This window comes from Varroa jacobsoni, unplaced genomic scaffold, assembly GCF_002532875.2.
Source record: "Varroa jacobsoni isolate VJ856 unplaced genomic scaffold, vjacob_1.0 contig00615, whole genome shotgun sequence".
Classification (NCBI taxonomy): Eukaryota; Metazoa; Arthropoda; class Arachnida; order Mesostigmata; family Varroidae; genus Varroa; species Varroa jacobsoni.
This window is the reverse complement of record NW_019214499.1, coordinates 12,391-84,479: the sequence shown is the minus strand read 5'-3', so window position 1 is coordinate 84,479 and position 72,089 is coordinate 12,391. Positions and strand designations below refer to the sequence as shown.

The 72,089-nt window shown below is 43.5% G+C and overlaps 1 long non-coding RNA gene across 3 annotated transcripts; it reads left to right on the top strand.

Moving 5' to 3' along the window:
* Positions 1 to 54,366: 54,366 nt before the first annotated feature.
* LOC111271437 (uncharacterized) lies at positions 54,367 to 67,525 on the top strand. 3 transcript variants are annotated; one of them, XR_002686867.2, is made up of 3 exons: positions 54,367 to 54,829; positions 57,915 to 58,048; positions 66,939 to 67,525. It is a non-coding gene; the product is annotated as an uncharacterized LOC111271437 (long non-coding RNA). The 3 variants fall into 3 exon arrangements; XR_002686866.2 differs by having other exon boundaries at positions 57,910 to 58,048; XR_015315316.1 differs by lacking the exon at positions 54,367 to 54,829 and adding an exon at positions 54,840 to 55,053 and having other exon boundaries at positions 57,910 to 58,048.
* The last annotated feature ends 4,564 nt before the right edge of the window (positions 67,526 to 72,089 follow it).

The window sequence follows — 72,089 nt, the reverse complement described above, 5'->3', positions numbered from 1 at the left end:
AAGGACAAGCAGGAAGAGGTGAGGAAAAGAAGAAAAACTAAGCGAAAGTGGGATGACAACATCGTGTCGTTCCAATCCGCTGACGAGAAAGCTACGAGAACCACTGAGATTGAGCAAAAGGCAAGATGCTACCTTTTCTAAGACCCACTTCTTAAATCAGAGACGAAAGTCATCTCTGCGCGTCTAGCAGTCTTCATCATTTTTGCCCTCGTAACATAGGTTCCCTGTGTATGGCTGTTTATGACTTGTACTATAGCGACGAAAAATTACACTTTGTTCAGGACTGCGGCCCGCATATTTGTGAACAGCAGACATGGCGACAATGGCAAAGCTTAGGTACACGTTAAACTGACAGTTTCACCCAGGCCAGCCGTAAATGAAGTAAGAAATATTTGCCGGGCATTCCATCAAGCGTAAAAAAAATAATGATGACCAACGGGCACGATGCTTTGAGACGTTCCGGACAGGGGCAGAGCGTGGTGGCAGTGTCATCAGTTTCAAACCGAATCAGGGAGTGATAGCTTGCAACGACCATTAGCAGTTCCAACTAGCATTATGATTTCTGAGATTATTGTTATCGGCTTACATAGCAGCACGACCTAGTCGCTAATGCATTTCAAACAACACGCTGCTGTTGGCTGAGATCATAGGCCCCACCTCTTTTTTTGTGCTGATTGCTCTGGGTTGGGTCCCTCCGCCGTGTCCCATGTGTGGCTTAGGTGGGTCGAGCTCGCTTCGGTCGCTCGAAATGGCGAGCAGACGAGTCCCTTTGGTCCATTAATTAGAATATTCACCCCTCCCTTCTTATCCATTGCAAGCCGGTGCGGTGGAATAGGCTGAGCTCACTTTGTCTGCTATGGCGATATTTAGCTTCTTGCGTTCGCTATCTTCGTGATAGGCCAACCCCTTTATCGGTTATATGTGCTAGTGCTAAGTTAACCCTTTCCTGTCTGCCAGTTGTCCTCAATTATGAGCGCCTGGACCGGCCAGCAACCTGTGTTATGATCTCTGGCTAAGCGACATTATCAAGGAATGGTATGCGTCACCTTAAAGGACACGAAAAATTGCGGATGACCTGTGTGTAGCGTCACTGTAAAACACACACAGCTGTTATCTGTTGTTGTTGCGGTGATGAGGAAACTCTTTTTCATTTCATTAAACATTTTTCTTTTATTTAAAGTTGTCAGTTTCTTCTGCACAGCATGCACAAGGCGAAGAGCAGAGCTCTTACTAATCTTGTTCTATTTCTGTTATAACGAACAATGGAAACAAATCGATAAGGCTATTATAGACCTCATATAATTTGGCCATGTTACAAAACCTTGAAGCATTGTAATTTCCGACGCATTTAAAATCGTCGAGGTTTTCATTTGGCAGTTGTACGAAAATTAGCCTGATTTTAAAGAAAAGTAAAGTATAAATAAACTATTGACCTATCACTACTCGATTTTTCGAATAAGATCCCGAAGACGACTATTGCCGATCAATAACTCTCAGCATAAACAGGGGGACCATGAGGTAGTGTACTGCAAAGTTCTCTCCTTCTAAGGATATGCATCTTTTGCAAGCCCACGTGTTTTAGGTAGGCTCGATAGAATCTAACTGCATTGAAGAACTTGTTCTCAGTTATTATTTAGTTATGGAATCAGACTGGCTCCCAGGCGTGAAGTTTTTGTCTGTATACGTCTAGCGAGATTAACTAAAATGAATATCAGCTACAGGTTGTAGCTTTGCAGATTTGTATATGCCCTAACAGATGATGTTACCAATCACGTATTGGTGTTTCTCACGAAGAACTAATTAAGTTATAACACCGAAAATCATTATTCTATAGACTTTAGAGAGTGCCAGTTGTCCAAATTTTAGTTACGTAGATATCTCACTATGAACCATCTTTTTTATTGGATTACAATTAAACTCTGCTTTCCGTCGTGCGCGTAGTTTTGTTCCTTAATCGGACAACGATTTCTGAATATATGATTTGTCTACGCATACGATTCGGGTGATTTTTATTTTTTTTTCTTCTGATTATTCAGCTCGGTCGGCTCGTTGTCTTCCTCCGTTCCGCTCCTACATCCCTTCTTTTCTGCCAGCTATAGTCAAGGTCCATCCATCTGTTTGATAGCTATCTAGCTCGTCGCCATTTTCCGACCCAGCTGCCGAACTTCGTCCATCGGCTCTTTCCATTTTCTCGCCACCTTTACTTCGGTGCACCTTTTTGCAGTAACGACAAAAGCTCTTCAGCCTGTTTTTATTCCTTTCATTTCGCATTGGAATAATCCATTCTGTTCTAGCGAGTTCGCCTGTCCTTTCGTCACAGGCCCCGTCTGTTGTCTACTCTTTCCCAGAATATCTTGTACTGTTCCATCAGCGGTCGGCCGTCCGCTACGACCATCACTGGCGCTGCTTAAAAAGCCGGTTCTGAGCAACAGTTCTGAAAGCGTACCCTGCCAACCAATCAGGAAGTAAGTCGGCGCTCGGAAGCACGATCCTCGTTACGACACCGTCTCTTGTTTTCTCTTATTTTAGCTTCGAGTAGTAGCTTTTCGTTGTTGCTAGATCGCAGTGTCGTTCTAACTATCAAATCTTTCAACCCTACCTTTGTCCCCGTACTTTTCACCCGGCTGCTCATAGCTTTTTGCGCATATCGTGATTTTCCGCCAGTGTCTGGTCTATTCGTCATCATTGCAATGTGGTTGGCAGCGGCCCGCTTCGTCGGCTGAGTCGACTGGCTCCTTCTTTGTCGGTGTCTAGGGTCGACCACGAACGCCCTTGCACCGCCCTATGCTCGCTCCTTCGTCAGTTTTTTGTTCCTTCTTTCCTATCAACCCGTATATTGCGGCCAGAGGTCTTCCTCGTTCGAGACCAGAGGACCGACAGGCTTGCAGTTAAGCGGGACGCCTTTGAGACTCCGCCCTTAGTTCAGCCCCAATTAAAATTAACTTTGCTTTCAGGAGGCGGGGCCCTCTTATGTAGAATAAAGGTCGTGCTGCTCAAAAATAGCGAGTAAAACGTTAATAGTCTAGATTGTCCTTAGATCAACAAGAGATCCCCGCCGTAGGGACGAAGGAGTGGGGAAAATAGTAGATAATTAGCAACTGATAACGTTGGATGCACGCGTATATCCATCGACTTTTATTAGTAGTAGTGTTAGGAGCACTCTCATAACAAATCAAAGCGTGTACAGAAGTAACTTACGGCATCAGTCGTTTTTCCTGTTTTAAGCTGCTTTCTTAACTTGAACGTCGATTTAACTCTGCATTATTATTATTGAAGATGATCGGATGACTAACTTTACAGCATCTGGTTAGACACATCAATTAACCGAAGAAGAACCATCCCGTAAAGAAGTGCTCCTTGTTGAGGTTGTCAACTGGTAGTATCGATAATGATGGCGATGCTGATAATAGAAGAAACAGAAAATTTAGATGTCATAGCAAATTACGTGTGGATGAAGAAAGTTTATTGAGGGTCTTCTTTGCAATTATGCATAACAACGCATTAGCAACACTGTACTTTGAATGGCTGAAAATGCCAAGGGTTTTTGGTTCCAGACCCGCCAATGACATACATTACAGGACACGTCTGATCATCTAAAAAGGAAGCATAATAACGTATTGAAAGACGGTAACCTTCTTTCGGAAACACAGGAGTGGTAGTTTATACCCCACAGGCCGATAGCCGTGACAAGTTCGTCTGTAACCCATACGCCTCTCTGACTAATTTGCTAATATCTATTTATTTATGAATTCTTTATATGCGAGTTATTTGGTAAACCAGAACGTTGTCGTTTTTGTCTGCAGTACTTCAGTTAAGCTGTTTCTGCAGAGATCAGTCTGCAGAGAAAAATTTATCATTGTCGCTTTTGTTCGACAATATCTTAAGTATTCTTTGAAAAAGGGCATTGCGTCTCTTGATGTCAGTTATATAATTGGGGGCCACTTTATAAAAACTCATCTAGTTATACGTTATCTAGTTATATGATCTACACCTTGGTACGCAGTTAGCAAATCTATAACGGCTGCATGGCAGAAATACCAGTTTGATTTCAATTTAGGAAAATCATAGTTTATGGAAATGGAAAAAACTACTGCACACAGAATCTATGGACATCCGTGCAAAACGTATTAAAACTATTATTTTTCTATGTACGCCGTGTTGGATATTATAAGACGCATTAAGAAACTTATGAATTCGTATGCTATCGCACCTGTGTCCGGTTCCGTTTGTATATTCTTTTTAACCAAGTTAAGTTTGCTAAGGAAAAGGCAGGTCACGTGTTGAAATCTTAATTGTTGTTGCTGTTTTTATTATTATTATTGTTACTGATGTATATGAAATACAAGTCTGGGTGTAAGCACAGATTTCTAATGGAGTACACCGGCGTGAATGGTAGCCTCTCCTATCTCCTATTTCTTTGAGAAGGAACTCAAATGAGATCTAACAGCTTCGGCTTTCTAATGGCAGCTTAGCTGGGGCTGGGGCTGTGGCAGCTTGTGGGGTTATTTCAGCAGCAGCCAAAATAACCTCGAACGGTTCGACGAGAGTTCTGCTTGCAGCCAACCAATGATATTAGGCGTGCCTCTCTTGATCACGGCGAAGCTACTGCTGCCGTTGCTGAACCAGCCGATACAGGAATGTCAGTCGGCCTACACGATGCTTTGGTCTGGTAGGCATTTTTTTTCAGGTCTGGTAGACATTGGGCTACTTTTCGGGTCGGGATGTCAGGAGGGGAGCATTAAAAAATATTAGGCCTTGTTGTTCTCGCGGGAAGGGCCGCTCTACTAAGAGGTGCAACCCCCCTTCCTCTGTCTGAACTCGCTATGGGTTTGATGGGGGTCGATAAAGGGAAACGACGGGTAGAACGACAGCCAGAGCTGAATAACAGAGGGGGTAGTGCAGCAGGCTCAAGCGGATAGCAGACTGGAATACATCGGGGTAGAGGGTGAGCTATCGCCAATGACTATGGCTGAATTGTTGTACTTGCTCTCCATACCACTCTACCTAGTGGGTAACTGCAGCTGTGTGCGCTATCCATATACTAAAGAAACGCAGTAAAGCGGTGACGGGATCCTACTACCACCATCGTGACGCTTCGAAGCAGCGCTTGCTAGGCTAAGCTATGTACCTCTGACAAATTCAGCAGCGTTTCTACCACAAAAGCATGGTTTCTGTGGAGCAGCCCTTCGGCGTGAATAAAGGGAGGACGAGGATCGGGGGCGCGGTTGGTTGCTGGTCGGTCTTTTGCGTTGGCAAAGAGCAAACGGGGGTGGCAGTGAGCCGGCAGCCGTAAGCAGCATCAAGCGGACAAGGATTTTTAATGGCCGCACGTTGGCCAGCTCGGGGAGCAGGGCAAGTCGGGGGTTTGGGTGTGGGGTGCAACAGGAATTTGGGTGAAAAGGGCGGTCGACACAGAAAAGGTTGCGAACGATCACGAGTTGGGTCAGATTTTGTTGCATGCAGAAAGAAGACGATGACGACGACGACGACGACGAATGCTACGACAACGCTGACGAGAGCGCTGCTGTTGCAGCTCCATTGTGCTGTTGTATATGGGCAATGCATAGGTATTGCGCCCCGTCCAATATTTCCTTTGCTTAGCCCGGTTGGCTTGGCTAGGGGTCGCCCTTGAGTATCGCAGTACACAGTCGCGTAGTGAGTCAGCTAGCGGCGAGGGAGGGGGGGGGTGGCAATGGCTACGGGCATTTGAGTGGGTAGCCGATATGCAGAGACGATGAGGCGATGAGGGGAAAAATGCGCCAGGCGTGGGCTGCCCCTTGAAGAACAGAGAAAGCTTGACAAAGCAGAACCGCTACAGGTGAAAACGATCATGATGATGGCCGTCATGCAAAACGGACCCGACGACAAACCGAGGACGGCATGACTAAGCTAAAGTTGCGACACTGTGAAAACGAACAACTAGCTCAGTTGAGATGCGGTGGCAAAGAAGATATGCGGCAGCATCATCCGTCCCTCAGTGAAACGATGACCTCATAGGCAATAATGCCTAGCTGGCTTTGGTCCAGCCCCTACGAACTTAGTATTTCGATATACTAATCTAACAGAGATTTGTTTAGGCGATGATTGATCAGACCAATAATATTATGTGAGATATATTTGACAATTGATAGAATAGAAGATGTTAGGTGATACTAGTTTCAGTTGTTTACTAGAAGGGTAAAAGGAAAGCTATATAAATACGATTGGAAAACGTGTTTTTCGGTCACGTATTACCATATTGACCACATAGACTCCTTATTTATTTCGCATAAATCCGTTCTAAGAAATTTTGGCCAGAAAAGATCAATGTCTTGTCCATGAAACGTTGCAAGAAATTCGTTCATTCAACCCTTTTTCAGTAAAAGTTATGCAAATTTGTTATATTTGTATAGAAGGAGCATGCGAGTTTGAATGAATGCATTGCCGAAAACGCCACCTCGTATATTCCTTTGGCGGATATTGAAAATAAAACCTAAGTCAGTTTGCAAACGTTAAGTATAGACCTAGCGCTGAACGACTATAGGCCGTTAGAATATTCGTGCTTTTCGTCATTATATGGTGATAATGTATAATTTTCTAATAGCAACGTACTTTAGATACTTAGATATGCTGCTACTTAGATTCACTTCTGGTACCCTTAATACAATGCCCAATTGTAGTTATGGGCTACGTAAAAAATAGGACCCTAGTCTAGAAAAGCGACCTAGACATGCAATATAAACACATTATTTTACACACAACCTATCCTAGAAATGTGAAACAGCTTATTTCCTTTGGGATTAATATTGCTGAGAATCAATGGCATGATCAAGTCTCCATGTACGCTTTTTTTATTCGATAGAATTTTTATAGTGAACACTAAATAGTATCGGGCCATGAAATCGTGTGTGGCATAACAATAAATATGTAATATTCATTGACATTTAAGTTAGGGCCGATTAAGTGGCATCATTTTCTGCCAGATCTAACAGACCAGTAATATAAGAAGCCAAACTCGTCCACCTTTACCTTTTTGTTACCACAAGACATCGTGACTCGTGTTTATATTTATTATTCGGATCATCGTTTGTTTAAATGTCGTACAATGCGCCGAAAGTTTAGAAAGGATCAATTAACGCACCTATCGCAGCATATTTAAAATTTCCTTTAAAAAAAAATGAAGCCTAGTTGTTGTCCTTAGCGCCTGCGTACACCCTGAGTATCCGTTCAGAGTATTTTTAAATGTAAGCACTGCGTTGGTTGCAATGGCTTCGATTTACTTTCATTGCAAAGTATGCTGTACTACCATCGAGTGGAGCAGCAGCTCTCGGCTGCAGTATCGCATCCATGACGGCTATTTTTTTGTTGTGGGCTTGTGAGCCCTCCATGACCCGACCGGTCCATCGCTTTCCCCAAGAGACTTTGCAGCGGGGGGCCAGGGGGGGGGGGTAGGTAAAAACGGTCTGATGGGGAGTTGAGGGAAGGTGTATTGCGGATGAGTGTCCCCAGGGGTGGCCAGGAGGCTGTGGCCAGGATGGCTTCAAGTTCATTTTAAGTTTAAAATTTGACTCACCCCAGCTTGCTTGTGGGGCTATCCGGTAGGCCGGCTGTACGGCTTCTTTTCCTGCCTGTCTCAACTCAGGCTGTCTCCTTCTTCGAAACTAATTCCTCGCCTCCCCCAACTAACGGAGACGGGCTCTGCCTGTACTATCGCTAGTACTACTATGACCTATCTACTGTACCTGCGGAGCTGGGGTTGAGGTACAGTTGAGGGATTCTAGTAGTGTGCCGCCTACGAGAAAAACCTATTGGTGAGGGTTGCGCTGAGGGTGCTAGCAGACAAGCACATCGTGCCAAGGGTGTGTTGTGCTCTACAGTTTCCCGTAGTCCAGGCGGTGTTTTCTAAAGAAGGGCAGTAGCAGATACTAGACCCCCTGTCTTTTCTAGCATCTCCTTCATGAGCCCCTACTTTGGCCAACACCCCAACAACACTGCCCAACAAGCTAAACTTCTCAACCGGCGCCAAGAAAGAAAGCGGTTGCCGCTGCTATGCTCCCATCATAGAAAGCTAAGCGGCCGAACCCAGCGAAATGTGCGATGACGATGCCTGGCGAGAGACAACAGCATCGGCAGACAAAAGCACAGACCTGCGAATTAGAAAAGCATCAGTTTTCGTTTCCTGCGACTCGAGAAAGATTTTTTGTGACGAATAATTGCCAAATACTTGTTTTGCATAGAACTTCACTAGAGAACACAACATTTGAACTTCAAGCCAACAGTGGATGTTGAATAGACTCAGAAAATGAAGGTGGCTGAATGCAATTTAGCTACCCGTAGCGATTTGTCCTCGATAATATTTAACGACTGTGAGGCTTGTTCTTGTACCGGGGGCGTCTGAACATCAAAACGTTAAGAGCTGATATTGATTCACTGATCCTGCGAAAAACGAAGACTAATTACATAATAACAAAATACTTTTCTGTAAATAATAACCGCGAAGCATAAAAACAGTATAAAATCCTCTGTAGCAGTAGGATCTAAGGAAACGTAATAGCTATACCCTTAATGAAAATGAACCACTATAGGCAAATCAACTGACCAAGGCTCTTCCACAGATTTGAAAGCATTACGACCATGATCAATATAATTGTTTCATTAGTCGATTGTATAAACTCTGCTTACTACTGTCAAACGTGTGTCGGTTATTGGCATTATGAAACATTTGCTTTAAAAAACAACACACTATCTGTGCTGTTTGCTTGTGCTCAGATAGAATGTATCGTGCCAATTATAATGGACTGCAAACCGTTGTTTACCGAGGAGTATATATACATAATGTGGTCATTTGTCGGGTATTATCAGCAATAGGTCCTAGGCTATTTACCCTTTTCTTTGTTCTCTAAACACTTAGGTCCACCCTGCAGATATTGAGACTGCCTGTTCCACATCAGACAGGTGATGGAGTCATGATAACCTAGTGAATTTAGAGATACGTTAAGTGGTCTAGGTCCGAGACCGGGCGTGAACGAGCTTTGTTTATTGCTCGAACTGATACCTAGTAGCAGCACTGGACATTCGAGCGTGAAATCGTTTTTCTCGATAGACAATCCGGGTATGTATTTACCATTTTTTTAAATTTAGATATTGCCATTTTTTTTTGTTTAGAATCGTATCATCATCAATCGAAGTATCAGGCAGATAAAGGGATTATTATTTTATTTACTGAGCACTTATTTTAGGTTTGTTCCCTATCAGAAGAGTGTTAACACGAAATGAATAATTTCTCTCAACTTCTATATCGCGTTATCGAGCGAGGTTGAAAATTGTGGTGACAGATTGCGCGAGTTAAGACCTCGTCGCCTGTAGGGCCGCACCCACTTCATTGTCTCGACCCGGATGGGCTGGGACCACACAGCAAATCGACAAGTGTATAAATTAGACATATAGAACGCCTGCCTGTCTATTCGAGTACAAATGAATGACTCCGTGTTCTGCCGCTCAACTTGCCCGTGCTGAGCTCCTGTCTATGACAGGAACCATTTTTATGCTGAAGTCGTGAGCCATAAGCGGCCGGCTAACTCTTTGAGACTCGTTAGGTCGCGGTGTTGAAATTTAATGTAATGGTAGTAGTCGTGTTTGTGTACCTCTCCGTTTGCCTGAAGCAAGAGTGCAAAAAGCGAGCTCGAATGCGCACGGGGTACCAGCGCAAATATTTAGACTGAGATTTGCAGTTTTTGCAACCCACGCATAAGTACATAATCGCTTTTTTGGACCATGTCTGATCAAAAGCGACGGATAACAAATGCTTAGGCCTGTAAAACGGCCAAAAAAAATCTAGGATTACGACTTAGCTTAATCATGCAGTATGCAGGCCATTAGCCCAAGTATTAACAAGTACCAATTAGAAGATAGCCCTCTCGCTCGAAGTTCGACTCAACTTCTGTCTGGCTGTCATTCGATGAAATTCTTTGGATAATGTCCTCGAAAACTTACCACACGTACACACATATCGATCTTTAGCAGTTTCAAAGTAATTATTTTGAATTACATCTATATACTCATGCGATGATTCCATGGGTGGAATAAATTCAGGAAAAAAACGCATGCAGGGAACCTTCGCTAGCATTATTTTGGGCACTCAAGTTCTATCGGCATTGTAAGTCAGAAAGGCTGATGTATAAAACTGGTTGAATTTGGCTAAATTTAGATGGTATTATCTAGCTGACGAGATAGGAATGGAGTTCGTTCAATGGATTACCCCATACCAGGAATTCCGCTTACGATTGGCGCTGTCGCCGCCGTTCCTACTACTTCTACTGATCATGATGATCTCGCGAATGATTGCGATGATGATGATGATGGGGACGATCAACTCAGCGCAATGTTCATCAAGGAGAGTGAAACACTCCAAGGAGTAGTCAGCCAGTCTTCAGTTCATCGTCGTCGTCGTCGTCGTCGTCTTTTTTTCATCTTTATCCTCGTGCCCTTTCCTCCACCGCTTCTAATGGCATGGGCTAGTATCTACTACTCATAACCCCTGCGAAGTCCTTCATTCTGCCGCAGTATATTCTCTATGCCCTCAGCTCCTTCTGCAGCCGCTTCCCCATCTGTCTCGACGGTGAAATATGTTATCATCTCCAACAAACCTCTCGAGATATCCTGTCCCCTTAACCCCCACCCCTTTTTGCCGATTCAAGCTTCAATGACAAATGACTTCCTTGAGACAAATTTTAACCAGCGTCGTTCTGATCACGCAGCAGCAGCCCGGTGAGCTATCGTCGAAGCGACAAGAAGTTTTTTTTACACGCGCACCCACACATACAGACGTACTCAAATACACAGACACTTATGTGAAGTCGCACAGAAACCCACAAGACGCAACTTCCTTTTTGGCCTTCTCTCCAACAGAGGTCTGGTGGTGCTATGAGTCTCTCCCCGTTGCTCCGAACCCAACTGGCTAACAGCCACCCCCGCTACAGACTTGCCGCAATAGCGTCGAAGTCGCCAGACGCCGAACAGCCTTTCGCCTTTTTTCCTGCTTTTTTTTTGTCGGAATTGCTTTTCTTCACACTGGTACTGCAACCTTGTAGACAGAGTGACTGCTTCGCTCCGTCGTGGCTCAGCTCGCTGTCTTTTTCTGGTTTCTTTACACTTAAAATCCACCCCCCACAAAAAGGTCGTCGTCACCGTTGATGCTGCCGCCGCAATGGAACTAGGGCAAAGTCAGGAAAAGGGGGTGTCTGTGGGAGTGGAGAACGCGAAAGGGCTAAAATAGGACGGGGGTGATGATGGGGAGTAGGGGAAAACTAGCAAAAAAAGGTCGAGCTCTCGCCAACCTACTCACCTAGCCATATATCTGTTGTCTACAGCGAGAGTTGAAAAAGAAGAAGTGTAAGCAGACGAGAAGGGAAATGAAAGGCGCGGGAAAAATTTATGATGGTTATATAGCTTACATTATATAAGATATAACGGAGAAGAGGTGATGCCCGAATAGAGGTGGCAATCCTTGGATACTCCTCGAGGTTCGGACGGAACAGAAGGCCAAGTGGGAAGAGGAAGGGTTTTGTAGCTGGAGCCTACGCCAGGTCTATTACTAGTTGTAGTCTCAGTCGGGGGTGAATGGAACATGCATCGTTAACCCTTATTCCAAGGATTTGTAGATTAGCTGCTACTGTAGTCGCCGTCTTTGTGGTGGTGGCGGCGGCGGCGGCGGCCGCCTGTCGGATTTTGGTGCCCGCGCCCATTCCCGCTCGCTGTGCCAATGATGGTTGCAGTATAACTGCTGCTACTGCTAGTGGTGTTTCGTGCGCTACATATACTGCTAGCTCTACCAACACGCGCGTGGTTCAGTGCAATGCGTACAGTAAAGTAAGTCGTCTAGGCCGTGAACCGACGGAGCAATGAGAATTGCCTGACACTTGTGCGGCGGCAGCTGCTGAATCATGGAAGCAAAATTGCACCTTAGACAAAACCCTCCTTCGTCTCTGATGACGTCGCATCTCGCGAAGACACAAGTTCAAATGAAAGCATAGTATGTACGACCGCACTGGAGCTATAGCAGTAGTATTGTTAATGGGAACCTGTGTTCTGCTGCTGCCTCCACCGCCACCGTCGCTGCTACTGCGACAAGGAGTGAGGCTGTACTGGCCAAATGTGAGTCACTTTTTTGTCCTACAATTATACAGACCAGGCGGCGCTCTCACGTGGTTTTGTGCTCTAAGTCTGTTTCTTCTTTTTTTCCCCACCCGCTCATTTTTTCTCGTTGTGTCTATCGCTGATTCTGCTTGTTTCGTGTCTCTTGAGCAGGCGCTCATTTTCAACAGCAACGGCATCGGCAGAATTGCTCAGATCGAGCGCCAGTCGGTCGGCCAGGGTTGGGACTTGACTCGTACTGCTAAGATTAAGCTTGCAGTCGAACAGACAGACAAGATCTCATGTTTGAAGTATACGAGATGTGTCTATGAATAGTTGTGTGCGTCGGTGTAGGAGTAGTCGACAATCGTATTCATAGCGCTCGCCTCACGGTGTGGGTGTCTGGTATCAGGATTTCCAGGCTCGAGACAAGCTTCCATTTGGAAAGTATTTTCGAGAATTATAACATTATCACTAGATTGGGGCGTATGACCTGCTTAATCGTACCGCAGTGAATTTTAATGGAAGTGTGCAACAACCCTATCTTCCCCTTGTTCATCCATTGAAGTGATCCTACTAAAAATGGGCTAATTCAATAGAATCTCGCAAGGCGTAGAACCTGGGTCGATTCCGGGGCGACGTGAGTTAAGCTGTGTCCTATCAAAAATGGAACGTCAAATTCGAACTCTAGGCATGGGTAGATGTGTCCAGTATAATATCATTCAGTTCAAATGTTACACTCCACCCATCCTCTAATTTTTCGTAGCATCGTCATAGTACCACATGATATGAACTACCTACGAATCGATGATGCCAAACAGCAAGGAATGCAACCGAACTTTAGTCCCATAATGTTATTTACATAAATCCCTTATGACGGAAACTTAACTGAAAAATTAAACATAAAATGTTATTTTAATTAAGTTGAACCATTACTACACGCCTAGTCTCACAGAGAATGGGGAATCGTCTTACTAAACAATGTTGTATATATTCGTTATTGGCAGTAATAAATTTATTGAAACGTTCTGCTGTTTCTCTAGGCTACAATAGGATGTCAACGAACGCTTACCTCTAATTATGGCCGACGTCATTGCGTTTGCATCCACAGGCGAATAGAATGAGCCACATCTTTGTTTATGAGTAAATGTTATAATGGCCAATAATCGAACGATCTAAGACTGTGTCAGAAACACGGGCCGTCTTCCAAATAACTTTGTTACGTAGAAGAATACTTCTAGAGGAAATCACTGAAAAAAAAAGCTGAAATAAATGAAAGAATTCGTTTTCTGCCCTTTGACATTTGAGGTAAATTTAATGAAACGGCTAATGCTTATGAAAAGCTGAGTGGACACAAGCTAGGTTTCTTCATAGTAAAGCTGACATTTCCACACGAAACTGGAGAATCGCACTAGGATTATTTTCCCTCATCTACTACTTGTACTTTTCCTAGTGCCTACCACTGCGACCGCCCTTGCTACGCCACCAGCTAGAAGGTATCTTAAGTAGTAGTGTTCTAATGAAATTAGATTGTGTCGCGACAACAGAGAAATACTGCGGTACAGCCCGGTGTAGGAAAAATCGTCCCCTACGCCGGATAGCTTCGGTGGGGAACTGGGGAAGGAAAGCGACAAGAAGGACTATGCTGCTCCCCTCCCGGAGGCTATGTTCGAGATCGCCTCCGTAAAGAAGTAGTACTCTTTTTGCTTTAAGAGGAGTTAAACCTTTTCCCCCTCTCGCCGTTCTATGCTACGTCAGCCACTACAAACGGAAGCGACTCTAAGCGCCGCTCGGTTAAAAGGCAGGGGCTCACGGAGTCGTGAAACCTTCACGACGCCGCGCGGATTAGCGGGCATGGAAACTGGCAGCACAGTGAACGGACGGGTATCCGTTGGCCGACCCTTTTACGTAGAAGATCTGCTATTTTAGAGAGACACTGCCATGGAGCAGAATATAGAATTACGTAGAAGACCACGACGACAAAGACTAGCTGTAAAATCAAGTTCCGAGTCCGTTCGCTGCTTGCTGTGAGAGACAAGAAGGCTTAAAGAGTACTTCCCCCAAGTTGCCATCCCAACAAAAACACCGCGGGTACACATGAGAACCTCTTTGAAACTTCAAGTTCAACATGGCTTTCATTTTCTCCTCTCCACTTGAATGAAGCGATTCTTCATGGAACTGTTCTAATCAGCGTTTTTCCTTAACGCTCGCTGACTAACGCTGGTATTGTAGACTGCGCAGCTTGCCCCCTTTTGCTTCTGCTCTTTTTCTTCACGATCGGCGCCTTTTATACTCACAACGAATCGTGCACATACCCTCATGCGCGTGCAAACATGTGGATAGCCTTGTATTCGTCCGTGAAGCTCCCCTTACAGGCCTGTACTAGAGACTACGTTTTTATAATATATGTATATATAACTAATCTATTAGTGTTTTCGTTCACTGGTGCCTCGTGCGTATTGTCAAACGCGTTCTTACAGGCTGTGTTATGATGATCCGAGTTGGCAACAATACAACGACCAATATGGTTGTTATTTCAGTTCAGCTTTGGTGACTAGCTTAGTGTTTTTTTTTGTTTTCGATGCAAAACGACCAGCTCGCGACGCTTTAGTTTTTTTTACGGGAACGGCGGTTCAACCAATGAAAAAGGTGAGAAGAGAAGCAAAAATGAAGCTAAGAGAGAGGCCAATGAAGGACCAGCGGCGTTGCTGACGTCGCTCGCATACTCAGTTAATGACGGTAGCATCGACGGTTACGATGGCTATGGCTCTGTGGGCGGCGCGGCAGCTGGGAAAGGACTCGATACTTGAACGAACCGAGCGCCTCCGCCGGGAGAACTTAAATTATCTGCAAAACGCTTCCCAAGGCGCTAAAGGCTTAGGGTGCTCATCATTCCACGGCGGCATTGGCTGTCGTGGGAGTGGCGGCGGCGGCAGCTGTACCAAGTGAGTGAGCGTAGCGAGCACTGAACGTCGGTCCGTTGGTTGGATCTTTCGATCGTCAGTTGTGGACAAGCCAAGAGAGAGAAGGATTGCTAGCGAGTAAAACGATGGGATGCTTCCCGGTCGCTCTGCGTTGTAGAGTTCGTTCGTCTGTCCGTTTACCCCTTGTATCCTGAAGGATGAAAGAGATGCCACAGAGGGGTCAAGGGGTACGAGGAAACTCGGACTTTGGGAGTTCCGCTGTAGCTTAGGTTCTACTATAGAAACTACTGGTACGGCATAAAAGAGGGAAGAAGCCATAAGGAAGGGCGACGAAGGGTTTGGCTGCACCACGCAGCGTTAGGCTTTAGCGTGGAAAGAAATTAAAGGAGAAGTGGGATTAGGTGGAATCGGCGAAGTCTTCCCGATGCCAGGCCCGGTGGCCTGAGCTGAGCCGTGTTAGTCTGGACCGATGGAATGATGAAGATGAAGAAGCGGCGCTGAACGGAGAAAGAAGAAATTTGGGTCGGTCGAAAGGTATACGTTGGTACGATTACTTGCACACACTGCATTGTAGATTATCTTCGTAGATGCTTCTGTTCCCCACCTAAACCTCTCTACCACTCCGCCTTATTTTTCGCCTTACTTCCACGGATGAACGCCATAAACAATAACGGCACGACAGTGTTAAAAGTATCCCATGTGATTAGCGATATTCTGAAAAAGCGCACAACCTGATATTATATAATTACTAATTAGACGATACTAAGCAGTCCTATTCTCCTAAAAAATAAGTATTTTATTTTACTGTAAAATTCGATGCTCTTGACTGTGCAAAATAAGAACAACGTTATCTTTCGAGGCTTCTTAACCACTGCAATAGATGTTTGCCATTCGAGTAACACCGACAAAGTTATGCTATCATTGTTAAACAACGAAAGTTACACCCTTCTAAAGTAGACAATTTTATATACTTAGGATACGCGATATTTCAATCGATAGCAGATCACGCCGATGAGCTCCACGATGCTCTGTCTACAAAGCATACGGCAGCAGTGTCTACAATTGGGATTGACTGAGAGATATTTTGCACGTGCGCATGGTCGTCTACACTGTGTCCGCTACAAGTGAGTTTGACTTTCGTGACTGCACGAGTCTACACGTTTAAACCAGGAAATCGCAAGCATTTCCGAATTGGCAATCGGCTAAATAGTCATTGGTAATGTTTGTCAAAGCGAGTGTTGGCCAAAGATACTTCGTCGTTTCTTGTGGTTATCTCTATCTGTCTGCTGTATTTCTTGCGACGAGCCTTAAATCTAAGAGTCTATCTCTCTAGGGACCAGCACGTCTTAGCCACTGTGTCAAGCGGCAAGATTGTACCGGACAATATCGGACATGCCGATACTGGCCTAATTGGAACATGTTGTTTTATTAACAGACCACTTGATCGGCGCAGGGGGTTCGTTGTGGCTAAGCAACAAGCGTAGTTTGGCTAGAAGCATCCTTATGTTTCGGTAAGTCTCACTGAGGTCTTTTCTCTGAGAGCCCTACCACCTCCCCCGCCCTCCGTCCATGAGCTGGCCATAGAGATATTAGAGAACACTAGTTGAAGTCATGTGCTTTCCTACTTGTTGTGCTATCTTTGTGCTTGTAGAGCGCAGACACCGAATACTTAAGTCGATTTAGGTTGTTCTGCCTCTGATGTTACTACCATCACTAACAGAAACAGCGTTCGGCTAATTGTAATGAAGTTCTATCTCACATATAATCTCAAATCAGCCTTAGCCATGTATATACGATCAAGTCACACATTCGTCGCCGGCATCACTAATGCTTTCGTTATATTTTCGTTGACGAAATTTTCCTCGTCGACGAAGATTTTTACAATTAGGATGTACTTCCGGTCAATTTTTGAATACGCATATGACGATGCAATACGCAATTACCGTTTAGCTGCTGATACGAGAGCGAAGCTACTATATGTTTGCATGCAATTTGCTTAAACTTTTTGTTGGCGAAAATGTCTTTTTAACTTCCGCTTAGCAAAAATTGAAATGGGCATCAAAACTTAACGCTCATCCAAGCCCAGATGGATAGGCTGTTGGTATATTTTCGGAAGGAATACAGGTTCATAGCGATCTTTAATTTCTATAGGACGACACAAAAGCTGCTCGTTGCATAGTAGTTATAGCATGCCATTTAAGTCAATTTTACCGAAGATCCTGTCGAAATATAAGCCTTATCATTAATTTTTACGCAAACGCATTGAAAAGGGAAGTGGTAAGTAACCATAAATGGGTCTTATTGATGAACATTTTTTAGTCCTGCCAACTTATGGGCTCAGCGTAGCCATGTGAATAGAATAGAGACGACTAACATTAACAGATGTGTAACTAGAGTTAACTTGAACATTTGCGAGTATTCGTTATATTCACCTATTTATCTAGGCTTTAATATTGCAAGAGCTTGATAAACACAGCGTAATTCTACTGTCGCTTCTTTATTTTTGCCTATGTATATTATTATGCTCATCGGGAATAGCCTATGCAAAGCCATATAAACGTAATTAGTTGTTTCCCATCGTTTGTTAAAACGAGCTTTTCCATCGATGCGGACGTTACCCTCTGAGACACTATCGTGTAGTATACCCGAGAATGACAGCCTTCGAAGAGGTCGAGCGGGAATAATAGACGCTATGTAGACTCTCTGAGGCAACTCCACTCAACTGCTGGATGACTGGCTGAGGAGGGGCGGTTTCCTGAGCGACATTTTGAAATGACACTCCCAACGCCTAACTCCCAAATCTCTTTGTCCCAGATCCAACGAATGATCGGGCCGTTGGCCGGCCCTTCCGATACCCTCCCTCTCTGGTCGCTTATTGAACTATATTGCCCGATTTTAATGGCAAGAAATGCCACCGGGGGAGAAGGCAGATGGGGCGACAGGCGTCGATGTTCAAGAGAGAATTCCCCATGGTTCTTCTCGAAATTTTCATCCTGGCCCGCCGTCGCTGCCGCTTTCCTGCCGTTGTTGTTGTTTATCGATGACTCAACCCGACTAGGCTGGGTAGGTCGCTTCGTCGGACCATCGCTTTTTTTCAGCGCTCGTTCATTCGCTTCGAGGCAGGCGCTTAGCATCGCGGAGGTAAGCCATGTGTGGGGGTGATTCAGTTCAGGCTTCATTTCGCGGAGCTCGATGAGGATGATGACTTAAAGTCCAAGTTGTCTACATACAACCACCACTACTCGAACGGGCTATTCCACACGCACATAGAAACACGCACGCACGCACGCACGCACGCACGCGCGCACTCATACACACAGACCGCTGAGATCTGTGCTAGAGATCCTTACCAGTGACGGCAGCGGCAGTGGCTCAATCCTAGAACTCTACTGAGTTGTCTCGACATTGTATAGTTTTGCAGCGCAGATGAGTCTCCGCAACGACCGATGATGCTTAAATCTGCTGCCAATCCGATGGTGCAATGTTGTCTATGACCGTGATGATGGCAATAATGCTGATGATAGTAGTACCAACAACAAAGATCACGCCGTGTCCGCCGCTTGCCTATGGTGGGCGCACTCCAGTGTTGATGATTGGGCCGCTACCGAGTCAACCATCGGCAGTGAGCCTTCGATGAGCAGGCACCGTCGGAGCGAACTGCCTGAGGGAAGAACAACGCCGCATACATTGTCTACGACAATATTTATCATTTCGGTGGTTGGCATTGGTTGATGTGGGTGTGTGCATGCGGCTATCTCCGTACCTGACCGTTTTGTTGTGTTTGGGATATGATGACGAGAACAAGCAAATGCAGCAATAGCAAGATGCCTTTACAAACCTGAGTCGGGTGGTAAGGGAACTGCGGGCGGGAAAATTCCGCATGTGACCGATGCGGCGGCGGCGGCGACGGCGGTAGCAGTGGAATTGAGCCCGAGGCCTTAGTTTCTTGGAAAGACCTGAATGTGCATTGCTTTGGTCAGGCCTATAGTGTGTAACCTCGCGTCATAAGCGACAACGAGACAACAGTTGCTCGGTGACCGTTTTGGTTCAACGTGACAAAAAAAGTGGAAACAAATGAGCAACTGAAAGAAATCAGTTCACGAAAGAATCAGAATCCTATGCGGAAAGTACCACCAAATCAAAGTACCCTGACAAGGATAGTAAAATATAGGACATAATAATACAGTATTGAATTGGATGTTTGAAAGTGTTATAACTAAAAAAAAAAAAAAAAAAGAGAAACATATAATAAAAAAATACTGCCATATAGTATCCTTGACGAATTACTTAGGATATTCCGACGAAGCTTCTGTCATGAGCACAGAAAGAGTAGGCCAATTTGAACGTTTCTTAGCGTCTCGTGGATACGTCGAATGCGCTACTGCCATTTATAACTTCATGGAAGATAGGATGCTTTCTTTCTCGAGATCAAAAATTAATATTTAAAAGCTATTCTGAGAAACGCAATTTTGTGTTAATTTAATGGTGAACTACCATTCAAAAATAGCTACACCCTGACAAGCATTGCGCCAGCAATGCTACTTTCTCTGCTGTAGGATCGCCGTAAAAATCAAGTAAGAAGAATGACTTTTTAATATTTCAAAATCACATTTCGTTCTAAGATAGTTTGGCTATTTTCGACGACTCCAACTCGGGTTGGATCTTTTTTCTTAGATATGTCAGAAACGTTTCTGGCCTTTCTTTGATTGTTTTTGATGTCCTGTTTTTTTGCTAGGAACATGTGAGTGGCCACCTCACCATTCTTGCACTTTAAGGAAAGCCAGAAGCAAATTAAATTTCAAACTTGAGCAGTGCTACCACTTAAAGCTGAGTTTATGCGATTTCCACCTACAATTATTTACAAAGATGGCGGATAAGCCAACTTGATCATTGGAGTTGCTGGAGCATCAGACGAGGTAATCATAGCTTTGTATTCGATAATCCGATACAACTTTTCTCAATGATCCGACTGATTTCAGCCACATTTAAAATGCTGATCAGGATTACCGCATAGTTTATTAACTCATTTCTAAGTAATGTGTAATAGAAATCTCTTAATTGTGACAGCTAACTTTGGCGGTTAAATATTTTCTTTCAAATACCACGCCTACGTAATGCTGGCATAAAGAATATACTAACGTATTCAACTGCCAAGCTCTCCTAGACGAAAGGAGAATGAATGTATTATAAGGATATTTATCCACCAGACTCTGTATGTGAGCTTTAAGACAGTTATCTATATTTGGTCCATGCATACTCTACTAACATAACCACTGCGGAGCAAAAGGACGGAATAGGAACACAAAATATGCGTAACGGAAAAAGCACCAACATAACTCAATTTCGAATTTCCTAGCTCTTTTAAACAAACGCCATGTAAATATATCATACTGTTAAACGCCAATCCAAAAAGATTTGTTTAATTTTTTCATATATTATGTACTATCGACGCGTATTTCACAAACTAACGGACAAAAATGAATATCTTAATATCTATGCTTAGCCAAAAACAAACACTACATAATGAGCCCGAGGCCCGAGCTGCTCCCGCTTTCTTTGTAACGTATTGGCACTGTTCGAAGAAAGCCAATCGAAGGGGAACGTCATTCATTCAACCATCTTGCCTAAGCTAGAGCATCTTTGGTCGGGCATCGTCTCTACACTGAACAGAACGCGCCTAGGATAGGCACCACTTGCCAAGCTACCTACATAGATGAAGAAGCGCGCATTGGTCGCGAGTGGATGAAGCCAGTGAAGGCAAAAGCAGGATGTCAATGTGTTGTTGTAGAATGTCCTGGGGCCAACCAACACCGTGCAACCGAACAACCAACCAGGCGATTTATCAGATTGATGCCCATCGCATCCCACTTTGTACAACTCTCATCCCTATCGATCCCTTAATTCCCACACAACCCCCACTACTTCTCTGTCCAATAACTGAAGAAACCTCACGCCGCTAGGGGGCGGGCGGGCGGGCTGGGGTTGGTCGGATAGCCAAATTAATAGCAGCGGGCAAAGCTACTCTGCCGCCGCCATCACTACTAGCACCAGGAGAATGACTGTCACCGCTTTCACCACTGCGTATCGTCGCCTTTGCCCGGTACTCTGCTTACCGGTCGGCATCCGTACAACAACGTGCGTCTCTAACACGGCCTGGTCTGGCCTGGCTTAGCCTATTCCTGCGGTCGTTTGCTGTACTATACAAAATCAGCCATCATCTAGTCAACGGGCTACCAGTCGGCAAACTGCGACAACGGCAGCAGAAAAGGGAACACTGCAGGATCAGTTGAGGGTCAGTAAAACCGAGTTGCTAGACGTCTCCTGGCGCCTCCGAGCTTTCTGTTGTCCACTGTTCACCGATCAGTCACTTATGCGGTGCTTCCTTTTCGCTCTGTGACTAAAATTCGTTGTCGTGTGCCGGCTTCCGGTGCCTGAGGGCAACAACCAACGCCAGCAATAGCGTGCCTTCAAGGCGTATCGACTCAGATGTACTATACGGCTGTCGGTCAAGGCGGGCAGGTTTGCCGACAACAGCACGGCTCACGGTGAAACAGCGTTAGCCCTGCCTTCGATAGCTGTTTTGTGTATAGTAAAATGGTATCGCACTACCAAACGAACGCGGATTCATTCGGAGTCATTTAATAAATACTAAATCGGGGAAGCGACTCTGAATTCTAATTGCACAATCCGAATACCAATCGTACGATAGTGGTCTAATCGACAATTTGTTTATGTAAGTTTGTACGCTAGCTTTTCTCTAGCGTTTTTACGAGGCTCAACGATGCACTCTAGGAAAGTAGTTTTTTTTCTCAACATCGTTCCTTCATTGCTTCTTCGAACTTGGCTCATATTGTCACGCAATTGGTCTTATATTGAAGTAAGTCGAGAAAAGAAAAATTGGGTAGACTAGGCAACATTTGACTGGAAAAGATAGCAAATACACGGAAAAAAATCACTTTAACAACACCTTATTTCTGTGCTAAACGCAACCCTAAAGTTTCTTCTTGCCCTTTCTCTGTAGACAGATTCCTGCCCTCAGCACCACCGTAATGCCACGACAGATCGTCTGCTACCAGGACAACGTTTTCGTTATCAATAATGGCATCTTGTCAACACGGTGCAATTAGAACTTCACAAATGTCATGTTTCTGCTATGCCCTATCTCGAAGCTCACACGAACTAGCCGAAGCAACGAACCAGTCGGTTCGTTGCTTGTTTTATACAGAGCCATTACCACCTCTTGATCCTCATCGTCGTCGTCGCTGCCGCACTATCTATGTGACCGGTGCATCCTACGGATTTGTCTCCTGAAAATCTACTATTTTTCTCTCGAAGACGCCAACTTATGGGAGCATATACATGCATAAATATATGCGAACGCGCGCACACTCGTGCATTTCACGCTTACAGGCACATCCATAGCAAAGACGCAGATATCCCTACCGATCCGAGGAGACAGAGCCCAGAACTGAAGGGACCAGGGAGAAGGAGCAGGAAAGACCACGAAAGAAGCGAACTTTTTGTTCAATTTTCCGATGAGTCGCCCAGTTGCGTCGCCCGCCCAGTTGCGTCGCCCGCCCAGTCAGCCTTTCTAGCCTTTTCTCCTCGGATATTTGCATGTTATTAACGTGCCTTCTAATCCGTCGGCTTTTCTTGCCCCCCTCCCACCCTTTTTCTCCTTCACTCTCTCTTTTCAAAAAACTGTACGGCGACATCAGCCTCAGTTGTGCGTGCAAGGGAAAACGAAGAGCAGCAGCAGCAGCAGCAGCAGCCTCATCTTGCTCTTCGCAAAATGAGAATCTGCTGTTTGCTGAACTAGCGTACGCCGCAAAACACTCTGTACTCCGTCCTCTGTTTCGTCCCGATTGTATCCGCCGCCCTGACACTCCGGTACCTCCTTCACTCACTGCACACAAACAGCTGCACCGAAAAAGTTCGAGAAAGAAAAAGAGTGTGCATGTATCCGGCAATGCGTTAAAGAGTCTACGCGGTGGCCAAACTGACAGAGACCCGTTCGTTTGCCCACCACGAACATACGTACTGCCAATGCTCCGCTAGACGCAGGGTCGGGGCAATGTGCAGTTGCACATTGAAAATTTTCGAACCACCGACCTGCGGAGCGAGTAGCGGGCGAGCAACTAAAGAGTGGCCGAAACGCAAGCACAAGCGAGCAGGCCAATAGCAAACGAATAAAGAAAAGAAGTGCAAATAAGCCACATGCGTAGCTTAAAAAAAGAATAGAATCGAGTCCTTCGGTTGGGCCTGCTGGCCTAGCGTACGAAAAAGGGGTGGCGGGATGGTATTGATGGGCGCCGATAATAGGACAGCATGGAAAATTAGAGGAAATGCAGAAACAGCACCAGCCGCGTCGTCGAGAGCAATAGATTCTATACAGCCGAAGAAAAATCAGCGGACTTTGCACTTTGGCCAGGGCTCGCATACCGGGTCGTCTTACACACACAAGGCACACGAACTAGACGATAAAAACCAGTACCACTACAGAAATAGGAATGTATTCAGCAGCAGTAGGACTCAACTATACTATACCACTGAGCCTAGTATGGAAAGAGGCGTACATAAATAAAGCATTTTGTTTGGCAAAAACTTTGTCACTTTTTGCTCGATTTTCTATTGTATGCGTTTTTGATCCTACTTATGTTACAGACATTCTGAAAACATCTGTATTGTACACTAGGTTGGCTAAAAAAAAAAAAACACCAAATGAGGGCAAGTTTAGCGCTATGCATGCAAGCATGTGCAACTATACTTCAGTAAATGCTATTACCGTAAACACTAGATAGCAAAAACTTCATAAACTTGGCCTCAAAAAGCAGCTTAAGTCCACTAGTAGTCAAAAGTAGTCATAAAAAAAATTTTACCGATTATTTAGTCGTTCGTATGAAAAGAAAAGAGCGATTCCGGCCAAGCGAATCCTTACACGTCAATCTACCACATGCGGTTAAATCCTTTTAGCTATATATGTTTAATAGGACTTGTCATATAGCTGCTGACGCAAATTCGCGACATTTAAATAAAAGATATGTTTTGTCCTAAAGGGTGTATATGCTGGCAACTACTTTGGCTAGTCCATTTTTTATAACCTGGCATACTCTGTGTGTGCAACACTCTATGTACGCCACCTTCTATGTGTGCAAAAGGCTTGGAGTGTACATAACATGGAATTATGGCATTTTACCGCTGCTAAGGAAATAACAATGTGCGTTTCAGCCATAGTACCATTTATATAAGCACCTCAAATATAGCAGGTAAAAAACACACGTGTCACACTCATATGCGTTCTGATTAACTTATACAAAGTCCTTTCAGTGAAATGCTCACATATATATATATATATATATATATATGTATGTATGTGTAAGTCTTCACAGAAAATGTATTTGAAGGATTATAATTTCGGTTGCAATTTACATGTAATCATTCATAACTTTTGCTCCTAAAGCAAGTGGTCAAAGCTATTACCGTTCTACTAATAACATCGATAAACATTTAACTTAACGTTCGTTTGGCGCTCTAAATATTTTATCAAACCGAAGAAAGACGAGCAACTGGCAGAATATCTGGGGGAACCTCTTTACCCAATCCATTCGTTCCGAAGGTTCTCATCAAGATTTCGTATCGCAGACTTCATTGAAAATAATTTAATAGAATTAATATTGACTGTAATTTTGGCCAACTGAAACCAATCACTGTATCATCAAGAAAAAATGTTACGTAAAATACCGCATCACATTCTACTTCCAGCTAAATTTACATAATATTGCGTTGTATTGTTGTATAAATAAATTACGCCATGAATTCTAATGTTACTACTAACGAAGTTCCCTAAAAACTATACCTAAGTACCATTCGATAAGTTCCTGATCAGCAACATATACCACTACTGTAACGCAACTGATACTAAGTTTATTTATACTTACAGAACGTTTTCCTGTAACTCTTTCTTGGCTCGTTCATGTTCTTGGTTTTCTCGAGCATTAACATGCTAAACAATTCCATCAACTTAAACTATAAGCCACGTATGTCGACCCGCCTGAAATTCCCTGAAGTATTGCTGTTACACCCCTGCTATATTTTTATACTTCTCATAATATCTTATATTAAGTCGTCTTTGCTTAAAAATGAATTTTCAATCAATAACACTATGAAAAGAAAGAGTAGCCAGAAAATTATGAGCAGTGTATGCGTTTATATATATATATACATATATATATACGACTTTTCTTGACACTATAAAGGATTCACATGCCATCGTATCTATCAGAATGTCAAAACTAAATCCCAAGATGCACCGATAACTAAGACGGTGTGATAAGTGAGTACGAGCGAGTGTAGGCAACGCCCCCAATGCCCTGAGGGCAACAACTTAACCGGCAGCATCCATATGACAGGGCAGGCTGTGCTGAAACAGCTGTCGCCCTATCTCCACCCGTAGCAGCAGCGGTTGCCACTAGTTCGCCCATCTCATCATCTCATCTCAAGTTCGTCTTTTCTCGTGCTCATAACCAGCGTCACTAGCACTATGATATCGGTCGTGCCCCCCTTTTCCGCGCCTGTGGACCCTCACTCAAAAGCCGTTTGCGTAGTGGCACTCCCCTATATTCTAGTATTCGTTCTTTCCTGTTTTTAAGCCAGTAACATTTTCTAGTCTAGTCTGCTCTCGCTGACGAGGGCAAGCACTATCGCTTGTCGCCGTTACGATAGTCTTCACCGTCTATTGGGTATTCCATATCTCTCTTTATTTAGTTATTCCTCTAGCTTTCATTAAGCTGGAAAACTAACAGTATGCGGTACTCCACAAACCCGCCAGTCCAGAATCCCCGTTAAGTCTACCTATGGCGTAGACCATTAGTACCTTCGCGCGTACGGCTCATTACAGTAACGTCCATCGCCCATTAGGGATCGCGTGCTAAGAACACCCGTTCCGGCGTCGACAAACTGACTTCGTGCCGACTACATCACTGACGGCAATGCCGCTCCTGACAGCTGCAGCCACCGCCCCGATCTGCGCCACTCCTCTAATAAGTTCGTTTTGCCTTAGTGGTCCCTAGCTCATTCTAGTCGTTTGTACATTCTGCCTTGAATGCCAGTTCTAGACAGCTTTTTCACGGCCTGCCAACAACAAGGACGACTCCGCTGCTTCAGCCACGCGACCACCTACTGACAAGCTCTGTGGCGACGTAGAAGAAGCACAACTGTAAGGCAAGCCGACGACTAGGTGCGGCTGCTAGCGTCGCAGCCAGAGCCGCTTGACTGACTGGGACATAATTTGAATTTAAAAAGGCCCCAGGCAATGTTTAATAGGCTGAAAATTGTTCTACGCTGTCCCCAATACATACGCATCTCTTTACCAGGGTCGTCCTGGGCCTCCAGTGAAGCGACGGCGGCGGCGGCGGTACTGGCAGCAGCGCTTCACGCCAGCGCTGCTGCTTCCGTTTTAGTTCTCGATTTTCGCCACTGCTGCACGCGCTTAGCAACACCGCTAGGACGGCGCTAGTACAAACTAAAAAAAAAGGACGAACCCAGATCCGCGATGAACAAGCAGGCCCAACCTGCCCCACGAACACCCGAAAAGCGAGCCTCGAGCGGTGGACTTTATCAGCAGCAAGAGCACCAGCTGCAGTACGCCAGCCGATGGTTCCACAGGTTTACAACGTCGACAAGTAATTGAGGCCCCAGGCTGTTCTGTCATCTGTCCGTCAACTTAACCGTCCATCTCTACTCTTGCTGCTCATATGTACGTGCACAAGAACGAGAACGAAGTGTGCGAATATATTACAACAGAAGGGTGAAAAGGCACGGGTTAGATTAAAACCACACGAGGGTAGTATAAACAAGTTGGCACTTACAGGTAGTAAGCTATTTTGATAATAGGCCATTGAGTTCTATCTGTACTTCGATAAATTTTACTAACATCTAGCTTTGCTACGTCTGTAGGTAGGGACGTGTGATATAATGGCGACATTAGAGGACCATAGGGTACACATGAATAATCCTGAGGCTATACCGTAAATTCGTGAGGACTTCTAGCTAGCTCAGAATTATACTTATTTCGCGTACGGAGTTATTTTTTTCTTTACATACATCTACTCATATATGTACAAGTTACATGGAGGTTCTCATTTCGGTTTGTTTAAGATGGCTAATTAACAAAGAACTATTTGTGATAAAAAGATAACTTTATCCCAGTGATACTGAAAGCAAGCACGCTATTCGTTAAGCCTATATGAGCATTTCCGGGTGCTCCAGAAGGCTAATATCATGAAAACCCAGTACCTGCGCCTGCGTAACACAAATTGCGTATTTGTGTTTCGTCTATCCTTATGGACTACAGTGCTTACGTTAGGCTAAGAAAGCTTCAAAAAAGCCTCAAGGAGCTACAGAACTAACAGTTCGCTTTGGGTACTACCGTTGCGCTAGTTTATGCGGTTCAAACTGACTACTCCGATCTTCAAATGTTTCAAAGAGAAGTGACCTTGAACGTTGTCTGTGTAACTCTATTTATGACTAGTTAGGAAATAAAATTGTGCTTTAATACCTTTTTCGTAATATCGATTCGGCGAATCAATTGTAAAAGCAAACGGCCCTGTTGCTTTACGTAGGAGAGTACTTGCGCTAGTACTAACTTTTCTTTCTTGAATCCATCAAAGCCAGCCCTAAGGTCTGGCGATTCTTTTTTCTCTTATAAAAGGTTTGTCAAGCTTGTTCACGTCAGGAAGGCTCTGCGTGACTTTCCATCCACAGCATTTCATCTTTTTCCATCGATTCAGCTCTATGCACCTGCTGATGGAGCTCCTGCAAGAGGTTGATCTAATCCTGAAGAGGGCTCGGGCCGTCCTACGATTCTGAATTATCAAAGTGGTCTGCTACTGAGCTGCGTGTCCCGCGGACGCCCTGTTTTGTCCGCCCTTCCCTTTTTCTTCATCCAGTGCCTCATTCCTTTATAGTTAGTTACCTCTAACGTCTTCGCTCACCACCGCCACCGCGTCCTCAGGCAAGCACAATATTTCCTTTTCCTAATTCTGTTCGTTGTCTGGCACTTGCTTTTCCCCACTCTCTCCCTCTTCTTCGCAACCCCCCGAGGAAGCAAGCCGGATTTCACAACAAACGGACTTATCGTTGTCGTCGTCAACAACAACGGTTACTTCTTTGTCTACTCTGCCTCCTTTCGACGATCGGGCATAACACTACGACCAGGAAGGGCGGGCAATGGTCTGATCAGCGACTTCAGCTCAGTAACAACAACAGAAGTAGCTGCTTCGGCGGCGTCCGCCAACGTCACTGAAAGAGGTATTGAGACCAGATGCCTGTACGGAGTTTTGGTACAATGACTATCTTTCGACGTTTCTTCTTTACTTTGCTTCGTTCGCTCTTCCAAGAAGAACGAAGTCAAGCAGCAGAGGAACGAGAAGAAGTAGCGAAGGAAATGTCCTCACTAGGGGCACGGGGCTCACGGGGGTAGTTGCGAGGTCTACAGGGTTAGGGCGTATAACTTTGGTTTGCCGTCATAGTATGGAAACTGGCGGCAGTCTTTAATTGCTAAAGTCACGCACCATTGAACCTTCTATGAGTCTTTGGATTCGCTTTTCCCTTGCTTCTACTCCCACACGGACCCAGACCCATAGCAGACAAGGCGCACCGCGTTGCTTCGGCTGGTCCTTCGTCGTTCTTATCAAGCAGCCACTATCAACTATAAAGAAGGAAAGACCGGTCGAATAGGAGTGCTTTGGCAAGCAAGATAAGGTTATTAGGATGGATACGGCGGCAGCGGCAGCGGCAGCGGTGTCCGTACAGAGGCATCCACGTTAAGCAGTCGGCCCGAAATAGCAGCGGCAGACGATTGACTATGAAGTCGACCCATGAAGGTGTCGAATCCAAACAGCAGAGTCCATTCCCATAAAAATCATCGAAGCTTGGCCAGCCAAATATTGAACAAATTGGCTGACTGTTTTTATGGAACGCCGTCATCTGCAAACGATACCATGCAGAATGTTGCTTTGATCGCGCAGAACTACTAACTCATGAATCAATAACTAGACAAAATAATTCTTTGGAGAAAAAATTCAAAAGAAATTACATTGCGATCGGTGTAATCACGCTTGTTCAAAATATTGGCCACCATCACATTGATCGAGATTGTTCTGGCTATGGAGAGACAAACTATGGTCGTTTTCATGCAATGCACGTTATGTAATGTTAAACGCAAATGTCTAACAGAATAAATAATCATAATTTTACTCGTAGCCGTAATTCTGACCAAACGTCTTATACAAAGAGTTACGTTTCTTTGTCGCGGGGTGTTGGCACTTCGGTTTCTCTTTTTCTAAGCATGTCTCTGTATGAGTACATTTCATTGTTGTAGGGAGTGTACGTTGAAGGGGGATGAGGAGGCAGGAGCAGGCAGAAAGAGGTGGGATTGTCTAAATCCTTTGCATTTTCATTGAAATCCGTTAGGAGTTTCATTTCACATCCGCAGGCTGTTTGGGTGCCTGCAGTAGTGACAATCTAACCCGCTACAGCTGCAGCCGTGCCTGGATTGTTGTTAGCTTAGAACCAATTCTCGCTAGCTAGACGTTTCCTGCATTTTCTCTCACTTTTGCTACCCCCAAGAATCGTCACAACCATCATCTACACTGTCCCATCATCATTCACTATCTCACAGACAACCGAGTTCTCCAGTGTCTACAGTATTGGTACTGTACATGGCCAACACTATAGCACGCACTCAGCACGAACCCAACGCTACGACGACTAGTGCCCACCAAGACTCTACGCTCCATGTAGATGGCACGATTACGCTACCCTAAGTACATGGCCACCGGTGCACCGATCTCTCTCTATTCTACTCGTTCTTTTGTTCGTTCACTGCTGATGCTGTCTCTTCTTCCCTGTCGATCTCTCGCATTCGCTTTTATTTCCCTGTATACCTGTGGTATAAGCTCCCATCGCCAGGTCGTCTCTGCTGTTCCACTCTCAGTGCTAGGTTGAGTTTTCATCCGACTGCTGCGCCCGCGATGGCCGCCTCTGCCGTTACTTCTGCAAGACGACTGCTGCTGCTGCCGCTACCCATCCTGTCACTCCTATCAATGGTAACCTCGAATGTATCATTATCTCGGGAAATAGTACCGACGCTTCATAATCCTGCACGTTTGAAATTTGGAATTCGATGATCGGTTGGTCGGTCGCTCACTCAGTTGATGACTGTGTTTTTCTTCGGCCGCTGCCTGAACCGCGGCGGAAACGATGAGCAAAAATTATTAGGGGACACAAATCAGGAGACATGTTATAGCATGTATGCAGGCACGTGTGCATGAATAAGTATACGTATCTATATTTAATTTGAATTCTCTCATATATTTCAACGTTACAGTAACTCTTATTAAGGTTGATAAGCTACCCGCATTGTGGAGTCTGCTGAAGTTTGTTATCATTCATCATCAACAACGCGCGTCCTTAACTAAGCACACTAAAACCTTACATTCTGTACAATGTCAACTTATTAGACGTATTCCAAAAGAGATATAAATTTCGTATGCGTTAAATAAGCTTTCTCGGGATGTAAATAAGAGTTTCTCGGGATGATTTCCGAAATAAAATTACTGCGGTTTTATCGTGCGCGATATTGTGGACTGGGGAGCCTTTTTCCAGAGGGAATTATTGTACAAGTTTACCTTTTAATCCAATAACAGTGATCTGTATTGAATCCTAGCTGTTCGAAATAACTTGTTTTCATTAATAAGTTTCAAGTCACGCCAACTGTTGTTGCTCAAAACAACAATAAGGGATCATAGAATAACTGAGCTAACAAACACTTTAAAACTTCAACTTCCTAAAATTGCAGTACCGCCCTATTTAACGAGAGTATTTTCCTCAACTGTTTAAGTATATTTAGCTTAGGATTGTTACCATGGCGCATTTAAAGATAAAATGAGAATCTTTAAATAAATACTTTTAGTCAGCTCACCTATATAGGCGTTAATAGGAGCTGAAACGAGAGTTGATAGAACTACTAGAAGACACATTTTCGTTTCCATCCTATTATGGCAGCTCCACGTATTAAGTAATTTACGTCCACGGTCTTTGTAAGTTACATGAAAAAACCTTTGGCTAAGTTCTAAGTTACGATTCTGTCTAGATTTCAAGACTGCAGGTTTAACGTGCACTGCTCGGAGCTGTTATAACAATATCGTGCTCATTCTCTTCTAACGTCTGAAACAATTATATATACTCAGTCATCCTAGACGTGCCGTCAATTGGCTTATAGAATGGGATTAGATACCAGATAACATATATGTAAAGCTATGTAATTTATAATTATAGAACATATACAGTCCAGCTTTTTAGCCAATAAGGTAATAACTATTATAAATGCCAGTGAATATATCGTTTTAATGTAAATGCACAACCTGACCTAGGCGACAAACGCTTTGCCTATTCAAACCATAGATGTGATACTCTTCCAAATTACAGCGCACATTTGAGAATAATAAACAACTTGCGAAGAAGCTGGCGCATATTACATTCTAAGTTAAGTTCTCGTTAGGTAAGTGCGGCTTCATTGTTTCGACCCTCTAACTGCTGTTACGTTTATCACGGCTGCTACAATAATATGTGAGACATGCAACGAGAAGCCAAGCGAACGTGTTATTTCGTCGTTTTAAGTACTGCCGCCGTCTGCCACAGAAAACGAGACGGTGCACGTTCAGAATATAGCTGCTGTTAAACTGAGCTCTGGGTCGCATTCCTATCAGGACACGTGGGTAAGCTGTTGTCGTGAGAATAGGTGATGATAACGACGGAGAGCGCCCTCGACTATGATGAAGTTCTCAGGTGTGACACAAAGATGTGGACTTTTTAAGAGATGCGTACATGGCGGCGGGGTAGGTAAAAGATGGGAAGAAGGTTGAAACGCTCTGTAAAGGCGCTCCGAGGGTCTCCTACGTAAAGACCGATCGCCCGCATGTTGAAGCCTCACTCATGGGCTAACGTCTGCTCTAACTAACAAAGGATAGTATTGCGGCTCGCGGTGAAACGACGCGCTGTGAGCAGTGATGATGGTGGCGGTTCCGAATTATCAGGGAACCTGTCTGAAGATAGACGCCATAGAGATCTGGGGCTGGGGATACAATGTAGCTAGGCGGCGAATGGAAACCAAAGCGTGCCCATTTGATTCCCAAACTTCAAGGCGTCCGTTAAGAAATAAAGGTGAACATTTCTAAATACAGACATATACGAAGTAGAGTTAACAATATCGGCATCGGAATGAAACAACGGACTCAAACTAAGCTGGGTGTGGGCGAGGCCCTAGAAACAAAAACGGCTGAAACGGGAAAGCAAAGGAGGTGGTTGGTAGTGGGAGTATGCTATACGCGGCGATGAGTCCGCCCGCTTACTTTCCTTGCGGCAGCAGAGTCGATTTTCTGAGTAGTGGGAACGGCAGAAGGAACCATACCGACGTCTCGAGATCCACCGCACCTCTGTATTCAGAGTTTGCAGAAGGAAGAAGTTGGACCTGAGGGGCTGGAGGTGGAACCTCGTTACGAATAATGGCAGTTCCTAGTGAGTGCTGCTTTTGCACACAAGCGGGTACCGCAACAGCAGAAGTGGCAGTCGGCTTGGCTAGAATCGGAGCAAAGACAGGCCGCAACAAGAACGGAGCAAGTGGACGAGAAAGTGTTAGACATCGAGAGATACTCTGAGAGAGAAAAAAAGCAGAGTCCAGTAAAAAGCGAACTAAAAAGGGACGCGCTCAACGCCCAGAGAAAGGAGTGGATTATACGTTGTTAGAGAAAGAACGACGATGAGGATGAAGAGGATGATGACGACTGAGGGTCTGGGTTAGGGGCCGGATCTGGGCGAACCAGGGGACCGCGACCGCTGGAGACGGTGTCAGCAACGAGAGAATATCCTAGCAAGCGAAAGCGAGCTAGCAGAGGCGACGAAGTTGGTAGTAGCAAAGAAGCAGCCGAAAAAAGAAGAGAAAGGGAGGGGCGCAGGGCCTACCTACCCAGGCTCATGCTAAAGAAGTCGCGACTACCACCTGCAGCACAGCATACGGGGCGTAGCAGACAGAGGACAGGAGCCTGCCGGGCGCTAGCTTGCGGCCCGCCTTAATGACGACAGGTAAAATAATATCACACACACGCACTCACGCAGGGACACACCAAAGGGATACAAAGAACCAGCGAGCGAGCCCGACAGACCGATCGAGAAAGACACGGATGGATACGCGTTTGTACACCTGTACTTTGCCTGTCTATTTCTCTAGAAGATGACGGCCTAAAGGTGCTACTTAAACCAGAGAGTGAGTAGGGTCCGAAGAGATGAAGGGAAGCAGCGGGTTCGACCGGCTTTAATCGCACCTACTTCCCAATTCCCGTTACAATTACGATAATGAGATCGGCAGGCATAATATAGAGGACACGCACAGGATAGGAAGCTGCAACTCCCGGGAAGCGCACGTATTGGAAGTGGAAGTTGCTGGAATTGGATTACTTCGGGCAGAGAAGCCTCAGAATTATGCGGTGCGAATGAAAGTACATTTTCTGTAGAAATAAAGTCTCCGCATTTTAGATCTTTTGTTCTAAACCTCATGAACTATTAGCTTCTCATTGAGTTTATGCATATATAAACGCTGGCGACAAAGTTATTCAATATATTTACAGTTAGCTCATTTTCGAAAATTTGATTTTAAACATATCTACGAGGCACGCTTATGTATTTTTAATTTCTTCACAGACATTTTAGCCTTTCCGAGAGCAGTAGGTACTTCGAGCTCGTTAAGCAATAATGAAGTTTTCAAAAATTATCAAGCGTATATTCGTATGGGGGCGAAATAATACTCAATGAATAAAGAGCCGTGGAGCTGGAAAATTAATCTACTACTGTGACTATATTATCATCAGCTATTGTCATGATGAGAGAAATGTCGTAGTACCAAAATACTTCAACGTTATTATCGCTGATCGAAGCCGTAGAACAAGAACGAGGCCGACAGTTACTGTTTTTGCACGAAACACATACGGATATTATCACGATGCCACACTACGGACCAAAGTAAGATGATATTAAGTAAAAAAACTATGTCTAGGATATCTGCGATGACTAGCGTTAATAAGGGCTATCACATCATATTCTATCCAATATGATAAAATTAAGGCAAACATATATCCATAGAACGTAGTGACGTGCCCAGCCTGTGTGAAAGGATGAATATGGGACATATGATACATATGTATATACGTTCACATTATTACTATCATCGATATGCAATGTCTGTTATAACTGTTGGAGTTTTCCTGCTCCATGAGTTCATCCGTATGACCTGGTCCATATCCTTCTCGTAGCCAATCCTGTCACTAGGGGCTCGTTGGTGCGAGAGAGATAGAGAGAGAACAACCATAATAACAATTGTTTCGCCTTCCACCCGCCTCTCAAAGATCATGAAAAATTCATGTAGAGCCAGACCTTTCGTGGAGCTTTGGAAGGGCAGAGGAGCGTCTTTTTGCTTTTGCCCCTTAAACTAGCCCTCTGCCCTTCCCGCAAGCTCCCGCAATGTCTGCTTTGGCGCGGTTCTCCACTAACGTTTCCTTTCCTGCCTTCGTTACGGCCATTAACGTTCCCGGAGCTCCCCCAACGCCCTTCTTCAACCCAGCGTCACTCTATGCTAAACTAAGATTTTGTGTTTCTTGCAGGCAGGAAGCCAGCGGAATGCGAAGTCAGCTACCACTCAAAGTTATGAGACGACGCAGAGTCTAGAGGTTCTCTGAGGATCGGAGTGACTTTAGGTGAGTTGCCAAGGCCCTGTCGTTTTGTACAAGCTGATGGTAGCGGGGCCAGTAGAATAAGGGGGATAGAGAAGTCGAACTAGTTGTATTGATTTACAGCCACAGCTGTAGCAGCATTCAACGATCCAAGCCCTCTCCTCCACCCCATTTCACCCCACAAGTGAAACTTTAGCAGCTGCCTGCCTGCCTACCTACCAGGTTTTTAGCTAGTCTCAGCTATCAACTGCTACCTCCAACTGAATGGTGGCTATGCCTGCGCCCGCTGCGCTTCCCTACGCCGCCAAAACACTTCGAACTCAGCGTCAGAACCCCTAACAGTCTTCGCGGGTGGTGGCGGCCATTCTGGGGCCACGCGCGGGTAGGTCACATATCTGGCCATATGCCGAGCAGGTCTATGAGAATTCGAATATTTGGTCGTGGACCCATGTAAGACTTTTAAATTTTGATAACGATGCAGAGCATGGCAAACTATGTTGTTGAACAGCAGATCGGCTGAAACAGTATAACAATTACAAGAGCATTTCTACGACAAAATTCGCGAACAGGAAAAACTATTAGTACACAATAATTAATTATGTAGGCGCAAGTGATTATGAAAGTGAGACGATGATCAATAAATTAGTCGATCAGAAACAAAAACCATATATACAAATGGTCATACAACGGGCATGATGAACATATATTAAATAAAGGCGGTTGGGGGGTACCGATTTCTTCACACGTGCAATTTCCTTCAATGATTTTCATGGTCATAATGTCTTTTAACTAATTTAGTCCATTCATTCGATAAAGAACCATTGCCAACTGGCGTGTCAATCGTAAGACTTCACGAGAACTAGGACTAATAAAAATACGATCACCAATTCTAACAGATAGACACAATGGCAACTGTTGTTTATATCGACGCACGATATACCTTATATTGAAGCTCAAACCAACTAGGGTGCCCGGCATGAATTGCAGCCGCTTATTAGGCTCGTTAGTATGCATGTGAAATAGTAAACTTACATGCCCAACATCTAAACGCAAAGTCTATTGGAGGTCTCATTGCGTCAGTATGACGTTTGACCAATACCGAACATATTATACAGGTGGTAAATAGCTGAATATTGTTGCCGCTATTTTATATGTATACTATGACATTATACAATATATTATAATCTTTATCCGTCACAAGGAGCTGAAAAATCCTACAAACCAATTTTTCAATTTGTAATTATCTGTTTACAGAACTTTGAGCAAAAATAAGAGCACTTTACGCTCCAGCGACCAAACCGGATCAGATCAGAAAGATTTAAGAGCACCTACAATGATTCGCCCGCACGCAATGTTCTATTGCCCATTACTCCTTTTCCTTTACCTAAACGACCTTTCCGCATCCTTTGTGCGTATGTAGGTATTATAGTCGAGTTGAAACAGTTCGGCGACCGGATTTTGGCCATACGCTTATGGAAATGATTTTAACTTAGCTTTTCGTAGGCGGTTAGTCTGCTATTGTATGTGTATCGCTTTTGCCACAATTTAGCCCCTTTCTTTTTTCCTTCACTTATTCAGACCTTCTGCCGTCGTCGTTCAACTTATCCATTGTAAAGCACTGGGGAACAGAGGTGGGTCAGGCCACGGGCAGAAGCCTGAAGTTGGTTCGGTCCGTGTCTGCTGACGCTATCGCTTCAAGCCGCCTAACTACGGGATATATACACCATGCCGGCGACCCACTTTCGTTGAAGGCCACCACGAGAGGGTATTGATGTGAAAATTATGACCTAAACAGGTTGGATGGAAGCTGTTGGAAGACCGCCGCTTATTGGGGGAGCCGCCCACTGACATACGCAGACCAAGTGACGGGATAGCCGAGCAGAAGCAGCGGCAGCGGTCGACAGAAAAGATCGCCTGCCAAGATCGGGATGAGAGAGAGAGCCAAAATTGAGGATGAAACTTTGCCTCGGCAATGAAGGCCTTAAGGGCAGCTCTCACTCCTCGACAGACTTCTGAGTCAGACTAGTTCGCCTGGCCCCTCAAGGAGAATTGCGGTCCGAGCGTATGTCGGCATCTTCCCGTCACCATCCGCTAGCAGTCAGCCCGATTTCAAGCCCATACTTTCAGATATCCCTGCCCACCATCTTCATAGTAAAGTGGCTATGAAACACAGGTTCCGAAGTAAAGTTTGACGTACTTTTAAGTCTCGTGAGCAAAATAAAAAAAAACAAGCAGGAAAAAAGCGGACTTGCTTGCTTTGTGTAAATTACAGTAAAATTATCACCTCATCCGAAAATCGACGAGGCTGAAAATCGACCTAACGTTAACCGAATTTCGAGGGTCAATAATGCTTAATTATGGATCACTAGCACGAGCTACATGCTATGTACCTATAGTTTTTATTTTTTAGCCGTGGCTTCTGATGGAGTTGCCCTGTATACGACGATGCAAAACATATTCTAACTTCACGACGAAAAAGCTTCATTTATATGAATGAAATACTGAGTAAGAAAAACAGGTCTATCGGCTTTTACGGCCTCATAAATACGAAGAGTAACTTAAATGCTATGCAGAAACTTCTCATTAGACAACATTTCGCTGAATCTAAGGCCATTTAGAAATGTCAATTTTACAAAAAATCAACTGGCTTCAATTCAATCAACAAGGTATTGATCAAATGTTTAGCGTTGTTTTTAATAATTTCATATAGTACTATTATCATAGTATTTAAAGTCAGTACTCAATTCTAGTCTCTAAAACTAGATTATATAAATTTTTTTTTTGCATAAAATTGGACACTGCTAAAATAGAATGGTATAGTCACGGACGTGGCTAACAATTAAAGCCTCCTTCAGACGACGACATAAATTAAGATTTTGTGCCCTTTTTTTATTTCGTTTATGTAATAGTAGATTCATTAACTTTATTTATCCAGCTGTGTCTGAAGGACAAGTCGACAACTTCCTATAAAGTTGCTCTACGGGCCACGCGTATCGACACGCTTTGCTGCCACTGGTACCTTGCTGGCCTTGCACTCATCAATGGACGAGCAACCGGCAATAGCGATGAGTTTAGAAGAAAGCAAACGGGAAAAAATGAGCGGGAAAACAAGTCTCTGTCTGAGTCCGACCGACTTTATCTTCTATTTTATGGCAAACGGCCCTCAAACTCATTGCTTTCTGTTCGCTTTACTACCGAGCTGGCGCTTCACCATTTCTTTGTTGTCTTTTTCTGTCGCCATTAAGATGACACAAATAGGAAATGAAGAAAAAGACGGGCGATGACGCTCCCACAGAACGACAGCAGCAGCTGCTGCCGGCACTGGCAAAAAACGAAAAATGTTAGCCGTTTTTTAAAGGGACCTCCGCTACGCCGACGACTCATTTTTAGAGTCATTTGGGTACTGCGTAGCTGGAGCGGGGATCTGCTACTACCGTCCAACTGTAGCTAAGTCTCCCCGCGAACTCCTGCGCTCTCAAGCCTCGTCGCAACCGCTAAGCAAGCTAGAACCGGCTAGACCCAGTCACCATACTAGATCCAACAGACCGAGCTGGAGTATACGTACCGTATTACGGGTGTCACCGTACAGGTCTTCGTCCCTGCCATCAGTTGGTTACGTTACTGCTTGAACTACCATTCGTAGCTTAGCGAATGAGTAAATCTCCAGCAGCTGGCGAGTGGATCCCATAAAAATTGTCTCATGTCGACGGAATACCAGTCGTTCTCGCTGCTCGCAATCTTTCACAAGTTTTTCTTCAACGAGAAGAAGACGAAAAAAGAAAGTGACAAAGAGAGCTGTGGACGCGAGAGACATAAGAGGAGGACGATTTTGGCACTTTTAGATAAATTTGTAAAAAAGTATACACATGGACAGATACACAGACGTAAAACATGCTGGAAAGAGAGCGACGATAAAGGCCGGAAGAAGAATACGTGACAATATGAGAACAAAGGGTTGGAGTAAAAAAAAAATTTAATAGACAGACATATTTTGTTAATGTTTATATTCGTGAGTGTGAGTAGGGCGAGCGGCCGAGCGTAAACTTGGAGATGCATGGGCATGAAATAAAGTAAACTATAGGGAATGGATAGAAATACAAGCGGAGAACGTGTAAAAATTAAACCAAGTATGGCAGTAACAACAACGACGACGACGTCATCATCATTAACATAATCGTCGTCGTCAACATGAATGAGAAGTAAACAAAGTGGCGGGAGGAGAGGCGTTGCGGGACAAAAAGGTAGAAATGAAAGGTAATGATACGAATGGAAAAGAGTTAGCCGATGACGATGGGGTAAAGAGGATAACCCGAGATCTCTTTAGTGCTTTCCCCCCAAAAACTTCCAAAACCCAACCATGCTATCCAAGCTGTGCAAAGGGGGTTTTGCTTGCTGAATGGGCTGCCAAACGAGGACATAGGAAAGAATAAAAGGGCAAGGAAAATACGGAGGGCTGGGAACAGACGGCTTTCCTGAAGCTAAATTCTCTGGCCGCTCAACCGTTGCGGCACCGCCCGCCGTTGAGGTTTTGGTAATAAATTTTCATTAAAATGCATTAGGCTGTAGCATCCGCAGTGCTAAAGGGTCTGTCTGCCTGGCGGGTTCGGTAGCTAACGTTGGCTGACGCTTGAGGGTGAGTGGGTGTATAGTTGGTCGGTCGGTCTCTTCTCTTTCGTTTTTAAAGCCGTTCCTCGCTAGCACGCTTTAGCTTCTCGGCCAGTAGAGGCGGTGACGGTGACGCTACCGGTCGAGGTGGCAGCGGCAGCAACGCATTGAAGTCCGACAGGCTGTGGCGGTGGCGGTTGCTGTTAAAGGGGTCATAATGTGTCTTCCCCCATTGGCATGGCTGGCAATGTGTGTTGCCGGTGCGGTCCCAACGGCAACGGCTACGACGACAACGCCAACGATGAGCTGGGGGCGGGGTGCCTTCAAGACCGAAAGCTCGCGCGGGCATTGTCGGTGCTGCTGCTGCTGCTGCTGGCCCTAAGCGGCAAACGAATAGTAGTGAGCTTCTAGGTGGGAGAAAGAAAGAAGCCCGAAGGTGTGGAAGCAGAGGGAGCGAAATCAGAGAGTCGTCAGAGTTATAAATTTTGATTAAAACATTATAGTTGCTTTGTAGCCGTCCATAGGGGAAGAGCGCTGCTGGAGCAACGCCCCTCGCGACTAGCGTTATGTGGTTCCCGACTGTAGATCTATATCTGTGCGTCTATTTGTGTATGTGTGTGTGTACGTATGTTTGTGAGTGTGAGCGTGTTCGTATATGTGTGTGTTTTCGTGTGTGTCCGTGTATCGCGCGGGTATCTGTCTGGGCGAGTGTGTGTGTTTGTTCTTGTTTGAGGCTTCGTCATAAGAAGAACATCCCTGTCTATTATCTGCCGTCATAGCTTTTTAATAATGACTAACGTGTTGCTGTAAATCATCGAAATCTATTGACACGCGGTGTTTTTCCCGTGCACTCGAGGCATCTCTAACTCTTGTTGATGGAGAAAAGGAAAGGTGTGTCTGACATGAAAAAGCTCTTAAGTGGAAAGAGAGTCTTGCTGCCGGCTTGGTTAGTATAATAGATACTACATATACTTTAACAGGTACTTTTTAGGCTAATATAGAACGAGCAACATTAAGAACCGAACTCACAAAAAAGCACATTACAGTTTTTTAGGTCTGTATCGATATTTTTTTTTGTATTTGGGTTGAGTAAAGTCACACTACTGTAAAACAAGCACACAAAAAGTATCCACGTCTTTTTCACGGGTAGGCCTAGCTGAAGTTATTTAAAGCGTGCCGTCAAACCCCTTCAGGTTTTCGCTAAATCAACAAACTATTTCCTAAATGGCCTATTGCGCATTGATATTCTCGACAAGAACCCATGATTTATATAATGAGCGAATGAATTCGCCTTTTTTACGTCATATTCATAGTGAATCCGCAGTCTATAATGTGTTAGGTTCTATTCATACTTGCTAGATGATGTCAACCCTATGTATATAACGAGGTACAATTTAAAAGAAAGAAGAACTAAGTCCGGCGACCTAATAAAAAGATAGATTTGGTCTATCTAGACTAACAATGAGGCAGCGGCAGGTAGCATGAAAGGGTAACACGGAGAAAACCTCTACGCGCCAAGCACACTGTGAGAGCATCGCAGAAAAAAGAGACGACAACTAAAACGAAAAAAAAAAACTTTGAATAATTGAGTCGTCATTGCTGCTTGTTTCTCTTCATTTTAACACCCCTTTTATCCCCAGCTTACCGGGGCCATTCGGCCCATTGCCCCTAAACTTCGTTTTCTCTCCCTCTCTCTTTCTCTCTCTCTGCTCTCATCACATATTGGTTGGGCATGTTTTACAGGGCAAGCAGGCGCCAGGTTTCGGGACTAGATGGTTCACTCATCCAATTTGAGATCGTGCCGTTCTCGATAGAAAAAGGAATAAAAGGTGGTAGGTTAGGCAGGGCGAAGACGAGAAGAAAAAGAAGATTGAGAAAACTAAACAGACAGTGAAGACTAGTGGACCAAAGAGTCGCTGCAGTCGGACGTAGGCGAGCGCTGGGCGTCGGGCGCCGCTTGACCCCCCTCCTCTTCATGGTCCATGGTAGCTGCGGATGGTTCAAAGGTTTGTAGGGTCGTACGGCCAAGCATCGCTAGTCTTGGTTATGTGTTTCGCCGGGTACGCTTCCACCCCCGCTCGATGCTGCCGCTCCGCCGTCGAAGCTGGACTTCGTCAGCCTTTCGTCCCGTCTCTGTCCCCACTCTACACGAAGAAAGGAACGGAGAAAGACCAACTCACGGCCAGCTATCTCAATTTGGTGAAACGTCAGGAAAAAAAAATAGGCTTGAGGTGTGGATCGACGGGGAAAAATGAAAGGAACTGGGGGGATGGACAGCTTGAGAGCGCGCCCACCACCTCTATAATTTCGAGAAAATGTTCTGCTGAGGTTCTATCGCCCCTCCAGTAGAAGCAAGAAAAGCAAGAGGGGCAGAAGTGCCAATGAGCACCAGTATGTCGTTCTGCCGTTCTTTACAGATTTGGACATAGGCGCACAGCCCTCAATACAATCCATCACCAGAAAGGAAAGACGGACTTACGGTTGTTTATTTTTGATGTGTTATGCTCTTTTTAACGGCATGGCCAAACGGTCGACCGCCCTTATGTAGGAACTGCCGACGAAAGCGCGAGCAAAAGCGATGGGGACCATGAAAGCGGCGTTTGTTTGTAGGTTGGACCCAGAAGCTGGACATACAATCTCCGCCGTGTCGGAAGACCTTTTCTAATGCACCCCAAATGAACAGCAACAGCTAAATAGAACGATGAGGTCCTTGCTCAGACCGCTGTTGTAGCTGCTGTTGGGGCTTTTTCATGGTTTGTTTTTTGCCCTAGTCATTCACGGTTGCATTGCGCAGTTACTTCGCTACCAGTGGTTAACTGCTTTCCATTCACCAACCTGGCGGTGCGACCTAATGATAAAGCAGAATGAGTCCGATCAAAGCAATGCTGGCTTGAACTTCGATAAAAGCGGATAAGTTCGAGTTAATTTCTTATGAGGCTTACGAAGACGTACCGTAAGTAGAAGTTCTGTTAGGGGTTTAAGAGCATCTTAAGTCTAGTAGCCTTACCTTGTATGGTCTTTATATAAAAGCGTAAAATTGCATGTTTAGCTTATATATATATATATGTTCATCTTAAGCAACTGTTATTTTTTTTTTATATAAATAGGTATGTTAGAGTATTTCTAGTCCCTAGGATTACATTTTGGGAGATGGAATAAGGAGCCGCTAAATACTACGGTGGGCAGTACAGTTCACACTTCTAAATTTTTCTTTAAATCTAGAACATAAATAGATTTATAATCCCGAGAAAGACAGAAGCAGATTTCGTTTGTGTGAGCATGGATGGTAAACTTTGTATGAATACGTTTAGCTGAGTGATGTTTTTGAGAGTTTCCTTTTTTTAAATCCTATCCAGAAATTACCTAATACGTCCCAAGCGCAATTCTATTGGTATATGAATAAGCGCATAAAACTGATTAAAAGTAGATCTTGCATTGAATCACCACAGTGTTTTAAACGTAACATATTTAAAATGGCATTTATTATTTACTAATATCAGACGTATTTTGAGTGAACGACGTAAATTCAGGTTAGACCCAAACGCTGGACAATGAGTAATAAGAGCGTCATTGTACCGTACCGCGTGGCTAAGGGCAGAACACTAATTTCATAGTTTGCTAATTCGTGTCCCAATTAGGTAAGTTGATTAAAAATAATTTCGTCTATTTCTAGAGAAAGTTATGTATAAACTACATTATATTTAATCTTATATACAATATAAGGCATCTAGGAAAAGCTTACTTTATCAGTAGTGTAATTGCAACAAGTACACGTTTGAGGGTTAGAGACAAGACCATCAAAGGATTACATATCCCAAAATCTCAGAAGAAACTAGAAAAAGGCGACCAGCCTCTGGCGGTGCGTCTCAGGATTTTCGAGATCAAGTAACGTGGGGCTGCACTGACGCGTTCTGTTTGATCCTCCGCAGAAATGGCAGTATACAGATTATGATGCAGATCGCTATACTAGCAGAATTCGTAATCATCGCGATTTTAGAACCCGTACCAATGGCGTCGGTAGTGGGGAGTCAACAGTTCTAAACGGTAGGATTGATACATGTAGATCAAGCACGAAACGTCTTTTGCATCTCCCTTCACTTCACCATACGCCTCGAGCCACAATGAACTATACTCCAACGAAGCTGCGAGGATGATCACACAAGAACTTTCCGTGAGTCCAACCAGATCGTGCCAACAGAGACATTAATAAACAAGACTTATTTCGACGGCTTTTCCTCTGGAAGCGGCCTTGCTTGCTCAACTGAAGGCAGGGGTCACCCTACGTAAGGGTGACGATGTGCTATCACCATTAACTAAGTGAAATAATAGTTAAAAGAAGTTAGATTTTATAAAGAGAAGGGGGTAATCGCATTCCAATAACAAGCAAACACGTAAATTCACTGGAGACCGAAAATTCATATCGAAATCTTAGCTGACAATTTTAAAAAATTTAGGGTTGCAGAATTCATCGCTTGCAATTACTGAAAAAACAGGTATCATACGTTAAAAGAGCGCCTGCTAATACATAAAGTATTCTTGTAAAAAGAACAACCAGAAACTCAATGACGGAGTTGTGGCAATCTTGACTACACTCTGGCATCTGGATGACGAAACATCCAATAGGGCACGTCCTTAGGGGCCACCAAAAAATTTCGCTCTCAGATTTGTTCAGAACAATTGTCAACGCCACTGTGTTTTTATATTGCAGATACGAAGGAAAGTCTTACTGCTTCTGGAGCTAAATCTTATTTATCCATTCGTTTCCAGGTAAAATTGTAGCTTATCGAAGCTATTCCTAAATAGCAGTATATAAATAGGCTCATTGACCGACGCAGAATTTACTATAAGATACCATAAAGTATTTTCAATTGTGTAAACTCCATTTTATTGAAGTGACAAAACGAGAGCCAACCAGAAAGCTCCAAAATTTCTAAAATATGATTTTTTCTATTGTTTATTCCAAAACCTACTCACATCGTCACCACATCAAGCTTTTTTTTTATTCTATATATGTATATAATTTTATTTATTATATTAGGAAAGAATGTTCGCTACTGATTTTAAATTCAATTTACCAATTATGAGCCTTAACAATGGTAAGGCATCAGGACCGGGCAACAATTACCTGAAATAGACACTTATTCTATTTCTATCAATCACGTGTTTGCTTCACAGGTATCATGTTCCGGGCACGATACTAGAAGGATTATGTAAGGCATCACAGCTGTTATTCCTGAAGGCATAAAAAATTAGTTCTAACTACCTTGCGAAAAGGCTTCATTAAAAGAAGCGGCTTGAAGTTTTTTTTTTAATGCTATAAAGATTACTGTCGCCTAAACAGTATGGTTTCAGACATCCACTATCAATCTGCCAGATTTTATTTGATGACATCAAAAAAGATCGTCACCTCCGTTTTCCCGACCTTTATGGATTTTAAGGCTGTGTTCGACGCGGCTTTGCGTGACAGAGTTCTAGAAAACACGGAGCCCCCTTCGGAATTTTCCCTTGTGGGTAGACGTACAAGCTTTGCCGTATTTGACAGTGCCGCGGCGAGGCATCCATTGTTTAAGTGAACTGCAGAGATCGTGCGAGAAAATATACTTAACCCGCTTTTATGTGGTGTCTTAGCTGGTGATTTTTCCGATGCGATTCAGGCAAGCCATAGATGCGTGCAAATAATCCAATAAGAGGACGGCAAACGTGGTTATATAGTCGGAAAGATGCGTGTTCTATCAACGAAATTTGCCGACGTTAACGCGGTACGCGGCTGACAACGTGCTGAATGAATGTCTTAAAACAGGCGATAAGGCTTAGAGAAGGAAGTTATTGTCTGCTTCCGATAACCTAACGTCCCTAACTGAACGAACAACAAACGTCAACCGTATTCGCTACTTGCGCCTTAGAGCTACTACAACGGGTTTATGTTTCTAAAGACACATTCAAAGGGGAACTAGAAGCGTGTCAAACGGCGGGTGGCGCTAGAGAGAATCCTGGGCGTATTTCTCTCAAGACATTTTTAGACTTCAGGCTGGAGGCTGTGGCAAACAATGGCATAGAAGTATTTTTTATGTAAAGATTCCTAAGAGCTAGATGGGCTTGGGTTCATCTATTGGTATGGGATAAAAAAAAATTGCGACATTTGTTAAGAGGGATTAAAGGAGCTGCTCAAAGTTCTTGTCGACATGCGAGAATCCGTTGTGTAGCGCATTAATTTCTCTACATACTGTACACAATATTAGATTTCCACTCTGAAGATAATTACCGCCACTACCGGTATATTTATCTTACTTTTTTCGCCTTAGTATATAGTACAAATGAACGAGAATATTTCTGCAATATACCAATAAGTCTGTATTCTATATTACTCTACACCTACACGATTTCAGCAATAAAGGCGTGTGTTACAAGTTTAGAAATATGCATTTACGTAAGACACCACTCTATAAAATTTGTAGTGCAAGTACGAGCGTTTGAGATATAATCGATAGCATAACACATGTATACAGTGGTACCTAAGTATCTAAGGGAAATCTGGACGTAGGCTTCACGAAAGTACATTATTGATAATTATACGAGAGATATCGTAGCGGTCGGCGTCAATGGAGGCAAGAAGCAGTCGCCTCCGTGACTTGAGAATTGGTCGGAGATGACGCAGCGGTAATTTTCATCTAATCGATAAAGTGACTAAAGTATAGCCCGCCCTAGAGCAAAGACGCGGAGTAGGTTCCTTGTCCTCTGTCCTCCTCCACTGTCCGGTTTTACCTTCTATTCTGTCAAGCCAAAGGTATGGAACTTGATTAAGTAAGAGAGAAATTAACAGGTAGGCAGCTCGGACAATACCTGACCGCCACGTAGCCAGACCTTGCAAGAAAAGGCCAACCGTCCAATAGGAGGTGATGCATGCTGGTGGTATATATATATATAGTCAGATGGGTAAACGGTGATAGGATCCAGTAAACGAGCGCGTTGTAGCGCGCAGACCAACCGACATCTCGCATGTGTCGGGATTCAACAAGACTGAGGCGGGAAGGGAGACCTAGTAGCGTCGGGGGCAATGTAAGACGGGGCAGTGATCACCATTCGCGAAGTGATAAGGTGTTTTTAGGTGATCATATTCTCTGAACTTTGAATAAAGCTGGACCTCTTAAGAACTCAGGGCTTGCACGACTTGAATCGTTGCCACTGCATTATTTCGAGCAACAGTTATTCGACGGGACGCAGCCTATTCTATAGCTAACACACTCCACCCTCGTGCCTTGCTACGGCTTTAGCATAGTACATGTGTGGCCTCTATTGGCGCAGCAGCCGTCATGAACGAACAAAAAAACATCGTTGATGATCATTGATAATCCACAGCTTGACTGAGCGCAACTTCAACGATACTCCCTTTTCCAGCCAATTTTATCCCAGGGCTAGTAAGATGACGATGCGGGATCTTTAAGTTCAGCTGAACCTTCTTTTGTTGATACAGGTGTGTTATGACGGGAACAATAAAACTTATCCTATAGCCACCACTTTTGTATTTTTGTCGTTATATTACATCAGTAAATTATGCTATGGATGCATATACATCAAGGTATTTATCCTTCACGTATCGATTAGAAGAAGTTACTCTTTACTTCCGTTGCCTGCGATCCTGTTAGCCTTTCTGTTTCTATCTGTTTTACGAACATTACTACCCAGGCCATTGCCACCCACTACTAGTGCAAGGAGGGCAAAATCCCTGGCTGACTATGGATCGGGTCCAAATAAAGGAATTTTTAATCATTCGTGGTTCCACGTCGAGGCAGATCCGGCCGGCCTCCGTCGTCGCCCGGAGCAGCTTAAATCTCGGCTGCTTTTCCACCCCCGTTTACTCCCCATCCTAACCCCCATTTGAGTTCCCGCTCAAACGGGCTGGAGTTTGGCTCCCTTCTCCAATGAGAAAAGGGAAAAGCCAAGGAAGCAGCACGTTAGGGTGGGAGGAGCCGGTTATATGCGCGTCGCTGTGGAAAGGGCCGCTCGCGCGCCAGTTCACTGCTGCTGCTGCTGCTAGCCCGCAGGCCAATGTAAGAGGGAACGGCCAACCAACCAGCTGGCCAAAAAAGAAGAAGAAGAAGAAAAAGCCTAAGTCGGCCAGCTAGCCCCATGTGTGAGACATAGAGTGAGAGGGGTAATGATATCTTTTAACGATATTTTAATCTCGCCGGACCCCAGCAGCGAATAGCACAAGGCGAACTGGCTTTTATCGCTGTCCTGCGTCGGCCCTGCCTTCCTTGGTTGTTATGCTAATGAGTTCCTGGGTGGAGTTTTAACGCCGCTGTGATTTGCTAGTCGTTCCCTTCGCGTTGTCGTTGTTGTTGTCGTCGTCGCCGCCGCCGCTGCTACCCGACCGAACCCTATAACAGCTAACCCCTGGCTAACCTCCGAAGTGTCCCCATTGAACCCCCGCCAGGGGCTCGGGTACCCCCTCACACAATTTCTTGGCTGCACAGTTAGGCCAAACCGTGTCCTCTATCACCCCAGACCTCTATACTGTACTGCCAGTGTGGAACATTAACGGGGTGGCAGCACATCCCCAACACACGCAAAAAAGTAGGGGTCAGCATCAAAACGAGGGTCGCGGGAACTAAGAATGGCCTCTTGATAGATAAAAAAAGGCCGGGTACTGATGGTAAGCTCTGGCTTTTCAAGACCAACCATCGTCCGTGTCTGAAGCGAAGCGTTTGCGCACTCAAGCTCGTTACACTACCCACTATTCTGAAGAAAGGGCCCTTTAAGCAGATCACTATAGCTTAAGGTGAAGCAAAGGTCCGTGTGGGCAGAAGCAAAAGCGTGTTGTAGCGGTAGTAGTAGTAATCGTAGATGTAGGAGGTGCCGGTGTGATAAATCCATAAGGTAACAGATAGTGTAGCCTATCTTAGTTGAGATTTCATTGGAACCATTGCAGCTTCTACAGATTTGTACTACGGTGGCTAGAAGGCGAGCGACGCGACCGATACAGCGGTCGGCAAACCGTCAGAGCCTAGAAGGCCAACGGCAGCAGGCGCTTCACTGAGTTTTTAAATGCTTCATCTAATCCTTACTGCAGTAAAGTCGAATAGACCAAGGCAAAGGCCCACTTAAGGAAACTAAAGTGACTTTTACGACCGATTTGCTTCTCTTTTTATATGGATTATGCTGCCGCTGCTGCCATCGATGCCGACGTAACTACAGTTGCTACAGTCGTGCGCGTTTGCGAGGGTATATTAGTCGCAATGAGCGCTCTCAGTGGCGGGCGAAGGAGCAAGCAACCAAAGTTTTGATATCAAGTCTGCTAGTTGGCTTAACTCAGAATCATCAAAAACTAAGATTTTCCGCTTTCTTCAAAGACGCATAACAAGTAACCTCAGTAACACTCTCTATAGGCAATTGAAATGCTACTACGCATCATGAACTGTGGCTGAATAAAGATTCTCACATGTTTTTGCAATGCTAAGATATAGCTGATGATGTGAAGTTAATTGAACTAGCTGAGGCTGTACTATATTATTTTGCGACTATGCCGATGGCAGTAACAATTAAGGCTTCGCTTAAATTTTCCGATATGTCTGCATGACAGATCAGCGAGCGAAAGTTGATCTTGCCCTTTGCGTCGGTAATGGCAGTTGCATGTAGAGTCTTTGAGGGTAGTTTCTACGCCTTATTACAATGCCGACAGAACTTCACGCCGGCCTTACAGCGAGGACCGTCGTCCAAGCCAAAGCGGACTGGGCAAGTCAAGGCAAATCGAGGCCAAGCTGGCAGCCGTTGTGCTGCTCTCACCATTTTTGGCGACTAAATCAAGAAGCGTATTTCGTTTCTTCCTGGTTCTAATTAAGGAAGGAACGATGAAGAAGTTGCTAGCGAGTGGTGATTCGGCTGGGCCAAAATGCTGGGGGAGTTCGGGAAGGACGCTAAGAACCCAAGGAAGTGCGAGAAACTGAACGCTGCTTTGGCAACAATTCGGCGCTAGCATTGCCACTGGCGGAGGTGGTGATGGCGTCAACGAAAATATCTTCACCCCCGGCGCCCCCATCTCCCACTTTTGACAAAAGCAACCCAGGCTAGGGTCTGTCCCTGATTCCGTTCTTCGGCTGCTGTTGCTGCCACCACCACTGTTACTACTTCTGCTGGAGCCTGTGGCCGCCTCTGTCACGACCATTACCAGTACAGCCACGCCAGTGCCGCCATGCCACCCGGCTGCTTGCTTGCTTGCTGCGGCTGTTACCACGGTTGCAGCCATCGCTGCAGCGGGTGATGCTGCCCTTGTTGCCGTCCAAAGTCGCCACCGTCGTCGCTGCCATCGCTTTGACTGGCGCAAAGGGTGCGAGAAAGTACAAAAGCAAGTTATTAAAACCGCCTCCTGGGCACACCGCGCGCCGTCATCCTGGTGGGCCCATGAAGTCTCAGTCTGGGACGACGCAGGGGAGCACCGGGAAAACGGGTCGTAGGAACAGCGAGATGGGACAACAGTTGGAAACCAGAGCAAAAAAGAGAAGAGTACCACGAGTCGAGGTTATGGCTCTGAGGGGGTGGCAGCGGCAGCGACTACTGTCGCTTGGTGACTGCCGCTGGGGCTGGGTGGATGAAGGCGACGGCAACACCCGCCATGTCTGAATTAGTGCAATGCCGCGCATCTGTTGCCCCAAGGAGAAAGACGAAGAAGAGGACGAGGCAACGAGGAAAAAAGGACACCCTACTACAGCCATCATCGCCAGTAAGGCTAGAACGACCACAAGCGACGCTAGCAGCAGCGGCAATAACTGTAAGCACTACTGACATAGAGCTCAAAGGCGACAAAATAAACACTTAGGGTTGGCGGAAAATGAAGATCAAGCTAGCTTGACTTAACAGGTGGAAACAATGCCATTAACTTTAGTGCTTGTTAGGAAACAATTTTCGAGCCGATCGTATTGCTTTCGTTATAATTTGACCTTTCTCATTTGATTCCAGATATTATATTGTAGAAGTTAACTGATTTTGTACCTGTCTAGGACATAGAAGGTATAAGCTCGTACCAGTAAATGTTGCTTTGTTGTTGATTGCATGTGGAAAGGTAGTCCGATTAACATCTTGCATGCATCAGACTAGTCTAGTTGATGTTGAAAGTATTACATACACGTAGAATATGTGGCGAAGTTTCAAAGAAATGCCTGATATTTACTAAATCTCTACTGGTATTCACCATATAGCATTAAGGCTTCATTCTAAGAGAACTAGGGCCAGCAAACTGGACTTCAGGAGCAGTTAGGTCAAGGCAATGCGTAGCAAATAGGCGTTGGATGCACCTTCGATATATAATAAAGAGACTCCCCAGTGTTCCATATAACATGTAGCTTTACTTTAAGCGTATATCCTGTATTAAGCTATCATTATTTTTTTTTTTTGATACCACAGTAGTTAGTTCTTTAACAATTGATGGACACTAACCTAGGCTCATAACGTGACGGGTGTCTAATTCTTGAATGAAGTGAAAATCTGAACTTCTAAAGAAGTTCAGATTCTCACTTCATAACAAAATCCTTAAACTGTTCACTTCGCGATTCATTTCATTGTTTTATTGCATTCGATAGATTTTAATACACAAATATTATCTCATGCAAAGAGAAGTGGATGAATGAAAGCACAGGGACTTTGAGAAACATTTAAGGAAATGCCGGATTAGATATAGGTCTGAGGCGGGTCTCAGACTTTCTTATATAAAATTAAAAAAAAACTTAGACATATCCTTTAAAACAACGTTATATTACAATACATAAGCATAGCAGTTTAGAGACAATCATAAAATCATCGTATATTCCTACATATCCATCCTGAATGTGCGTACGCTGCGCCCCATCTGCATATTAGTGAATGCCCTCAGTCACATAAATTTGTGAATAAGGGAAGCTCGTTCGATGCCTTTTGCCCTGCGAAGCAAAAAAGGGAGAGAGTAAAAGGTTCAGAGTAGTAAGGCACGTAGCGCTTAACTCGACCCCATTGTTCTTACCTCCCGTAGCGTCCTATCATTTAGACTGCGGTGGCCAACTCCTTTGGGCCGTCCGGTGTCCGGCACTGCTCCTCATACTCTTACCCACATTGTCCCCACCCAAATGCGCGCGTTCAGTTCAAAACCATATCCAGCGTACGCCTCACTGTGTAAGTAGGTAATAATAGCCAGTGAAGTCGTTGGCAATCGCCGAGTTCATTACGGAATCGATTCGTGCCCTGCCGCTCTTTTTACTACTCGGCCTGCCCGCTTGCTCGTCATGTATAGATCTGCCTGGAACTGTTAAAGGTTCATACCCACTCTATTCAACTTGCTCTGAACCGCTGCCTCCGCCGCCGTCGCCCTTGCTATAGCGGTTACGATTAAGGCTCTGCCACGACTGCCGTGAACTCAACGAGATCCGTCATTCGGGCATCGATGATGCTGATAATGATCTATTTGGACATTTCGCCAACGACATTGATTGTCGACATTAAGACGGGGGAAGCGGCGAGACGGGTCGGCCGGGGGGTTAACGAGCCAGCAAAGCAAAAGATAGAGAGAGGCACAAGAGGAGCTGAATGCAACGAGAACGTAGAGGGTCGGGGAAGGGGAGTGGGGGTTTGCTGTTCTATTATATATAGAAGCTATATTCTGCTTTAGACAACGACCAGTTGATGCTTGATAGTTCGCATGCTATTAGCTGAGCATGGGCCAATAGTCACGTCGCGATTCCAGTCCCTCAACGCGCTCGCCTTTTCTCACTGTTATGATAGTAACGACAATGACGAAGAGTGGGCAAATAACCGAACTCAGAAACCCTAAAAGTTCCCCATCAGAACCAATCCTCGCCCCCGATTTTGGGGGGCTCGCTACTCCGCTACTTTCTCACGGAACTCTCTAACGCCGAAAGTTCAGAGTATGACCACGATGCGATATTCGTGTCATCGCCTGCATTCCTCTACGGGCGGGTGACGGACGGACGACACTAACCCTCATTCCGCTCGGCTACTTCATGTTGTCTCTAGATTATAACGAGTTTCATATAAGGATTCATTCCATTAACTCTGTTTTCAAAACACCATAAGAACTTAAGAATTTTTCAATTTGAGGGAATTATTAATAAATATCTATACAGATTATGTCAAATGAAGATGTTTTAAATATACCTTTTATTTTACCCTAGTTTATTGATTGTGACATCAAAACAGAATGTACTGTGTTAATTCATTCGTTTCATTTTAATTCAGGAATATTTATGTGTTGTTTATTGATTTTGTTCTCGTAATATACTAAATAAAGATATAAGAAGCTATGTATAACCGGAAACTCGCTCAGAAAATCGTCTGGGAGCGCGTAGGCTGGGAAACAGAGATTATACTGCTTTTTTTCGGAGGCCGAACACCCGTTTTCGCTGTAAGAACATATGTTACACTTTCAGTAAGCTCGTCGTTGCTGTCAAGAAATACCCTTGTTACATGAAACCCCACGTAGGTTTTAGACGTAGTTTGTCTTGAGTAACCCCTCATGGACTAAAAGTGTTAAGCAATTCGACATTGATTATTGCTGATTAGTGTTCTCTTTCCGAAATAATTAGTTCTTGCTAGATAATTATATACAAACACAGCTCTCCTTAAAGGATATTTGTGGTTATGCCATATGTTATCGTTAGTTTTTGGAACAGTCACATACCGGGGGGTCAAGATCATACGATTAAAGAGTTGATTCACATCAGTAGACGTAGAAAACCCATTGGCCAAACACGAAGTGTTCGATTATACGGGCGTTTGCTGTTCAGTGCCGTACACCTACCTTCGAAAAATGCTTCGTATAATTAGCGGAAAGAAACTGTACCTGTATAAGTATCTCGCAACGACTATTATTCCCTAGACGAGGCCATGTTTTCGCTCTGGAGTTTGAGATATTCATATGGCGATCTCATTTCAGATAGAGGACGATGTGACGCATCAACCATTACACCCGGATCACCGGCTTCGACGTTAATTTATCGCAGTTTGCGAAAAAAAAATTGTTTCCGAAAACGATAATTTTCCACCAAAAAAAAAATATAGGAGTTTATTAATAGTTGGATCGATTTATCAATTGTGCGCAAAATACGCTTATGATTATTAATGATCTCGCTAATAGGACGAACGCTTTGAATAGCCAAAACCCCAATGATCTGATTCTGCTCTATTGTATTTCAAATTCTTCTTTTGAAGTAGAAATCGAAGCGCAGAAATCGAGAATGCCGTTTGAACGGCAGGTAACAATTGAACAACAACAACAAAGGCGGCGGCCACAAAGTAACGGCGCCCATGATACAATTGGGCGCATAAAGTAACATATAAACACGTTTCGCCCGCTCAATTAGCAAGAAATAGGCGCCCTTTATTTGCTCGGATGTTTGTTATGACTTTTCAAAAACGACACTTTGCTCGTCTTTCAGATTTTACCGCTGTCTTCATGACTGTTTTGCGAAGTGAACGTAGCTGGATACTCCAACGCACTTCAGCGCCGGGCGTTGGGGCAAAGGACTAACATCGCTCAAGTGTCTGTCAAGTGTTTTTAGCAAATGTTCAGCACGATGAAGACCCATTTGATGTGCACAACATCACGACGGGTAACGTTCCCGCACAATTTGGCCGTTGAACATTCCGCACAACGGACATGCCGATTCAGGATCGTCTGAGTTAGTAACGACAAAGCCCAGTGATTTACACATTTCTTATAGCTTGTTCTATTGCATTTTACGAAGTGTAAGGGATTACGGAGCAATCCCGTAATGCTATTGCGACCTCTGCATAACTGCCCTCTATGTGACTTTCAGCGGTGCAGAATTCGATCATCGACCGTAGCACGCGAACGTGTAACCGCACGAGCCGAAAGCAATAGCGCTCTCGCTGAATTGTGTTGGGGGCAAATACGATCTATTTATTTGAAAATGGGCCTGAGTTATCTAGGCCATCTTTTAAAAATTTGATTCTACTCACCCGTTGGTTTAATTTTAGCCGAATAGCAAACGTAACGGACGGTTGTACATCTTTTCTCGGATCAAGGAGCTACCCAATTTCTACATACGCGACTTATGCATAGCCAACTCGTTTGGCGCAGTACGTGGCGTCGGTGCATGTATATTTGCGTGTGTTAACAGCAACCTGTATTGTCTAGTCGTCTCGAACAATTACGACTGCGGCCATGTTAGCACGTCATCGGTATATCAGATAGCCAGTGTCCATGGGCACTGTGTGCTTGCAAAACAAACTTTGCAGAAACTTGCGTTTGAATTTTCCGCCGCTTTTAGCGTCCAGATATGCATCTAAGGATCATCATCATCATCATCACTGTTGGCGGTGAATGCTAATGTACATACGAAGAACTCATGTGGAACACCGGGTGTGACTCGTCGAATGGAAAGTGAACCGGAAAGATCATTGAAGGTCGGTGCCTGGATATGTTTGGCATGCAAGTCAGTACTTTACTGTGTTTTTTTGCTGTAGCGTATCAATTAATTTGTTGAGGACTTCGTTTTGATTATTGGGGACACAAAGCGAAATGTTCATGGCTCAGAACAAAATTCCCATGGATCGACCATATTCGTTCGTCTGTTAACCTTGACTTATTCCATATTCAAGCATTGCGCATTTTTAATAAGTATTCAAAGGTGAGAACTTTTTCGTGATGCATTTCACTAATTCAGCGGTGCGAGTACATTAGAAAAACCGTTTTCAGTTAAACTGAGGGGGAAAAATTGTATACGTTCAGTGATGCCATTTAGGACGTACCGCATCCATAGTTAGCGCTAAAGGCTAATTAGTGAATGATCGGCGTTTACTTAATGTTGCAGTTCTTATTTCAATTTTCTTACCATTACGAGCAGTGAACAGATATTTCATATTTATAAATAGCGTGCCTATTAATACTGACCTAGTTGTTTGGCTTTTGGGGTCTTGGTAGTAGTTCTGCTAGTGTCTCAAATATGTCAACTCCGGATTTTTTCATTATTTTTCTTCGATGTTTCGATGGTGTTCGTTGCACCTCTTTCAGTAACTTCTCTAGATTCAAGAGTATTTCAAATTATGGCTTTATCTATTAGAAACCTTTTGAACGTATTGCTCTATCGTTATCTGATCTTTGAATATCTAAATCATGCAGATATAGCACTTAATCAACCTCAGTCGAATACAACCATGAGCTTATTGTTATTTTATTTTACGATTCTAGTTTTCCTGAGTAGAAAAATGTAGGTTTTTCCGTTCGATTTAGATAACGATGATATAGGGTAACAGATATGTTATATCCGTGGCCGATATGACCGATTGATTTGGATCGTAAGATACGAGTGCCTAACTCGATGTTATTATGTTTGTCATTTCTTTCGAAGAATTCACTGCTTTCTTCGTTCCAATTAAAGTGTCTCTATCTGAGAAAGCCATGGAGTAGCTTTGATACGTCAGCTAAACATGGTACAAAACTAACGTAAAGTTACAGAATCCCCTAAATGAAACGTAGTTCACTAATGTTTCTGGCTTTTAACAGCAACTTACTTAGTATTCTGTGATTCGGTTTGCTGAACACTTGAAACCAGAGAATTTTACTTTTCCTGACGCGTAACTTTTAAACGACGTAGATAATCCTACCACGTATTTTTAGCCATTGGAATATCGTCCTGATAACCGATCAGTCTTGGAATTTCGGATAGGATAGTGTCTACGGTCTTTCACCAACTGGAGGCTGATCATGAGTGTCTCATTGGGCATCATTGTAGAATGGAACATGCCTCTATGGATGTTAATTATGAGGTACTAACGGCCTGTTTCCTTTGCGGAATGATGCAGCTTGAAGATCTAATTTGCTGTAGTGCTTCACTCTATCTAGTATTTGCATAGTCCCAAAAGTGACTGCATGTCTAGGAAGACATTAATTAATTCCTGGCGGGAAATTGGTGCACAGATAGACAATGCTATTTTATTTTTTTTGGTAATCAACCAAACGAAACCAGTCACTGTCCGTTACGTGTTCCATTGTCCCTGCGTTTGTGTACCTCTGTACTGCTCGATAAGCCTAATTTTTCGATGCATATGGGACTTGCCTTGTTTTGCCAAATAATGGCGTTGGTTTGTCACGAAAATGTACATTAACAGCAAAACTATCTGATAACTTACCGATTCTAGGTGCTGTAGTTTTTCCAACTTACCAAGAAGGCCAGTTACCTTTTTTACGAATTTTAATTTATTTTCATATAATGGTAGCTCTAGATGTCAGTGGTCAATGTCGGTGTCGGTGTTCTTTATAAAAAATATTTTCAGAGGGTGATTCACAAAAAAGTTAAGTCCGGATTATCCCGTAAATATGACTTTCTAAATTTTGATGCTTGACTCTCACGTTAAGGACACTGTTGTGTCGACTGATCATTGGCCTTTCAGATCCGGTGTCTGAACCGAAAAGCCGTGAATGTCAGGGATTTCTTAATGGAAATACTACGGGCATTGTTAATGCATTCGTTCCTATATCATCTGTGTTTCTGTGTGTGAGAGTTTATAAAAAAGCGTCTAAATACGTCAATAGCGTCAAAGCGTCAGACATACGTTCAATGGGTCGATTTGCTGGTTGTGGTAACCTTTTTTGAGGCAAAGTTTTTTTTTCAATCTACATACTATTGCGATACGACTTTGCTCCCCGTAATTTGAACGCATGAGATCCTTGAACAGGCATACATAACAATCAGGGGGCATTTAAGAAGGATAGTGAAGAAATCCAACATTGACATATTTGAGGTGCGTGACCTGATTTACCGTAATGGTAACAATTTCGCTACGATTTTTCTCTATTATTGAGTTGTTCATTTGGTCGTAGTCTAGAATATAATCATTATTTCATTGCCTAGCCGTACTGTGCTGCATGTTAACTTTAAGTTTCTCGCTATAGTTATTGCATCAGTCAACTACGATTTACATGCTTCCCTTTGCTGAGTAACTTTCTATCTAGTTAAGGGGTCACGGAGTTCCTAAATGAATGGTCTTCCTGTACAATACAGCCACAATGCTTAGCTCATGTATCGACTAAGTTCCACTTCTCTCAAAGCACTTACTTGGAAGCACAGGTGTCTAGATCATACAGGCTAAGTTTTCATAACTCTAGTATTAGTAGTAGCTTTTGCATATATACATACCACTGCAACCTGTGATAACTGTTTCGACCTAAATGTATATAGAAATATCTAGCCTAACTGAAACCACTTCAGAAGTTAACTTCGAACATAGTACCAGTTGTATAACTTTGCTTAGGATACCGATTCACGAGGGTGCTAAGCTCTTGGACTTGTTTTAAGGTCTTGTGCATGGGTTTAATTAGTAGTTGGGTTAACGTCTCCGTAGCGAATCAGAGGCAGTAGCGATTGTTTTAGGTTTATATATCCGTCATTTTTGGGTTGATAATTATTAATTTTTCATAAGGGACAGTTTTTATTTTTAAGCTCTCTTTAACCTCCTTAAAACCAAGAAATATGGCTACATTTCAGCATAGAATTAACAGCGTATGGTGCTTCGTCGTAGCTGGGTCGTGCCGCACCGTTTGGCTAATGCGACAATGTGGGTCATCGTATACAACGATAGATGTACACTGTACATATCAAATTGTGATATACCAGCATATTCGTGGTCAGTATGATTCCCAACCATATTACGGCACTTTTTTTTTTCTAAAGATTGAAGGTGACTAACTTAAAGGTGTAACAGCGACTGCTGTATATCACTTGTCTCTTTGAGAAAGATATCGAGAATGAGCCCAGTCGCCAAAAGTTACTGTCGAAAACTAATCTAATTTTAAAATAATCTTTTATTTTAAAAAAACACTGCCGTTTTTTTCTTTATTATTAATATAGTTAAATATTAATCTTAGGTAAAGAAATATGTACGATCTGTCATTGGGTGCAAAGAAATACCCCGCTTATATAAAACACCATGTTAACTTTGTCCTTTTTAAGCGTTATTTTCAACCGAAAAATTGAAATTTTCGGTATATAAATATGTATAGCGTTTCGATTCGACGAGAACGACCCCATTAGGTCGACTTCCATGTAAAAAAAAACGCTTATTTCCGTGTGGCATTAATGAAACAGTTGTTATAGGTGGGTTTGGGTTTTTTTTTTATCCATTTTCGCTATCAAAAAATTTATGTTATTTCTCTCAAACAATCCCTCAGAATACGTTTTATAACAAAAAATTGATTGCTCCTATATAAACTGCTACGACAATTGATATCTATTAGAAATTAACTCTGTAAAGCATTCAATAGCAAAAACGCAAAACGTATTTTCGTTCCCACTAGTGTGTGCGCGGAAGAAACAGACGCCATGTTTGACTATTTGCCATTCTCACCCTGTAATAATATTAATTTTAGCTGTAAAGATGTGTAGTGTAAGCTTACCTGGAAAATCGTTGATATCTATGAAGATTCATTGATTGGCTTCAAAAACGAATATGCTGTACGGAACATGTTGTTTTCAACATTTTAGCAATTCCAGTGAAAAATGAATTCAAAAGTTTGCGCCAAAATCTACGCCACATCAGCCGCGATTATTTTTCAAGTGAAATTTATTATACAGTCGCTCCGAATAGCACTCAAAAGTAGCTTAGAACTTATTTTTACGACATAGAAGGTGGTTGATGCTATATTTGGTTTTTATGCCAAAATGTTCATTTGAATCATAGGGATATGTACAGCAGTTTCACTCAGTCCGTTGAAATCTATGGTGTGAGAAAAACCTTCTTTCATAGAGCACGAGGTTAAATTTTCCCTCTTCAAGAGGCATGTCAGCTATTGAAGAACCTTTAATTGCTACTAAAGAATATTCCACTCACATAAGCCTCTATATAAATAGCCTAGTTTACATTAACCCTTATTACTTTCTCGTGGCCATCTATACAGAATTTGGGATAGAAAACCTCAGAAACAAAAAAAAAAAACAATTTCAAGGCCATTTTCAGATAGAAAGGCGAATACGCATATGCGAATTAAAACATTTGGTAACCGCTAGTTGTAAATGTTAATGTGTTGTTCTGCAATCCACGAACTCGTATAAAAGTATCTGCGTGAGTTTACAGCTGGCCACGGGTGTAAGCTTTTTGAGACTGAATGAATCGAGGGGCCGATTGTAAGCCCAGTTTGTTAGCACATTTTTTAAGAATGGCTTATATAGCTAGATCAAACTAGCATGAATGTGTTTAGCTATATTGTATAACACGCTACCTGAGCGTTCTTTTTCGATCGCAAGTACCAGCTGTAATATCACCGGGTGACTCTTCTGTGTTTGTCCTGATACTTTTCAAGCTACTTCCTTTGATTGCTGACCATCCAATCATAGCATCAGATCAAAGCACGATTTCCTCACCTGAATGTTTTAGTTGCTTCAGGGAAACTCTCAGCAAACTGACATAATTCTCTTAGATGACAGCAGGATCAACGCAAGCGTCATCCGTTTACTCATAATAGTAATAATAATAATAATAACCAGCTGCCCCATCAGGCCACAGTAAATTTAATATAATATCTAAAATGACCCAAGTCTAGCTAATCTACTAACTTCGTAATTGGACTAGTTTAGCAATTTTATGTTGACAATGCATTGAAGTTTAGACATTCATTCATCCTCTATGGCCAACGTACGTATCTGTTCTGTCGGACAAACTCATTCCAGTAGAATGAATGCAGCGTGAAATTTGACAAAGACAACGGAAAGGCCGCGATACATCCCAGGCTGGGCTATGCTTTGAGGCATGCATCCCCCTTTGTTCTTGACGCGTCCAAACTTCAGCGCACTGACAATGAAACATCTTTCTAAGTTTACTTTACACTGACTGCAGAAGAGCAAAGAAAATGTCTGCTCAGATCATGGGCCTCGACGCATTTCTCTTCAGCGGCAGTAACAGTGGGAGCAACCACTCAGGGATGAAGTAGCAAACCTTAAAAAGAATTGCATAGTACGAAGCGACGAAAGAGACATCTCATGCAAATTCAACAGTTTCCAGTGTGTTTTAAGAACCGAAAAAATCAAAAACTGGGCCGGATAAATAATTGTTAAAGTTATAGAGAGACAGCAACTTCTATTTACAGCAAAAATGGCTGCCTTCAATTGTCGAGGCAGGTTCCTTCACCAAGAAACAATGACACTTCTTGGAACTGTCAAACCGCTATAAAAACTAGTACCTAATCGTAGGTTCTAAGGCTAAAAAACAATTTGCATGTGTAGGAGAAATGTCCTTTTCCTTAATGTTCATATCATTGATTTGCATATGCATACGTTGCCTCTAAATCGCAATTTATTACTAGAATGACTACGGAGTTACTATAGATACTCTAGGTAAAAGTTAGGGTCAGGTTAAACTTAACGTGAGATTCTTGCCTCTGCAACACTTTCTAGCTGCAACGTCTGGGAAATTTGTGTAAGTTGTCAGTTTCCAGTCAATGCCTCCTGTACAACAATAAGCTTGTGAAGAAAAAGGAAAAAGCTAGAAGGCCTTTAGTTCGAAATCCTGCCGCCTTGAGTATCACCTAATAACATTTATCTGGTCGACCGACGTCACCAAAAAGAAAAAGAAAATACAGTAATCATCGGGAAAAAGAAGCAGTGTCCTTACCAAACGGCAATTCAAAGACGAATTCGTCGCCTTTCTTGATCCTATGGAAATATGTCAAATTAAATTTGGAAAAAGACTAGGAAACGCTCCTAGGCTAACTAGAACAGGACACGTTTAGGTAAGTATCAAAGAAGAAGAAGAATATACTATAGTTTACTTGAATAAGTCCCTGTATAGATCGTGATATGAGTGGAATACGAAACAAGGTTATACTTTCCATCCGGCTAAAATAATATTGCAAATTAACGTAGCACTTCTTTATTATAGGTACAGATAGGACTGCTACAGCGAAAAGGTACCTCATTGATTACTATGATTCGAACTTTCTATTACTTACGTTATGGTGCATATGATATATAGGGTTTATTTAAACGTTGGTCCAACAACTATTAACTGATATTCTGAAAGTAGTTACAGGAGGCCTAGTAAAAAGTTGTTGCTGCTGACTTCGGTGCTGGAAAATATGCTGGTATATTACTAACACCAGACGAAACAGCTAGCAATCAATAAAGACAATCCAGTTAATGGTTTTAAAGAAGTCCATGGGGGTGAATGTAACGACTCAAATCTATAAATTTAGTAAAGTTGATCATTGAAGGTATCATTGCTCCCGAGTTAACAATGTTCATTCACAACACTTCGCGGTGTCCCAGACAGCCGAAGCTCCAAGAAATCCTGAAAGGTTTCGTATTAGGTTAATCGGCTGTAATAATTAAAAGAAGGTCATATTCGTGCGCCCTTATTGCTACTACTAATCGTTATAGGCCGACTAATGGCCGGTAGCAACCCATTGGTTGGTTCATTTGTGCTTTGCATGAACAAGACGACATGTGCACATTGAGACACGTATTCAAGCTCATCTCTTTAGCATCAAACGATGGTATTCTACTGCTTTGCCTATTAAGATAGCATTTGTTTTGTGCTCACAGACATCTCTTCTACTGTCTAGATTCTTTTGGCCTGAACCTATATATATAATAATTTATAACAACATACAATAATAATTATCTGAAACAACATGTTACATCATGTTGAGTCTCCATCTTGTGTCTCATGCGTTCTGTGCAGTTTATCGTATAAGAATGCATGTCACAAGTCTTATCACGTAAATAAACTAATTACCCATCGAGCCCCTTGGAAGCAAACATTATTGAACAACTCTACACATTTCTGATCGACAAATATATACTGTATTAATAATTAGTGGAAGTTAGTCCGGCGTTCCTGCAATGTGGTAGTATAGGACGTTTTCTGAATTTTGTGTCAGCACGTTGGTAAACTAGCTAGCTAGAAAAGTAAGGTTCTCTTATTTCTATCTCGCGTTCCCAGGGCTGTCGTACCCTGCTACAGCTTCGGCCCCCCTATAGCAGACGGGAATGCGTTTGCCGCTGTCAGCACTGCCAGCCCAGTCTGAAGTAAATGCACGCGAAATAAAGGAGACACATTAGTGTTATTCTTTCGTCGTCGCGCCTCCTTTTTTCAGTTCCCTAAGGGATGATGCCACAGCCCCGTTGTTGCTTGCAGAAGCTTCCTCTTCGTCTTCTTGAAGGCACAGCGTCCTTCCCTTCTTGCTTACTCGATCTCTGACCTGACCCTTTGGCGTCCTTTCTGTCCGCTTTCCTTGGCTTGACATTCTTTTCCTAATTTTCCTTCTCCCTTTTCCTTTTACTGTTTCTCGCTTGCGAGAGATCGTTAAAATGAGGCGGCGCCTAGAGTCTTCCTCAACTCATTAGTTGAATTCCCACCTCCTTGCCCCTGACCCAGTCCAGCCCCGTGGACCCTGCCAGCAAGGACAATTCCTGCAAGGGACCCTGTTTAGCTTCAGGGAAGAAGCTCTAGCGGTCTCAGTGATAGTGAAAGAGGCTTCGGAAGCACCCTACGTACGCGCGGGGGGAGGGGGGGCAAAAGCGGGAATGGGGCGAAGCGGCGCTGGGCGACGGCGTAAGGATAGGTGGTTCCTTTGCCGCAGTATATACACACGGGAGTTAGTTGAGACTCACGGGCGTTGATAACATGCTCACACGTCAATGGTGTCGCTAAAACCAAGATTTCCTGTTTCAGTAACGGTGTCCAGTAATTAGTCTTTCGTTGTTGAAATCATAGTTTACTGCTAATATATAAGGTAGAATTTGATAAACTGCTCTATTCTTACTGACTTGTGATACTCATTTAGTCGTAGGAATCTAATAGAAACAGTTTAATGTATATAGCTCATAATTATTTCCATACGTAGAAGTTTGAACCGTTTGAAATGCATACATGCTATATTAATCTAACTTATCTATGGGTATCGTCACTGGTGCAACGATCTTGATTCAGCTAACAGAACACCTACAGAATCATAAATTCGTAGTATTCTTATGAAAATAGATGGCATAAAATCTTATTAGCTTCGTTGTGTATGTCTGTCTTAATTTCCATTGTTTTCTTTGATAATTTTACACAATGTCAAAATAAGCATCCTATGCTGTGTTGCCATTGTAACCATTAGGATCGTTCCACCCTCACACAATGCTGAACTGCGGTTAATTATGTTCTTTTCGAGCTATGCAAAAGGAGGTGGGTCCTAACAGGAATACATGTATGACCAGTTAGGGCGGGTCCCCATCCGCCTGCCCTTCAGCATTCAACCCTTTAATATCCAACCTTATCACATTATCGCCCACCCAAGGACTCCTCGATGCTCGCTACGCTTAAACCGCAGAGCAGTCCTTCCCACCCCGTCAAGTAGAGACTGTTCGCCCAATCCGCCGCTGTTCCCCTTTAACAGAGCACGTACAAGCAAATGACCAGGAGTTTCGTAGTTAAGACGCCCATAGGCTCCGGGAACTTGTCAGGATGAAAGAGTTGCCGGTCGGCTCATTGAGGGGAAGAAAGTGCGCGGGCGGGCTCAAAGGCTAGTATCTCTAAACGAATCACATAGGCAACAGAAATTTAGTCCGCACAGGCAACGACCCCAACAGAAAATCAGGCCAAGATTTCTTTATAGTCATTAAGTGATACCATTGTACGATTTAATCTAATCCGATAGAGCACGTTACGATTTGTTGGCAAGAACCTTTATACCAGAATTTTCAACGGAAGGGCAGAAGTGTGAAAAAAGAAGAAGAGTGTGAACAAGCTTGAATTGTTACGTTCAAATATGGAATACGCAGTTGAGATGTGCGATCTTCGCTTGATCACAGTAAACATATCGGACTCGTAAAAAGATTATCCATACAATATATATACACATATATCCACGCTCTCAACAGGGCATGTATGCGTCTAGTCGGTTAACCAAAAGCGCTAGTTATAAAAAAGGTCACGTTGTCCTTTTGAAAATGTCTAAAGATAATTAGTACACTAACATATATGATTACATACTGTACCTATGAACAGATAAATCAGACAAGCAGGCCTCTGCAAAGTGTAGCTGACGTTGAACACATGTAAGGACCATACGTACATGTACAAGAACATCAGAAAACGTATTTTCTAAATTAGCTTATATATTTGTTTCATCAATATATCGAAACAATGAGCCAGCAATGGTGGCGGCAGCTGATGTTGGGCCTGGTTCAAAATCTGTTTTTGTGTTGTTTGCTTCACCATACATGTATGCACGTGGTAGGGCAGAAGACTAACCTGCTGTTAATAGCTATGCGTTATATTTAGGCCTATGCGACAAACCTTGAAAATTCGAAGACGTGAGGAGGCAGGGGCGATAACATTGGTGGTACGCGAGTTTCGACTATCGACCCAAGCCGCTTCCGGTTAGGCAGCTCGTCCCCCTTTGTTCCTTCCCCTCCCCTTTTCCCGTCCATCTCGGTCTAAAACTCCCCAACACCCTCTCCCCTATTCTCTCTCTGTCTCTCTCAGTAGCAGCCGTAAGACTGCTGCCAGTATCACTATGCGAGTTTCCCGCCGCTGTGAGGCAAGGCCCTTCGTTCATCCCTGACTAGCCAGCTGGCAGTGTTAGCTCGATACAAAATGCATCCATTCACGATCACACAGAGACCTCAGGGCTCCGATCTAAACCGGCAAGATTATGTCGTAGTCTTTGAAGGCAGCAACCGCTGCACGATCAGATTTGGTCTAAAAGCTAGTAGCGGCCGCAGCGATGTTAGCGGTGACTAGGACTACAAAAGGTGGGGCACTGTGTTCGACGGAAGAAGAGCCGAACTCCGAACGGAGGTAACGACCAGAAAGGGGTGGTCGACTAGGGAGCTTATGGATTCCGACGCTCGGAGCAGCAATATGGAAGTTGCCCTTATTAAGGAACATAGCGGAGAGGAGGTTGATAATACTCGTTCGTGCTTTACTATAGCGTAGATTTGTGCAGGAGGTCCTTTTGGTGAAAGAATGCCACGAGTTGACAGTTTTTGGAAAAGATGGCAGCGAACACACAAAGCCTGAGACGCCATAGTTTGGGTGTGGGTACGGCGAGTAGGAAACCACGAAAGCTGTAAGAACTGTTGACTTGTTCGCCGTATGTTCGTTGAGACGAAAATTCAAAGCAAGTGTCAATCTGTGCTATTGTTTGCCATAAAGGAACAAGAGGAGCCAAGAAAGAAACAGGTTATTTCTAATACCCGATACTAGAAAAAATTAATACATAACAAAAATGGCCATATAGTATTAATAAATCGATAGACGATGTAGGTATTGGAATAATTGGACAGGTGCACTGCAGGAAGCGCATTTGATGGTCACGTTTTCAACGGATCCAAAGAAAACTAGCAAAATTCACTTCTCCTGACGGTGAACCTATTGTCTTGTATGTGGCAAGAGAAAAGTGTGACTGATATTTGTCTTACGTTAGATTTGGCTAACATCGTTGTACTGGTTTGCAGACTATGTGATTTTGCAGTTATAAAACTTTGATCAGCCATGTCATTATATAATGATAACAATAAAGCTTTTGTATTTATAGAAAATAACATCTTTGAGCTGAATAATTCAGCGTTCAATGACATATAGCATTATATCCAAAGGTTCGCGGCGAATGGCAAAAGCGGGAAACAGCAAACTTACCGAATTTCTGTTTTGCTGGAATTTACCGACGAAAACTTTAACATGAATTCTGTTAACTTTTCTAATTACCTCGAGAACTGGTGGATTCAACCTATACCATTTGTATGTATAAGCTGCGTTTTTGAAAATCGACCTTATCGTATCTGACGAGGTAGGAAGTTGTTAACACAGCCAAGCTTCAAGGAACACACCATTACGTAATTTCGGTAACATTTGATATAGTTATCGTTTCTGGGTCGTCAATTGGACCAGTGATTCCTTCTCGGCACAACAGCTAAAATTGTGCTCTTTAATTTCCTGTGGACTATGGAATAATTCTTTCGTTTTTAAACTATGAATATTTAATTTGAAGGTCATACATCGTTTTCTTGCGTAATACTGAATGTTTCCTCGCTCTCAAAAATCCACCTAGTTAGCATACAGGGAACCCGTAAGCCCCTGCCAGTAGTGGACTTCAATTGCTATTTGCCCCGAACGCAGCAATGTCAGCTTTATTCTGTTTGATGTAAGCCAAAGGCAGGATCGTTACCTGAGTATACCTTTCCGTCATTGCTACCTTCACTCTAGTTTAGTTCTTCTGAGTGGGATGTACACGTTTTTTTGCTTTTCTGTGCTTCTGCGTGCTTCTTTCGGACAGTCTTTGTCAAGATACGTGGACATCTAGACATCGGCAGATTTCGGTATCGATACCAATTTTCTTAGTAAATCTAGAATTTTATTGCTGGTTCTCTCTAACAGTAGTGGGATCTCTGAGGAACAATGCTGGAACTCTCCCTAGAAACTGTAAATAGGTATGAAGTGCCATAGTAACAGTATTACACTTGCAAGCGTGGCAGCTTTTGTCAAAGCTCAAGCTTCTAATAACAGGAAACGTAAATTTCTCTCTCTCTCTTAGATGCTTTGAAAGAATTTCAACGACCGCTGCTCCTTGAAGAATGTTAACAGCTCTTGGAAAATACCTGCGTGCCAGTTTTTAGTTAGTTGAGCCCATCTGTTTGCTCATCAGAGAGATTATCGAATTTTATCTGTTGTATCGCGGCGTGCTGTTCCAGATATACCATAAGTACAGCAGCCATCTTTTTCTACCGTCGAAGATAACGGTCTACATCATGACAAGTGCGCGAAGACCTTCCTGTAAGATTACTGATAGTTTCGACGGTAGTGCGACTTCGGAGACAGTGCCTAGTGATCTACGATATATAACAAAATCATTGAATTAATGAACCCAATGGCAAACTTTTTGTCGCGACACTTCGTGATAGGCGTATCCTTGAACGTAAGACCTAGTGCATAGGCCGCGCACGTCGTTTGAAATAGATTCATGGGTTTCGCCAGGGCCGTCATGACAGCAACTTTGTCCATGTTCGTGTACCATAGCAGTAGCCCATTGTGATGTCAATCAATCGCTCCCTGTCGCCCATCATCAATTGCTCCCGTTAGTAGTTAAATAAAATGGAGATTTTGGAGAAAATGGAGAGAGAATTTTTTTGTCCTTGGTGAGGAGAGTGAGATTAGCAGCTTACAGCATATTTTGTGAAGTCCGCTAATCGGCGACAAGACAGGAAGACTTGCTAGCGGCCTTGAAGTTCTGCTGTACCGCAGACTCCCAGATACGAGGATATTGACTGAGCATCATATTGAAAATATGAACCGAGTATTCTGCATGAAAACGCAAGTTACAATTTTTGACGGCTAAGAACACTTTTTTAGATAATCTGGAAAAAACATATATTAGCATGTTTGCCGGCAACTTGTTGCTTGTCAAAATCTTCAGTATCACTCTAAATAGATCGGAAGCTTTGCTTCTGATACTGTTATGACGATCCATTCTGTTCCGGGTAACGAAGTAAGCTAACTATATTTTTAGTCTTCAGGAATCTCTGTCTACAGCTGTAAAGTATGAGCAACAACCCATTAAACAGTGGAAAACAAAAATACTTCTTCCAGTAGAGATAAGCCTGGCTAGCATTGCTGTATTTCAAAACTTCGAGGTCAGTGCATAGTCAGGACCGCTGAACTGCGTTCTGTGTTTAGGTAATGGTGTAACATGTTTCAACCCAAAAACAATTATTGTCTTCTGCTTGACGGAGAAATTGTTGTTGGCTTACATGGTGTTGATTATGTGATGCTATAGTGTATATGATGTAGATAAGTAGTATTCAAACGTCAAATATATTGCCGGATAGCCCGCGGTCACGAGCTTTCCCTTTGGGGAGCCACGATCAGTTTTGAATGGATGGATGCATTACTGATAAACATTTAGTTATGATACAAAAGTCACTTTTCCGCTTCGGCACCTACTGCTTGCAGTGGCAAGGCCAAACGCCGCTTGAACGTTGAAATAGGAGTTATTCAGCAACACGATCGTCAATGACTTCCAAACATATTCCCTAAAACGTCCCCATAGGACTTTTCAAAAGTATATCTCATTAGCTGATCGGCTAATAGCAAAGCCCTCAATGCAGAGGGCAGCTATATTCCACTAGTTAGAACCTCGACAGTGCAGTATTTCTCATTTTCTTTCTTTCCAGTCTATAAGGCTCTGTATAATTATGTGAAGTCCCGGGAAAAGCAAACGCGGTCATTGTCAATGTTCTATTGGCGTTAGAAAATAGATTAGATAGCACAGTCATGTACTTTCGAACGCTCTAGTGGATGTTGGAGTTGAACCAGAAAACCTAAACCTGCTTGTCAGAGTTGTTTAGGCAAATACTGTTATTCCAGAAGCGAATGCTTCGAAGGGTTTGCTTTCTTTTAACGGAAACTCCAAATTTCCGAAGAAAGAATAGAATATATCAATAGCCCTATGTGCCTCGACGTCAATCTTTTATTCACTGTACCTTTCAATCGGCCTTACATAGGACTATATATACGGAAGTCAGCAAAATGAAGCGCACAAGGCCGAATTTATTAAAAATAGCCTTTGGTGTTACAGGGAGTATAAACATAAAATAAACACTCAGCTGAGGTTGCGGAAAAAGTAAGTTAAGTAAGCCACAAATTCTGTACATCAGAGAGAGACCTGTGGTAAAAACACAGTTTTACCATCTCTTCGAGCGAATGAAGGCTTGCTAGAATGACACGTTATTAGCACTAGGCCAATTTATCTAGCGACCCTATATACAAGAAAGCATCCCTCCCCTTCTTCCCGTAACCTCTCTACTTCACAAGATCAGATACCTGCCTGTCTGTGCTTATTCTGATCCCTGTTTCGAGTATAGCTATGGTGCAGGATAGCGTTACAAGTTGGAGCATTTATGCGATTTCATTTGTACCTACAGTTTGGTTCTGTTAACCCAATAGCCATTGCTACCTGTGCAATGCGTTTTCTGTGCTAGGCAATATCTTGGCGATGGACATCGGCGCCACAGGCGATACTGTATCAGTTTTCGGACAATCGGAGAACGTCTGTCAATGAAACCTGACATACATAAACATTTACCGAAAATCCTGATGAGTTTGTTTCGCTAGAGGTCTATAATATATTTTCCTAAGTGAAGGCTTCTGGTTAACGTCGCGTTTAAGAAATTCTAGTCAAGACAGGGTTGTCGGGTTTGATCCAACAACTGTTGTAGTCAAAAGGAAGAAATCTAACCAACTGTCGGCTGTATTGTCAACGGTATATTTTTGAATGCAACTTTCTGACTCGACGTACCATTCACATCACAGGCTATAATACTTCAAGATGTTCTTAAGAACATCCCCATAGTCGTTGTCAACGATACGCTGCATTAATGGATACTTTTAACGACAAGTACTCGTTGAGTAGTGACCTCTTTGAAACGGCAGTATTCACTGAGAGAAAAGTTCTATCATACGGACACTTCTTTTTGCGGTCAAGATTACGGCTTACGTTATAGCGTTTATCTAACGCTTCCCCAATCGAACAAGCAAAACGTTCCGTCCGATAGACTGAAGAACACACGGTCAGCCAGCCAACATATTGATGCATAAAAAGATGAACATATAACTATGATGAGATGGCGTCGTAGATTATAAGCCGCACGTGCTTCACTCATTCACATAGCTTCCGACATCAACAGGGATGTCTGACTAATTTTGAATCAAGTTAAACTACTAATCCCGTAAAAGATAATCACATTAAATCTAGTTAAATCGGCTGGGCATACAAATTACCATGAAATATACATATGTGGCAACCTTAGTGTGCATAGTCGATCTATGATTAACCACATAATGCAATAGAGTTGTAAACTTTCTACCTTAGTCCAGTAAAAAAACAGATGTACGGACATCGACGTCTTAACGATAACATCATTAATTTGAAGAAACTTTATTTTTTTATAAAATTTATTTTTTATTGCTTTGAAGTTAACCTTGTACAGTACACATGCGTCACATATGAAAACAGCCTATGTCGAACTCTAGTAGATGATCAAAGTTCCAAAATGATGGCAGAGCAAAAACATCAGGACACACTATGGGTATAGAGAGCATTGTTTCGGACCGGCCTGGCTCGATCGAGAGTACGTTCCCAAGCGGGCACTATAAATGAAACTATCCTTTTAGGTATAGCATCTATTTACACTGGTAACTGCCTAACCTTCCTCGAAGCAGGAAGGCAGCAATAAACAGGGCTTTAAATTTTAGCTCATGTGTGTTTTTTTTGCTAATCTACACAGTTTCCTCTGTCAACGTGTGTTTTCAAGAATGATGCTAAGAGGCCAATGATGCCATCAGTACCATGAAAGACACTTGCTCAACTGCGTGCTACAATTAAATTGGCTCTGGCTGAGCTATCAAACTGACGAGTAAAACAACGATACTGTTTTCATTACCATTATATGAAATATGTTCCTTTGTTATAGACAATTCCAGTCAAGATTATGCGGATAGTCCACTAATGTTAGGCAGAGGCGATAGCTAGAAGAGTGAACATTATATGCTTGGATTCTTTCTTTTTCTTCAGAAAGGTAAAATGGGGCGTTAATGCATTATCGCTGCGAAATAGGACAACTCTTCAAACGCATCCTAGAGCCTCACTTCCAATGGTTGAATTCGCTTCGCAGAGAATAGCCCAGCAAGCTTGGAACCCTGCCTTAAGGGCATTCTTGTGTCTCTATCAGCATTCATATAGTTTTATAGAGGAATAGGAGATGTAGCGGCTAGAAGGACATTCAAATAGTAAAGGTCACACTTAAACCAAGCGCTTGGCCTTATTAGATAAATGCTCAGTCCCGCAAGGGTGGAGGCTCGTGCAATCTGTGAGTCCCGTAGTCCGTTCAAAGCAGCGAGATTTGTGTTCCGTATCAGCCTTGCCATCCGCTCGCTCTCAAGGCTTTCCCTTTCTTTGAGAACGTCTTCGATAAGTGACTTTTTTCCCGTTATCCTTGTGACGCACTGATGTACGTTACTGTTAACCTAATGATCGCTACTGCCTTGGCAGTTAACTTTTCTCTTGATGCAAAATAAAGTCTCAGCGACTGATGTGGGTTCCGAACATTCCTGGTGCAGTAAGATCACCGCAAAATTGTTTTCGAAGACATTGTAATTTATTCTCTTCTTCGTGAGTAGAAGCTTCTCGTCAGAGAAGCAAGTTTTTTTTTAAAAAATCGTCATTCTAGTAATAATGGTAGGTGTGTAGGCTTTGGATCGATCACATCATAGTCGAAAAAAACAACGACACTGTGGCCAGTCGCTGTCTGCATTGCAAATGGTCCCCCTTTTGAGTACAACCTTTTCGGCAAATAAACCAGCCACACCACAGCGAGTGACCCTTAAACACGTCCTCGAAAACACCCGTATAAAAGGGTGTGAACAGTCCACCGAACTCCTGAATAGGCCTAGGGCCTAGAGCACTCATCAGTGAAAGACCACCACTATATCTTGACTAACGAGTTTTCCTAAGCGGCCATTTTTAGTTATGGCGAACGTTAAATGGATACATTTCAGCTTTTTTGTTTTTGCTCCAGCCTACCACTGCATTACATCGTATGACATCTTTCCTATTCGACCCTTTACCAAAGCAGTCAGGCATTTTTCGCAACTTCTGTCTTACACTCTATTAGTTCTGCAGACAGCGACT